A 54,088-nucleotide genomic window follows, 5' to 3' on the forward strand; every position below is an offset into this window, starting at 1 on the left:
CAGACAGATTTCCAAAGTGGTTGCACTAGACTGCATTCCCACCAGCAATGAAGGAGTGTTCTCTTTCTCCACATCCTTGCCAGCATGTGGTGTCGCTTGAATTTTTGATCTTGGCCATTCTGATGGGAGTAAGATGGAATCTCAGAGTCGTTTTGATTTGCACTTCTCTGATGACTAAAGACATTGAGCATTTCTTTAAGTGTTTCTCAGCCATTTGATATTCCTCTGTTGAGAATTCTGTTTAGTTCTGAGCCCCATTTCTCAATTGGATTATTTGGTTTGGCAGTGTTTAATTTCTTGAGTTCTTTATATATTTTGGATATTAGACCTTTGTCAGATGTAGGGTTGGTGAAGATCTTTTCCCAGTCTGTAGGCTGTCGCTTTGTTCTGTTGACAGTGTCTCCTGCCTTACAGAAGCCAGTCCTAGGCCACCTCTCTAGCCCTTCACAATTCTTTTAAATGTCTATACAATTGATAATGGTACCTCCCCACTCTTTCTGGTCTTATTTTGGTAATCTTAAAAAAAAATGTACTCTTCCATCAGTTTCTTCACCAATTTCCTTTTTTCTTTTTCTGAGTTTTGTTTGCTTTTGTCTAGTATAGCAAAGTAGAACTTTTTGTTTTGTTTTTGTTTTTTGAGACAGGGTTTCTCTGTATAACCTTGGCTGTCCTGGAACTCTCTGAAGACCAGGCTGGCCTCAAACTCACAGAGATCCTCAGGGCTGGGATTAAAGGAGCGTGCCACTACTGCCTGGCTAGAACTTTTTTTTTTTTTTTTTTTTTTCTTTTAAAGACAGGGTCTAGGGCTGGGGAGATGGCTCAGTGGTTAAGAGCGCCGCCTGCTCTTCCAGAGATCCTGAGTTCAATTCCCAGCAACCACATGGTGGCTCATAACCATCTGTAATGTGATATGGCGCCCTCTTCTGGCTTGCAGGAGTACATGCAAGCAGTGCACTGTATACATAATAAATAAATAAATAAATAAATCTTTTTTAAAAAAAAAAAATAAAGACAGGGTCTAACTCTCTAGTCCTTCTAGCCTGGAACTCAAGAGGAACCCTCCCGATTGAACCTCCCAAGTGCTGGAAACGCTGGTTTGAGCCACCACACCATGTTCCATGTTGATTTCTAATTTAAACCCACGTATTTGGGAAACATACTTGGTCTGTCTTAAACTGTTTTAAATGTTATGGCCTGTGTACTGGTCTGTCATAGAAAAGGTTCTATGTGCATCTGAAAATAAGTACAGCACAAAAAAAGGACATGATGTTGTGAAGAGTGGATACAGCTTAAGATAACAAAACAAACCAGGAGACAAAGTCCCATGTTTTCTCTCACTTTTGGATCTCGATTTTATAAACACCAAGAAGAATGTCTGACAGGAGGGCAGAAGAGGAAGAAAGGAGAGAGAGGGGGCGGGGCAGAGAGGAAGGCTACTCAGAAGGGAATATAGTTAAAAATACATGGTAGAGTTGAAATAGACTGTCTTTATGAAATGCAGCGCTGTGCATAATGAACATTCGCTACGTAGACAGGAAGAAGAAAAACACAGGTCTGAGTGTGGTGAGGCACGCCTGTAATCCCAGCACTGGGGAAGCAGAAACAGGAGGATTGCCTTGCGTTGGAGGCTATTCAGGCCTATGTAGCAAAACCCTGTCTTGTAAAAAACCAACCAAAACCAAACCAAACAGCAAAAAAGAAATGCCTGCAGTCAGTCACTGGGTGAGTGTTCATATGTTTTGGTAAAGATGGTCATTAGTGTTCTTCAAAACTTACATCCGTGATCGTCTTCTGAGCTGTCCCACCAATTACTGAAAGACTTTAAATCTCCAACTCACTATTGTTAACCGGGTGCAGGGGCACACCCTCAGGAGGCAGAGGCAGGCGAGGTGAGTACGAGGCACAATGTGAGTTCCGGAACAGCCAGGCCTGTGCATATTGAACGGAAATTCATATTGTTGTGCTGTCCACTTTTCTGTCCAGCTTCATTTATTTTTGCTTCAGGTTCTTCTGGGCTCTGATATTAAGCATATATACACTTGTCACCTTTATCTTCCCAACTTATTAACCATGTGTCATCATCAGATACCTTATCTCTAGAATGAAGCCTATTCTCTAGCTTACCTGGCTAATTTTTAAATATATTTTCCCTGTGGGATGTGTCCACTGGTGTCACTGAGGCCCAGGTTGGTTTTTTTTTTTTTTTCAGTGTGTGTTTTGTTTTGTTGTTTGTTTTGAGACAGAGTTTCTCTATATAGCCTTGGCTGTCCTGGAGTTGCTTTGTAAACCAGGCTGGCCTTGAACTCACAGTGACCCAACCCTTCTGCTTCTGCCTCCCTGAGTGCTGGGATTAAGGGTGGAAGCCACCATACTTGAAGACTTTTGTTTGTTTGTTTTTGCTTTTCAAGACAGGCTCTCTCTCTCTCTCTGTTTTGTTTGTTTTTGAAACAGGGTTTCTCTGTGTAGCCTTGGCTTTCCTGAACTCACTTTGTAGACCAGGTTGGCCTCGAACTCACATCGATCTGCCTGCCTCTGCCTCCCAAGTGCTGGGATTAAATACATGTGTCACCATGCCCAGCTCCTGTATCGCCCTCCTGGAGATACAGGCAGCTGTGAGCCACCCAATATGGATGCTGGGAACCAAATCCGAATCCTCTGCAAGAGCAACATGTGCTCTTAACTGCTGTTTAGTCACTCTTTTTTTAAAAAATTTTATTTATTTATCATGTATACAGTATTATGTCTGCATGTACACTTGCATGACAGGAGAGGGCATCAGATCTCATTATAGATGGCTGTGAGCCACTATGTGGTTGCTGGGAATTGAACTCAGGACCTCTGGAAGAACAGCCAGTACTCTTAACCTTTGAGCCATCTCTCCAGCCCCAACTCTTTATTAAAGATTTATTTATTATTTATAGAGTACTCTGCCTGCAGGCCAGAAGAGGGCACCAGATCTCTATAGATAACTGTGAGCCATCATGTGGTTGCTAGGAATTGAACACATGACCTTTGGGAAAGCAACTAGTGCTCTTAACCTCTGAGCCATCTTTCCAGCCCCCTACACTTTTAACCTTTTATAATTTTAATATTGTATATGTATGTTTGAATTGTGAACATTAGTGCAAGTGTGTGCAAGGCCAGAAGAGGAAATCAGAGTTACAGTTGTTAGCCTCCAGACATGCATTCTGGATCCTAACTCTGGTCCTCTGCAAGAGCAGTGCATATACTCTTACCTTCCTAGCCCCGAGCCAATAATTTTTGAGACATGCCAAAACTGGCCTGGATAAACCAGGCATAGTGGAGCCTAGAGAACAGAGTTCAGAGTCATCCTGTAGTCTAGGCTACAAGAGACTTTGTATTTAAGGAGAGGGGACACGGAGCTTTGCTGCCTAGCTTTAAGAAATGTGCGGTCTGCCCAAGCTAGCTTTATATGGAAATTTCCATTCTTACCACACCTGCCAATGTCAAATGGATGCTGGGTGGAGCACAGTGGTTCAATATCCCGGGATTAAGGAGATAAAGACTGGTGGACCCTTGTAAATCCAAGGCCAGCCTGGTCTGTATAGCAATCTTCAAGCCAGCCAAGGCTACATAGTGAGACTCTGTCTCAAGCAAACAAAGCTGCTGGGGGTGGTAGGAAGGGGCATTTAGGGATCTAGGGCTGTTGCACCTGCAACTAGCTCCATCCTTCTTGGGGTTCTTCCTGCTGCTCTGTATGCATAGGCATGTGTGCAGCTGAAACAGGGCAGCCCACTGTCACCGCAAGTGTCATTTCTGTCTATCAGCTGCTCTTATAAGTGAACCATGGAAACTCAGAAGAAACCGCCAACAGCACTGGCAGGGCCTGGGGAGTGCTCAGAGACCACAGCCACACTGTGGCTGCTGCTGGTCAAAGGCTTCCCTAGGTCTGCCAGAGGAGGTTCCGCTGGCCCCTGGGCTGAAGTGTGCAGTGGTGCTCCCCATCTCTACCAGAAGGGGTCACAGACCAGGTCGCTAGCTGGGTAACAGGATTCACCATCCTCATGAGGGGACAAGGCACTAAAGATTTCTTGTGTGTTTATAGGCTATAGTGTGGCTCTTAACCGCAGGGTTTGTGTGGGCCTCACTGCCCTCGAACTCAGAGATCTGCCTGCCAAGTGCTGGGACCCCACACCTGGCCCACAGCAGAATGTTACTGTGTAAGCACTTAGGGGTATGAACAAGGGTGCGCACATGCCATGGAACATGTGCTAAGGGTGGAGGAATGCCTCAGGTAATGGTCGTCGCTCCTACCTTTGAGATGGGGGTCTCTGTTGTCTTCTACTTTGTATAGCAGGTTAGCAGCCCAGGAGCTACCAGGGGAATTCTCCATTCTCAGTGCCCCTTAGCAGCATCCTCTTCTCTCGGTGGTCACTACTGTAGCAGCACTCTCTCCCAGCTATCCAGTGTCACATCAGTCTGCCTAAGCATTCTTAAGTGTCTCTGAAAGCAGATGAGGAACATCTGGGGTGTGTGTGTGTGTGTGTGTGTGTGTGCGCGCGCACACATTTGTGCCTATGGCTGTGGAGGCCAGACACCTACGTCCTATGCCATTCCTCAGATGCCGTCCATCTTACTTTTTCAGCAGGGTCTCTCACAGGGCCTGATATGCACCAGTTACATTTGGCTGGCTGATTAGCAAGCCCCAGGGATCGTCTTTCTCTACTAGTGCTTGCCACCACACTCAGCTTTTCTGTGTAGGTTCTGGGAATCGAACTCAGACCCTCATGCTTGTACAACAAACACTTTACTGAGACACTCCCTTCTCCCCCAGTCCAGTATTTTCAAATTTTGTTTTGTTTTTTCAAGACAGGTTTCTCTGTGTAATAGCTCTAGCTGTCCTGAAACTTGCTCTGTAGACCAGGCTGGCCTCGAACTCAGAGATCTGCCTGCCTCTGCCTCGCTTAAAGGCGTATGCCACCACTGCCCAGCTCATCTTTTGTATTTTAATCATGTTTAATACCTATCAAAACAGTGACGCTAAAAAGCCCCATAAGAAATAGGGCTTTAGCCGGGCGTGGTGGCGCACGCCTTTAATCCCAGCACTCGGGAGGCAGAGGCAGGCGGATCACTGTGAGTTCAAGGCCAGCCTGGTCTACAAAGTGACTCCAGGAGGGCCAAGGCAACACAGAGAAACCCTGTCTCGAAAAACCAAAAAAAAAAAAGAAATAAATAGGGCTTTATTTAGTTTAGATATTTCAGTAAACTGAGGTAAACTTGAAAAGAAACTCAGCTGGAGTTCTAAGACCCAAGCACGGCCAGTGACACGTATATACAAACATCTGGGGGAACCGTTTGGGTTAAAGCTAGAGCCAGGGGATGGGATGTAGTTTTATGTCAACCTGAGACAAACAAGCTGAAGTCATCTGAGAGGTGGGAACCTCAATTTAGGAAATGCCTCCCTAAGACTGTTCTAAATACAAGTCTGTAGGGCATTTTCTTAGTGACTGATGGGGGAGGGGTCCAGCCCACTATGGGTGGTGTCATCCCTAGGATGGTGGTCCTGGCTTCTAAAAGAAAGCAAAGCTGAGCAAGCCATGAGGAACAAGCCAGTAAGCAGCAGCCCTCTGTGACCACTGCGTCCACTCCTGACTTCCTTTGAGGATGTGGAAGTGTAAGCTCTTAGTCATGGTATTTTATCACAGCAGTTGTAACCCTAATAAAGCCATACATTTGATGGCCAGCACTACAGAGAAAAATAGCCTGCATTTTCATTTAGCAATAGTTTAGAAGCAGGTTTCTCCCACAGCAGAGAGAGATTGCTTGCTAATTGTCTACCATCCCATCCCATCTCTCCTTCCATGGTAACTAGACTGCAATTTTATGTTTCAATGCACTACATACAAAAGCCATACTTTCCCAGTGTGCTTTGCAGCTAGGTGTGGCCAAATAAATAAGACAAGATATGAAGGCAGACATCTTGTAAAGTTTCCAGGAAGCCTTAGAATCCTGGCATGTTCTCCTGTGACTGACAGTGCAGAGGCAACTGCGACACTGAAGCAGCATCTGAAAACATGACTGGGAGACTGAAAGACAAAACCCCCTGGGAAGCCCTGTTCTAGCCTATTTCTGGGCTGTTTCCACACACGTGTGCAGACTGTGTTTTGGCTATTCTGTTTCTTGAACATAGTATTTAAGTTCCAACTCAGGAGACTACAGCTTGAGACTCTATCTCAAAACACAACATACCAGGGCTTGGGATCTAGCTCAGGTGGCAGAGGGCTTGCCTAGCACACACAGGCCCTGGGTTCATCTTGGCAGGACTTGGTGCACGTCTATAATTTCAGCACCCAGAAGTGCAAGGTCATACTCTTCAGCTTACACAGCAAGTTTGAGGTCAGGCTGGGCTACATGAGACCTGATTTTTTGTTGTTGTTGTTGTTGTTTTTTTAAATCAGTCATGGTGGCACATACCTTTAGTCACAACACACAGGAGGCAGAGTGGATCACTTAAGTGTGAGGCCAGCACAGTCTACATGGTGAATTCCAGGCCAGTCTGGGGTACACAGTGAGACTCTGTCTCCAAAACAAAACAGCCAGAAGCCATCCTAAAATCTATGGAAATTATCAATGTTTTATGTTATTAATATGCATCCAGGGGCTGGAGAGATGGCTCAGAGGTTAAGAGCACTGTCTGCTCTTCCAGAGGTTCTGAGTTCAATGCCCAGCAACCACATGGTGGCTCACAACCATCTATAATGAGATCTGGTGCCCTCTTCTGGCCTGCAGGTGTACATGCAGACAGAACTTTGTATACATAATAAATAAATAAATCTTTTAAAAAAATATGCATCCAGCCGGGCGTGGTGGCGCACGCCTTTAATCCCAGCACTCGGGAGGCAGAGGCAGGCGGATCGCTGTGAGTTCGAGGCCAGCCTGGTCTACAAAGTGAGTCCAGGATGGCCAAGGCTACACAGAGAAACCCTGTCTCGAAAAACCAAAAAAAAAAAAAAAATAAAAAAAAAAATAAAAAAATATGCATCCAAAGAAAATGGTTAGACTTCCAGCTAGATAAACATCATGATCCAGTTCTGAGGCAGAATCCCACAAGAATGGCTACCAGGGCTTTACAGCCCTCACCACCCATTTTAGTGGGGCTCAGGCTTCTCCCACACCCAGCCCAGTGGAACTGCTGAAGCATGCATGCCACAGTACCTAGCACACAGTAGGTACTCTCGAAGTACAGGTCAACTCTTAACTTGAGTTTCCCCTTCCAGGTGTGCTTGAAGCAAACACCACCCCGTTCTCCAGATCCCTAAGCTTGTCAGAACACTGTTCTTCGCCATGTCCCCACCTGTAGGCAGAAGATGGTCCCTTTCACTCTGTCACCTCTATATGCGTCCCCTATGGACTCAACACCAGGCAGTTTTGTACACAGTATTTATTCAACGATATTCTGTACTTAGTCACCACACGGCTCTCTACCTGCATCGCAGTGCCCCACCTTGGAATGTGAGGGCCACAGGGCTGGCCCGCTAGCTGTGATTTACAACAACGAACACAGGGTCACAATGAAAGAGCTCTGAGATGTTTGTGAACAGAAAGCATGAGGATGACATTGTGGGTCCTGAGTAAGGGCCCAGACAGGCTGCCCAACCCACAGAACCCGAGACCTGAGCAAGGTCTCCGAGGGTCCTTCTGAGGGAGAATCTAAGGCACTGCAGTGAAGGACATGATTGGCCCACCGAGTGTGGTCTCCTGGTCTCGGCAGCCCCTTGCCTGGATCCAGTGCAACCAGCCTTCCATTTAGAAGATCTTACTGAACGTCTGCAAGCAGCATTCACTAATGAAAATGAAGACAAGGCCATTCTTGGAAGAGTGTGCCCCAGAAGACACTCTCCGTCGCAAGACCAACCAGGTCCCTTTCTTGGGTCCCTGAGAATAGCAGCCTGGGAGCAACTAAGACTTTCAAAGGCTGACAAGGCACAGAGTGGATGAATGAAAAGATTAACAATACATGGAAAAAACTTTGGCTTATAAAACTCCAACCCGAGGCAGGGGCAACAGTGTCAACCAACATGCAGAAGCAGATAGGAGTGTAGCGAGATGGTCTCAGAGGTTGTCAACATCCCCCACACTGCCCATATCCCAAGCCCAGCTCTCCCTCCTCCCCCAGCACCCCAATAACACACACACTCGCACACGCGCGCGCGCGCACACACACACACACACACATGATCTACAGACAGATTGGCAATCAAGGCCTGACATCAGGAGAGAACTCTTGGCACTCTGCACTACATTACAACGAGTCCTGACCAGACAGTGAAAGGAACGCTGGCCTAAGCTTGACGGAAGAGTCTTGCTTGGGAAGTTAGGCGGTGCTCAAGACAGCCAGGTCTGGAAAGTCTTTCACTTCTCCCACTTCACTAAACGGCTGTCCACCTTGGTTGAAAGTCAGCTTGTACCGCAACCGGATAGGTTCCTGGGAGAGAAGAGAGGCTAAGATGTTAAATCAGTGGGTAGGAACAGAGTCAAGCCGCAGCAAAAGCCTCCACCCAACTGAGGACTTGCCAAGGAACTGCTTACAGCCTGTTTATTTTTGAGACAGCGTCTCACTATGTAGCCTTGGCCAGCCTGGAACTTGCTGTGCAGATTGGCCGGCCTCTGCCTCTGCCTCTGCCGTGTGCACCACCACGTTCCGCATAGTTTGTTAATGTAGCTTCCCCCATATGAAGATGCCATGGATACCCTGGCTTAGTCTCTGTAGAGCTACAAACACAAGGGGAGCCAGAGTGCCTCCTCCAGAGGACTCTAGGTATGAGTTCACATGTCTCTTCTTTGATCCCCAGCAGTGACAGCCCATTACACACCTTCTAACAAGCCCCAAAGCAAAGCAGGCCCCAGCAAGGGCTGTCCACCCCCCCCCCCCCAACTCAACCTGGAACCACCCTGACTTGACAGCAAAGCCTCAATGTACTATTCTGGGCCTACTTCCCTGCTACCAAAGGCCCTGGAACATACTTTGTGTGGGTTGTCGAGCAGCAGCATCTGAGATATCACGGCTGGAGGCGTCAAAGGACTGAACGCAGGGAGCTTGGAACTGGAGGCCGGCTGCAGCTTCACTCGCATTGACTATGGGCAGAAATTTCAGCATGTTAACCCAGAAAGCCACAGCTTCAGTGAGGGCACTCAGGCAGACAGCAGCTCGGCCTCCCTCAAGAGACTCATATGGTCCCACGTGGACATTTCTTATAAATGATAGAGGATCCGCAGGAGGCATTCCTTCTGCCCACAGGAATGCGTTCGAAGGCTTGTGGTCAACAGTTGGCTTCTGAGAGGCAGCATAAAACACTAGAGAAAATCTTGGAGTGAGTTCCCAATCTGCCTTTTACTAGCTCTATGCCCTCGGGCATAACACTTCATTCAAGCCTTGGCTCGACAGTGTGTAAAGCAGTGACAGGCTACCACATGGTGAGAGAACACACATCTTCCTGTCTTTGTTTGCATGCTTTTAAGCCTACGTAATAAAAGGAGGGCCGTGCTACCCTGGGTACCAGTGGTCATGGTTGTGGTCAGGGCCCAGAACAGCCCAAAGAGCAAAGCAGAGGCAACTGTCTTCATCGAGGTGAGATGGGGTGGCACATGCCTCGACTCCCAGCACGCAAGAGGCAGAGGCAGGAAGAAGTTGCGTTTGAGGCCAAACTTGGCTAAAAGCAAGTTCCAGGCCAGCCTGACCCCCACAGTGGAAACCCTGTATCAAAAACCAAATCATCATGGGGCATGGTGGTGCACACGTTTAAGCCCAGTAGCTGGAAAGCAGCGGCAGGCAGATCTTGGTGAACTGGAGGTCAGCCTGGTCTACATATGGAGTTCCAGGGCAGCCAGAACTATATATGAGACTCTGTCTCAAAAACAAAATAAACAAAAAGCAAACAAACAAAAAACCCACAAATGAGCCAGGCATGGTGGCACAAACCTTTAATCCCAGCACTCAGGAGGCAGAGGCAGGCAGATCGCTGTAAGATCCAGGCCAGCCTGGTCTACAAAGCAAGTCCAGGACAGCCAAGGCTACACAGAAAAACCATATCTCGAAAAACCAAACCAAACCAAACCAAAACCCACAAATGAGATTTTTAAGGAATTAACTTAAAAACTTACCTGGGTAGATCTTTATCCGAAGTCAAATATACAGGAAAGCCCAGTTAGATAAGCCATTAAAATCCCCATTTTATGTTAAGTCAATCTGAGAGAAGAGCCTGTCTCTTATACCTAACTGGTAGCGTCTCAGCAAGTGTGCAGAAATGAGTCACTGGTGTAAAAAGGTCAAAGCTGGCGAGCAGCAGATGACTCACCTTTGGGACAGCCACTTGAAACATGACATCCCACACAGGCTGGGTGGCAGTGCTCATCATGGTCAGCAGCAGCACCTGCACATCGGGGTGGCCAGGGGCCCCCGTCTGCGAGAAGTGCAGCAGGATTCTGAAGCCATTCCGATCATACACGATGATGGGGGGCAGGCTGCCTGGCAGACAGAGAGCCAACAGGGTCATCAGCCGCACGTGATACCATGGCTGCTGCCTCCTGTCCCTTCACCTCACCATCTGCACCAAGAATCCCAAGTCCCAGCTCCTCTAGTCCAAAACAATCTCTTAGCGTCACCTACCCATCCTCACCATGCTACTGGCTTTAAAAAGAAACCTTTTTCATTAAACATGATCATTACTAAAGTTCTTTAGGAACACTACAGAAAGCACAGAATATCACAAAAAATGAAATTTAAAAAAAAAAAAAAAAAAAAAAAAAAAGCAACAACAAATATAAAGCCAGTCATGGTGGCACACATCTTTAATTCCAGCACTGAGGAGGTAGAGGCAGTCAGATCTCTGTGAGTTCCAGGCCAACCAGGTCTACATAGTGAGTCTTAGGATGGCCATGGGTTTAGTGAGACCCTGTCTCAAACACACACACATACACCACCACCACCACCAACAACATTATTATTATTATTTAGCTACCTGGAAACAAACAATTCAAACATTGTTTTTTGTTTTTTGTTTTGGTTTTTCGAGACAGGGTTTCTCTGTGTATCCTTGGCCATCCTGGACTCACTTTGTAGACCAGGCTGGCCTCGAACTCACAGCGATCCGCCTGCCTCTGCCTCCTGAGTGCTGGGATTAAAGGCGTGCGCCACCACGCCCGGCTCTCAAACATTGTTTTGTTCTGATCTCTATCATATGCCCATATACACACAGCCACAAGTATATAGACAGACCCTGACTCAAAACAAACAAAAAAACAAGATAAAACAAAAGCTAGAGATGGATCTAGGTAGGTGGGCAGGTGCCTGCCTAGCATGCAGGAGGACTGGGTGCTCCTGGCAGACACCTGTATTCCACAGAAGCAGGAAGATCTCAAGCTCAAGATCATGTTTGGCTATATAGTTAGTTCTATGCCAGCAGAGAATACATGAGACTGTCTCGAAATAAAAAGGAAAGGATGGGGGAGGGATGGGAAGAAGGGAGGAGGAGCTACAATTCAATAGTAGAGCACTTACCTAGAAGGTGCAAGGTTGGGTTTAATACCCAGTCCCACAACATAAGGATTCCTCTGGCCAGCAGGAATACTTTCTGCTTTAATTTTTCTATTCTACACTGAGTATGTTATTTTTGCTTTTTTCCCTATTTTTAATCTTTGTATTATAATTGTAGATTTATGAACAGTTACAAAGGCAAAGCAAATGATTCTCATAATTTCATTACCTACTTTCCTCAAATGTTAATGCCTTACATAATTGTGGCTTAATTATCACAACGAAGAAATTAATAGTGGGCATGTAATATATTCCAATCAAAATGTAATGAAACAAATGTGTAAAGACTGCCTGACATCACCAAGTACATTTAAACAACCCTGCCTGGCCTCCATGGCTCCCAGCACTCCAACCTCCCCACACCTTGCCTCCACACAGCACTCTGGGCTGTAAACAAGCAGAGCCCTGGGGCTCAGGCCATCTTCAGACCACAACATGTCACCTTAGCTGACAGAGTCGCTCCTTTCCTTTCCTCAGTAGCTGAGGAAAGACCTACATTTTGATTTGAGGATCCACAGAGAAGCAGCGTCATTAGCCAAATTCTTCCTCTTTCCATCCCACCTTTGCTCAGTCACTTCTAGTCACATTAATCCCGCCCTCCTTGAACAAATGAACAAACATCATGTCCCTAAGTAGATTTCAAACTCCTCACTAAACTCTGCTGCCAATCTCCTTACCAGGTGACAATCCTGAGACAGAAAACTAAGACAAATATCAGCTCAAAAGGCTGAACAGCTCTCCTCACCTCTCCAACCTCCTACCCAACTTCCTCAGTTTAAGGCCTATGCCTATCAGTGTGGAATAGTTTCCTGCTGCTGCTGCTGCTGCTGCTGCTGCTGCTGCTGCTGCTGCTGCGACTGGCTGGGGTCTAACAAAGAAGAAGGTGTACAAACTACTTACTGGGCTTCACAGACTCCAAAGGGACAAACACGTGAGCCAGAGGTGTATTCTGTGAGGCTGGGGAAGAAGCCAAGGGCCCAGCCTCCCAGGACCAACCTGGAGAGGCCTTGGTACCTGGTGGCACTTCCTTGGGGATGCTTTTTTGTGGAACATAATTCCTACAAAGAAGTAGAAATGAGCAATGACTAACAAAAACTAGAAGACTTCAGGTATCTGTCATTATTTTCTTCTTCTGAATAACAAGAAAACATACATGCATGCAAACATGCCCACCCCCCAAGAGGAAAATGATTAAATATAGCCATACAAACCATAATGTAACTGTGAAAGAGAATGAGGACATTTATACATAAATTCATATAAAAATGTCTCAAAGACGTAATATGACATGAAAAAAGTTGTGAAAGCTGTATGACGGCTCAGGGACTAATAAGGCAGTTGCTGCTGAGCCTGACAGCCTGCATTTGGCCCTACACTATGCACGGAACAAATCCCAAATTGTCCTTTCCCTCCCCATGCACACTCTGGGAGCCTGTGGATACACATGTGTGAACGCAAACACCAAATAAATGTAATAAAAAATCTCTAAGGGGCTGCAAAAATGGCTCAGTGGTTCAAAGAAGACCCGAGTCTCCCAGCACCCACATTAGGCAGCTCACAGCCACCTATAATTCTGGCAGAGGGGTTGGTGACTTCTCCTGGAACCAGAAAACAAACACACACACACACACACACACAGAGGTTTGGTTTTGTTTGATAGAAAATAGCATGACTAGGCATGGTGGCACACACCTCTAAGTACAGAACTCAGGAAGCAGAGGTAGGTGTATCTCTATAAATTCAAGGACAGGGCTACATAATGAGAAGGGGGCGGGTGTTGATGGAGAGATAAATCAGTAATTAAGAGCACATACGAAGGGCCTACGTTTGGTTCCCAGCACCTACAGCAGGCAAAACCCAACTGCCCATAGCTCCAGTTTCAGGGGGCCCAACACCCTCTGCTGGCCTCCTGTGGCACTTGAATGCATGTGGCAGGCATACACACACACACACACACACACACACACACACATATATATATATGTAAACACACACGTAAATAAAAATAAATCTTAAAAAAGAGAAGGAAAAAAGTAATGCTTGAATACAGTTTCATAAAAATAAGCTACAACAATGCATTGTCACATGTCCAGCACAAGCAAAGCCATGTATGAGGGCATGTGCCTGTCTCCTGCACTCACTGGCCGAGGAAGGAGGATTTCCAGGCTAGTCTGAACTCTAGTGAGACTCTGGGTTTAAAAAGGAGAGTAAAGAAAGAAAGAAATGGAACCAGGGGCCCAAAGAAATCCTCTTTGAAAAGAAGAAAAAAGAATTTCTGCCAGGCAGTGGTGGCACATGCCTTTAATCCCAGCACTTGGGAGGCAGAGGTAGGCAGGTCTCTGAGTTTGAGGCCAGCCTGGTCTACACAGTGAGTTCCAGTATAGCCAAAGCTACACAGAGAAACCCAGTCTTGAAAAACCAAAAAGGGAATGGTATTTAGGACCTACGGTTATTTCTCTAGTTTTGCCTAATTTTAAACAGCAGTAATTATCACTGTCAGCCAGCCCTGGTAGGGCATATGGGACATGGCTGTAATCAAGGCACTTGGGAGGTAGAGGCCAGAAGTTCAAGATCATCCTTGGCTCCTAACGGATTGAAGTCAGTCTAGACAGAAGACTGTCTCACAAAACAAAAGTAGGCCAGCAAGATGGCTCAGTGCAGGTAAAGATACTTGCTGCAAAACCTGTCGAGCTGGGTTTAATCTCTGGAACCCACATAAAGGCAAGAGACCCATCTCACAAAATTATCCTCTGACCTCTGCATGCTCACCATGGCGTATGTATCCCTAAACACCCCATACCACTCCCCCCCACACATCTCCCCCGTCCCCCACATATATATAATCATCTGTCATGGGTTTCTTCCTGTTAGACTTTAGCCTCTTTCTGGACCTAAGTTAGGATGGGGGAGGCTGAGACGGATGGCAAAGGGGACACAGCACCACACTTGCAATACAGAGATCATGACCTTCGGCAGAAGAGGGTGGGGGAGCTGCAGGCAGCAGCCATTGGCCAGAACACTCACAGTGGCCCTGGAGATGGCTGTGGTGAGAGGAAATCCAGCAAGTTCCTGTCTGCAGAAAGGCTGTGGCCTCCACTCCCCAGGAGTGTGATGGCAGCCGGCTGCTTCTTGTCCTTACAGCAACTTGGAATGACAACCTAACAAACCAAGAATGGCTAAAATCATGTCTTTTGTGCAGGAAGAGAGAGAAAGGGCCGAACAGAAGACTCCCGCACAGACCTTCAGGAAGCAGAAGCCAGTTCAAGGAAGCGGCTAGAATGGGAAGGGAAAGATGCCCTATTGGGGAGGTGGGGAGTAAACCCAACGGATGCACACCTCTCTCTGGATCCATCCCCACAAGAAGATCTAAGGACCCCAAAGCATGGTACAGTAGTGACTCTCCCTGCAAGCAGCACTGCCTCAAGGGTGGGACTCAGTCAATCCTCCCGCCCCCAATAACTCCTCACTCAGGAAAGAGCTTCCCTACCTTGTTCCTAGCAGGAACTTCGTTGATCCCTGTGAGAAAGAAGGAAAGTGAGGTAGGTACTGCACCCACTACCTGACAGGCAATGGGGCTCGATAGGATGCCCACCTAGCCAAAGCCCACTCACCCACCCGCCCAAAGAGGCATGTCTATACTGCCTGGTGTGCCCCCACCCCCCACAGCAGGCCTGTGCTGCTTGAGGCAAACAAACCCACTCATCGCTTTGCTCAGAACCATTCTGTGCTTACGTGACATCTTCTCTTACCTAAGGCTGCCAGGTCCTGATGCAGCAAAGATGGTGCCTCCAGGTCAATGAGAGGGCAGTTCTTCCCACAGGCTACTGGCTTCGGAAAGACTAGTAAACAGATGGGGTTAAAGGACTCAGACATGAAACAGTGTCTCCATTTAATTCCTACTGGTGTCCTCCCGGAAGATAGCAAGCCTCTCATCAACCCGCTGCTGCCTCAGGTGGGTGCTGGGAAACACAGGCCAAAGGACTCGGCTTTCCACCCAGCCACTGAGGTTCTCCTCTCCTTCTCAGCACGCAGGGCAGAAGCAGGCGTGGGCTATCTCTTCAATTTAGATACCCTTGCAGGTTTCCGATCAGAGGCACCTACATTACTCAGACATACTCAGGCCCAAATCCAGCAATCCTGATTTACGAGGTATAGATCAGAGACCGAAGAGTATGCAATTAAGAAAACACAAAGCTTTTTGGGGGCAGGGATGAGATGTCATCTTGGGCCTTGTGAATGCTGGGCAAATCCCTACTACTAAACGACTGAGATTTCCTTGGTCTCAGGCTCCTAGAAGCACTCCAGAGGGATTAAAACCTGACACAAACCAGCGTCCTGCTCACATGTGCAGCCCTGTGAGGATCTAGCCTGGCGTGGGTGTGTGGCACAGGCCTGTTACCTGCAGCCTATTTCTACTGAAAAGGGAGGCACAGAGGCATTCTTGTGACTTGCACACTGGCCCCAAACAGAAGGCTCTGAGCTCGCACCTCTGGAGGCGGGGATGTTGCCCACTGCACCGGTCACTGCATGCCCAGCGTTGACTCGCCCCTCTACCACCTGTTTGTACAGCAGAACTCCCTGCGTGAGAAGGTCATTTGCTTGAAGAATCTCCGCTGAGGAAGAGCAGACGCAGAACTCAGTGTAGCAGCCAACCTTCTATCTATGTCTTTCCTTAGTCACCCCACATGGCTTTACCAGGCTTAGCATTCTCAGGGCACCTCCCCCCAGTCATGTGACCAGGTTCCTACTGGACTTCATCACCTAGCTTTTGCTCTCCGTCCCACTGTCCACAGCTAACTGGCAGCAGCTAACACCCCAATACTGTCCTTTCAGTGAGGAACCCTGCAGGGTGTTTTAGTTGAGACAGGTTGATGTGGATGTCCTTATGGAAAAAGACTCCTTGCTAACTGACTCCCTTATTGAAAGCGTGCCTACCTGGAGAACAGGTACACGAGCCGGCTTTGTAGCCTGTACAGCCTTTACCAGTCTATAAACATAGACCTGGTATCTCCAGGGAGAACATGGCATCCTCTCACTGAAGCATATTTAGTAACGAGTCACTACACCTGGCTGTCATGTAGTCTTAGTCTCTCAACTAGGATTTGACAAAGCTCCCCATTATCTGTCAATTGCAACATCAGTAACAGAAACGCATCCCCACAGGAGGACGCAATCAGAAAAGCATACCCAGAGAGACCCAATAGCTCAGGGACCTGTTTTTACTAAAACAAATAAAAGAAGATGGCAGGTCACTGTTTCCTGGCCTTCCACGGAAGGTCATACAAATTTCTACTCTTTTCCAGGTTTCTGATCTTCATATTCCTTACTCAAGTCCAGAGTCTTCTGAAGTTAGCTCTAAGCCAGCAGCCCATTCCAAACCCCACAGCTGCACAGCAGGGAGAACCACATCTATTTCACACTTAGGCTGCAGCTACACCAGAGAAACAGAACTGTTACCCAGTGCGTCGTCGTCATCAGTGGTGTCACTTGCTAGGCGGAACAGGGTCGGCCGCAGCTTTTCACATCTTTCATACACAACCTGGGAAGAGAGAGCCCAGTTCACACCCTCACACCCTCACATCCGGGCCCCACCAAGTCCTCACATGTCTCCCTCAGCCACTTCAGACTGAAGGCACCTTCCTTAGCCTGTGTCAGATACATGACTACAGTTCTGAGGAAACATGACACCATCAGAAAACATTAGAGGCCTTGGGCTGTCGCTCAGTAGCGCTCTTGCCTCTCATGCGTGAGGCTCCAGGTTCAATCCTCACGAGAGAGAGAGACAGAGAGAGAGAGAGAGACAGACAGACAGACAGACAGACAGACAGACAGACAGACACAGACAGACGCACCATTTGGGTTAGTCAGGAGTGGTGGTTCAAGACTGTATCTCAGCTTTTGGGAGGAAGAAGGAAGATCAGGAGGTCAAGGCCAACCCAAGCTGCGTAAAGACGAGTACTCTAGATATCAAATGACTCTCCTTGTGACATTTGCTTCCCTAGAAAAGGAACTCAGTGAGTAATGGTGCTTATTGCCAGTCTCTGAGCTCCGTCCCTGGAAACCTTTTGGTGGAAAGAGAGAACCATCTCACACCAAGCAGTCCTTGGACCTCTACCAGTGCATCATGGCCTGTGACTTCCCAGCCCCTAATAATGTTTAAAAAAGAAAAAGCAGGGCTCCATGTACAAATTTAAAAACAAAACAAAAACAAAAGCTTAGCTCAAGAGCGATCCCCCACTGCTCCCAGGCACATCCTGGCAGCTCTTTCTTAGGCCCTTTCTCGGTTCAGCTGCTAAAGCTGTAACAAGGAAAGAACTTCCCTGCTTTGTCACCAATGCCCTGCAGAGAATTTCCTGTCCCAACTCTTGTGATGGCTCACTTCCTTTACAACACTTGCCTGGTATTCTCCACAGGGTCCCCCAACCCCTGTGCCCCAAAGCCATTTTCTCCACAATGGGAAGAGAGGAGGGAGCTCTGGACAGCTCCCCAGCTTCAAACCCCTCCCTCAGCTAACCCCCTCCACAGGCCTCTCTGCCTGCGACTGCTTCTCTGGCCCTCTCCAGGGCTCACCTGCCAGCTGGTGGTGTCCTCTACAGGATAAGAGACACTGGGCTTCACTGAACTTAGAAAGCCGGTCTCAGGGCTGGAGAGATGGCTCAGTAGTTAAGAGCACTGACTGCTCTTCCAGAGGTCATGAGTTCAATTCCCAGCAACTACATGGTGGCTCACAACCATCTTTAATGTGATCTGATGCCCTCTTCTGGCCTGCAGGTGTACATGCAGGCAGAGCACTGTATACATAACGGGGGGGGGGGGGGGGCTGGGGGGGAGGAGCCTGTCTCAAAAGAACAAAGAACAACAAAACTTTCACCCCTCATAACTACGGAGATAGTCCAGGCAATAAGGTATCTCCCAAGACCTGAGCTTGGTCCTTAGAACCCATGTAAAAAAGCCAGGCGTGGGCAGGGTATGGTGGCGCACACCTTTAATCCCGGCACTTGGGAGGCAGAGGCAACAATTTCTGAGTCCGAGGCCAGCCTGGTCTACAGAGTGAGTCCAGGGGACTGGGGATTTAGCTCGGTGGTAGAGTGCTTGCCTAGCAAGCACGAGGCCCTGGGTTCTGTCCTTACCTCTGAAAAAGAAAACAAATAACAGAGTGAGTCCAGGACAGCCAGGGCTACAAAGAGAAACCCTGTCTTGAAAAACAAAACAAAACAAAAAACAAAAACAAAATAAAAACAAGAAACAACAACAACAAAAAAAAAGAAAAACAAAACAAAATAAGCCAAGTTGTGGCACTTGTCTATACTCCTCATTTGGGAAGTCGGAAAGTGCGCAGAGCACACTGGCTGGCCAGCATCGAGTACTTTCCAAACTCCAGGCCAGTAAGAGACCCTGTCTCAAAATGGCAACTGAGAATGACAGACATGCACACATGTGTACCTGCACACACAAGAACTCACATGTAAAAATCACAAAAATACTGTGCCTCAGAAATAGCTATCAAGGCAGGGGAAAGACAGCCTAGAAATGAAGGGAAAAGTCTGAGAAGGAATGTGGGTCTGGAACACCTATAAAGAACTCTCTAAGGTCAAATGAAGGTTACAATCTCTGAGTCACATGATCCTTTCAGAGGTTGCTTAATACCATCCTGCATATCAGATATTTACATTATGACTCATAATAGTACCAAAATTACAATTATGAAGAAGCAACAAAAATAATATTAAGGCTGGGGGTCACCACAACATGATGAACTGTATTAAAGGGTCACAGCATTAGGAAGGCTGAGAAGCGCTGCTCCGAGGCCAGGTGTGGTGGCCCAGCACTTTTAATCCCAGCACATAGAGGTAGAACTGAGTGAGTGTGAGGCCAGCCTGATCTACATTCCAGGCCAAGCAGTGTGTCTCAAGAACAAAACAACAAAACATAAAAACCTTTTTGTAACTTAAGACAGCTCGGGGGAATGGGCAAAAGATTTGAGCAGGCATTCTCTACAAAAGCAACACAAGTGGCCAGTGAGCACATAAAAGGCTACGACGCACAGGCCACCAAAGATATATGTGGATAGCCAGGAGAGTTGTCACAAAAGGGACAGGTGACAGCAATTGTTGGCAGCACAGCAGGTGCAGATCTGGAATCCTTGCAGGTTGTCAGTACGACTGTAAAATGGAACCGCTACTCTAAAGCGTCTCCTGAACTACCCATAACTGCAGCTCCAGAGACTCTGACGCCCGCTCCTGGCCTGTGTGGGCACCCACACATGGGACAAGCACACACAGTCATCTTTAAAAAATAGTACGTGATAAAACTTGCTTAATACAAACACAGGATTTTCTGTAGTGGAGATGAAAGTGCTCTAAAATCAGATGGTGCCAATAATTACCACCCTGACACGTTAATTATCTCAAGGATGTTATCAAAAAGAAGCATTGATCTGAGGGGAAATGGGATTCAAAGGAACTGGAATTATCTACTGCTGTAAGGACTGTAAAATGGCACAAACACTTAAGGAATACTCAAGCAGCTTTGTAAAAAGTTAACTTGTTGGGGCTGGAGAGACGTCTTAGCAGTTAAGAGCACTGACCGCTCTTCCAGAGGACACTGGCTCAATTCCCAGCACCCACATGACAGCTCATAACCTATAACTCTTGTTCCAGGGGATTCGACACCCTCACACAGACATACATGCAGTCAAAACACCAATGTACGTAAAATAAAAATATATAAATAATTAAACAGTTAACTATTCGGGCTGGAGAGATGACTCAGAGGTTAAGAGCACTGGCGGTTCTTCTAGAGGCCCTGAGTTCGATTCCTACCAACCACATGGGAACTCACAACCATCTGTAATGAGATCTGGTGCCCTCTTCTGGCTTGCAGTTATACATGCAGGCAGAGCACTGTATACATAATAATTATACAAATTTTTTTTTTTAAATAAGGACCAGAAATTCAATTGCTTTAAAAATAAATAAATAAATGACTGTTCATTTACTTGGTAATCCCATACTAGACATCTCAAGAAAAACACAGGTGTATGTTCGTGAAAAATTCTGTCTACTATTTACACAGCAGATTAATTTGTCATCGTCATGGTGTGAAACCACACACAGGCACACAGATTGTAGTGCATCCACGCAAAAAGACTACCCACCATGTTGTATGCTGAATTTAAAAATTAAAACAAAACTAAGAGGGTAGACAGTGCCATTCTACTTACGCAATAAAAGATAAATGACGTATCAAGTGGCTGGTGGGGTTGAGGGGAGGGAAGGGAGGGATGACAAAGGAATAGAGGAAATCTGACTCTCCTGACCATGACGGCAGCCTCTGGAACACAAATGCAATGCATCGTGCAGCCTCAGGCACAGCCAGGGTACCTGCAGGGCCGCCTGATCAGGCAGGGCCTGGCCTGGCCGGCGGTACATGCTTAGCATCTCCTGCAGCACCTTCACGTGGCTCCGCACTTCCTCCACTGCACTGACTCGCTTGGAAACCTTCTCGGACTTTTCTTGTTCCTTTGAGGGAAACAGAGGATAGAAATAAGAGAACTCTGCTAAACACCAGAAAGGGGGAAAGCAGTGCATGCTGGGAGTTCAGGAAGTCATGAACAGTTAAGTGAGTGGGGGTGCTTGCCCAGAATTCCTGCAGATGACAACAACACGGTCTCGGGCCTGGTGACTTCAGTTTCAATCTTTCTGGGACAACAGACTCCTGAACCTAACTCCACGGACACCAAATGCTTTGTGCCATGGACAAAAGAAACTGAGAAGCTGGAAGATGAGGAGTCAGGAATCTGGTCACCATCCTGCTGGTCCCATTCAGGATGAGGAGGCCACCTCTTCTGCAAGCTAGCTGCTCCTCACACACCCTACACACACCCATATACACTGTCCTTCAGCTGTGTCAAATGCCAGGTCTATAGCGCCAATCGCCAAAATGCCTACCTCCTTGACCAAATTCTTGATGAGCCTGTTTGCAGCCTGGAGATCCTCAGGGTGGTTGCTCTTTAGAAGTCTTGTCAGAAGCTGAGGAGTGAACAAGAGCCGGTCAAGTTTCGATTCTTCCCAGCCGAGTGGGGGACACAGCAATAGAGGAATCAGCAGGACTAACGGCCCCCACACTGTGTGCACTGTCCCACCAAGCCATACATTGACGGTGGAATGTGGACACAGAGACTATCGAGAATGACTGCTGGCCTTCTCATGGGGCGGAAGATGGAAGGATTATACCCCCTAGAGGATACCTGGGGATTTCATTTGTAATCACCATGGTCTGAAACCACGCAGATATTCATTAATAAGTGACATGCACACATGGTGCATCCGTGCAAGACACCACTCATCACTTAGTATGTTAAAACTAAAAAAAAAATAATTGAAACAAACCTAAGGGGTAAAACAGTGTCATTCGACTTATAGTGGGTAGAAGCCAGGTATGTCAAGAGATCCTTTGGAGTACAAAATAGCGTCACAGCAGTGAACCATCTAACTCGAACGGCCAGAGTGGGCCCAGGAGTGCAAAGTGGGCCCAGGAGTGTGCCTTAGTTATTTATAGAGCACCTGTCTAGCTTATACACAGTCCTGGCTTCCATGCCCAACATATAAATAAGTAGATGTTGGGAATACTGAGGATGACCTGGGCCACACGCTAGAAGACAGGACAAACTTTCCTCCAAGTCTTGTTTCCCACTTAATTCCACCTGAGCAAGATGCCTGGCACACGGAGTCCCTCACTGTGAGCTGGACAGTGTGATGGTGCCTTAGCTGGGGATACTACTGCTGTGAGAAACACAACTGGGGGGGAAGCAACCTGGGGAGGAGGCTATTCAGCTGATGCTTCCAGAGCACTGTTCATCCTCAGGGGAAGTCAGGACAGGAACTCAAGCAGGGCAGGCACCTGGGGACAGGAACTCAAGCAGGGCAGGGACCTGGGGACAGGAACTCAAGCAGGGCAGGCACCTGGGGACAGGAACTCAAGCAGGGCAGGCACCTGGGGACAGGAACTCAAGCAGGGCAGGCACCTGGGGACAGGAACTCAAGCAGGGCAGGCACCTGGGGACAGGAACTGACACAGAGGCCATGGAGGGGTGCTGCTTATGTCTTGCTTCTCATGGCCTGCTCAGCTGGTTTTTATAGAACCCACAACCACCAGCCCAGGGTAGTGGTCGCTCACAATAGGCTGGGCCTTCCCTCATCAATCACTAATTAAGACAATGCCTGACAGGCTTGCCTACAGCCCCATCTTACAGAGGCATTTTCTTTTCTTTCATTTTTTTAAAAAATTATTTATTTATTGTATATGAGTACTTTATCTGCAGAAGAGGGCATCAGATCACATTATAGATGGTTGTGAGCCACCATGTGATTGCTGGGAATTGAACCCAGGAGCTCTAGAAGAGCAGGCAGCGCTCTTAACCGCTGAGCCATCTCTCCAACCCATGGAGGCATTTTCTTAATTGAGGTTCCCACCTGTCAGATGTTGAGCTTTGTGTACCAAACTAACCTAACAGTATGGCACGATGGTTACTCTTGCTACCATTACTGCAATAGAAGTCACCTAGGAGACACACCTTGGGTGAGTCTTTAGGACATTAACAGAGAAGTTTAATTAAGGAGGAGGGAGCCCCACCCTGAGTGTAGGTGGTACCATGCCAAGGGCTAGAGTCTCCGACTGAATAAAAAGGGGAAAAGAAGAATTCCAGATGGGACCCAGCATTTCTATCTCTCCTTCTCTGCCTCCTGCTTCCTGGACACAGTGTGACCAGCCGCCTCACACCTCTGCTGCCATGCTTCCCCTCTGGAATGGACTGCACCTTTAAACTGTGAGCCAGATATACCATTGTAATTAAGAAAGAAAATCCCAAATCATTTTCCCAGTGAAGACTAGAGAGCCAGCGGAAACCTGCTAGCTCAGAGAAGCCGAGAAAGCAGCCAGCTGACCTTCCTACTCAACTCATGTCCCATAGGAAAAAGCCAAAAGCTGAAAGCCGAAAGCCCAAGGCCAAAAGCTTGGTATCTCAGATGACCGCCCAGGAGGGAAAGGCCTGGCAGCCCAGTGACAGCCCAGGAACAGAACCCCGGAAGCTCCTTCTTCTCCATGCTGTCGTAAATGCCCTTCCATACCCTCCTTTCTGTTTAATCCCTGTTACCACTGTTTAACCTGTTTAATCACCTGGTTTCTTGCTGCACCTCTTGACCTAGGGTTAACTTTATTAAATCCTATGTATAGAAAGCTCTTGGATTAAATGTGTGTGCTAGGGCTGAGCCACACCATAATTACCTGGTCACAGTAAACAGAAAGTTCTCTGACTAAAGGTGTGCGTGTTGGGGCTGAACCACGCCAAACAAGAAACAGGTTTTTATAGTTCACAATGTCGGGTTTGCAATGAGATTAAATATCCCACAACAGTAAACCCCTCTTCCCTAAAGTTGCTTTTTATAGTTCACAATGTTGGGTTTGCAATGGGATTAAATATCCCACAACCATAAACCCCTCTTTCCTAAAGTTGCTCTTGTTGGAGATTTTGTCACAGCAACAAGAAACATAACTAGTATATATGCCTACAGGAGGATGGTTTCTGTCTTTCTCAGTAGTCACATTAACTAGTATATATGCTTACAGGAGGATGGTTTCTGTCTTCAGTAGTCACGCTGGCATCTCTCCCTAGTTCCTGCCACACTCTGAAACACAAGACGCCAGCAATGGAGGAGCCACAGAGAAATGCAGTGCACCCTACCGACTCTGACAACACTGACCAGAACACCACTCAGAATCTGAGCCAAAGAAAGGAAGCCGGGCAGAGCAGCACACTTGTAATCAGCAACTCAGAATATGAAACAGAGGATCGGAAGTTCAAGGTCAGCCTCAGCTAGGAAAATTTGTCACAGAGGGAAAAAAAGAGCTGGCACTAGTGGCACACACCTACAATCCAGCATTTGGGAGGTAAAGGTAGGAAGATCAAGAGTTCAAAGAGAGTATACACTACAGAGATCCTGTTTCCAAAAAAGAAAAAAAGGAAGAAGAAAAAAAAAAGAGAGAGAGCTGGAGAGATGGCTCAGAGGTTAAGAGCACTGGCTGCTCTTCCAGAGGACCAGAGTTCAATTCCCAGCACCCACATGGCAGTTCACAACTGTGACACCCACAGACATACAATACAAGCAGGCTAAACACCAATGGACATAAAATAATGAATAAATAAATAAATAAATGGAACAGGTAAGGGAGCTGGGGAGATGGCAGAGTGGTTAAAAGCACTTAACATGAAATAAAAATTAATCTTAAAAACAACAACAATACAGTAGCCAGGTTTAGTGGCACATGCTTATAATCCCCACACTAAGAAGGCAGAGGCAGGCCTCTGTGAGTTTGAAGAAAGGCTGGTCTACATAGTGAGTTCTAGAACAGCATTACAGAGTGAGACCTTGTTTCAAACAAACAAAAAAACCCACAAAACAAGAACGGCAAAGGGTATGGCTGAGACAGAACAGATGAGCACGGGCCTCCATGTACGCACACATGTATGAAGCCTTCCAGACTCTCTGCTAGCCAAAGGGCGTGGCATGACAAAAAGCAGCATTGGGCTGGAGAAATGGCTCAGTAGTTAAGATTTTACAGAGGATCCGTGTTGGATTCCAAGGATCCATCTAGAAGTTCAAAACAGCTTGTAATTCCGGTCCCAAAGCATACACATGGTGTACAGACATACATGCAGGCAAAACATGCATACACACAAAACAATAAAATTTTAACAACAATAATGATGATGATGTCACCACTCACGTAAAGGCCCGTCTATGGGTCCTAGAACCCCTCTAGTTCTTGGCTTAGCATTTAACTACCTGCCTCCCCTATGATATGTGAGGACTACACCCTGGAAGTTTCCAGGGAAAGGGCAATGGGTTGGCTCAGCCTTATAGGAACTAAAAAGGACCCAAGCCAACATGTACCTCCTTCCTGTCTGCTACTCCCACCTCAATTTCACATGTATACTGAACCAGACCCATCAGCACCAAACTCCCCAACGCAACAGGAATCCTTAGGCAGGTCAAGGACGGCACATACCATGGTGTTTGTTATGTGGCTCACCCGTGAGAAACGCCAGACTGCCTGCTCTCTCATGTCTGAAATCATGGAAGCCATTACACTAGCTCCACATGCTCTTCCCAGTCCTGGGTCCAAGACCAGAGGACAGTCGGACTCCATGGAAGCCACCAGGCCAGGGGGAAGATCTTTACCTTTGACTTTTCTTCATCAGCATCAAAGATGGAGCTCTTTGGCCAGGGAGACGGTGGGGGTAAGATCTTATCCATCGGCAGTTTAGGGTCTTGCTTTATGATTCCTAAAATATGCAATTGATGAGTTAAGATGTTGGTACGGAAGGAATCCAGGATAAAATCTACAAACCCCTGACTCCTAACAACTGGATACCCTATTAGGCAGCAAGTCAGGCATTAGCGGAACTGGGATTCCCGAGGATGGGTCCTGCCCACCATAATTAGCTTTGGGTCCACTGGCCGTTTCCCTGATGACACTCTAATTTTTTAAAAAAATATTTACTATTGTAGGGACATATGGCACACATGCGGAGATCAGAGGCCAGTTGTGGGAGCCAGTTCTCTCCTTCCACCACGTGGTTTCCAGGGATTGAAGTCAGGTCATCAATCCTGGCAACAAATGCCCTTACCCACTGACCCATCACACCAGCCCCAACACTTTAATTCTGAGGAAAAAAACAACCAAACCAAATTGCTACTGTTGCCCTTAGAATATGAAATGCCATGTGGAAAGCTTTGCTGACGTCTACTCGAGGAAGGTTATCTCCTCTCGGTAAACAAAGCTATTTTATATATCTTATTCCCTTTAATTCTTTTACTCTACTACACTAACTTTGGCCAAAAGAACAAGATCTGAAAGCCGGGTGTGGTGGCGCACGCCTTTAATCCCAGCACTTGGGAGGCAGAGGCAGGTGTATTCCCTCTCAAAAGCCAAAGGGAGGGGCTGGAGAGATGGCTCGGCGGTTAAGAGCACTGGCTGGTCTTCCAGAGGTCCTGAGTTCAGTTCCCAGCAACCACATGGTGGCTCACAACCATCTGTAATGTTATCTGGTGCCCTCTTCTGGCCTGCAGGTGTACATGCAGACAGAGCACTGTACACATAATAAATAAATCTTAAAAAAAAAGACAAAGGGAGACATTAGGTATCATGGTCAAATCACTTCCTACTTTATTCGCTAGGGGTTTTTTTTTTTTATGATTTATTTATTTTTATTTTAAGTGCATTGGCATTCTGTCTGCATGTATGTCTGTATGATGGTGTTGGATCTCCTGGAACTGGAGTTAGAGACAGTTGTGAGCCACCCTGTTGACGCTGGGAACTGAATCAGAGTCATCTGGAAAAGCAACCAGTACTCTTAACCACTGAGCCATCTCTCCAGCCCTTTTGAAAACGTGTAGTGTAGGTTGGCCTTGAACTTGGGATCCTCCTGTTTCCACTGCCTTCAGCAAGTCTTTTGGTGTGTGCCACCACAACTGATCCTTATTCTTTAAAATAGGGACTGTAACTAAACTTGAGCTTTGCTGGCAGCCAGCCTCAGCAATTCTCCTATCTTTCTCCTCCACACATGTCGAACCCATCATTTCACTTGGGCACTGGGGACTCAAACTCACATCCTTGCGCTTGTACACAAGCACTGTTACCCACTGAGCCACCTTTCGGATATCATCCTAGCCCCCTCACTCCTTTCCAGCACTGTGGGGCACACCTGCCGCTTCTGTGACTTGTAACTCGGAATACGTGGCTTTCCGCCATCCTTCCTTCTATGTCCCTCCTCCTACAGTTCCTGAGATTCATATCTTGCCCATAGCTCTGTTGTTTTTCTCTCAAATGCCAATAAAATTGTCTTCAGGTTTCCTTGAGTCCACTTTATCTACAAAACCAGCAACTTGCAAAAGGGACCCTGATTCCCCAGTAGCCGTAGATGCACCTGACATATAGGTCCCTTGTAGAGAGCGTACCCAGCTTATACAAGCGCTCCCTAAAATAAAATACTTCTACAGAGAGAAACAAACAAACAGAAAACAGCATATCTACACACAGGGTCTGACTAAGGCTTTATATCACCTCAGGTGCAAGAACTGCCAGAACCTAACAGTCTTAAGGGCTGTCCTCTATGGTGTCATGCAGCTCTGTGACTCCCAGGGCCCAGAGATGACTGCAAGACCTCTGATGCCGCTCCCAAGAGCTGAGTGCGTGCCGCAGGGGAAAATAGCAAGTGCTGAGCCCAATCCCTTCTTCCAAAGAGCCTGACAGAGCACACAACAATAGATGGCTATAATTCCTGTACTGACAATAATCCCAAGGCATTGGGTGACTTGCAATTTAACGAAGCCAATAGTTGAAATCACAGGCCAACAGCAAGCCAACAACCACCTAAGCTAAAGTCTAAGGGAAGACAGTGCTTGGCAGGAGCAATGAGAGGCAAGCCAGTAAACACAGTTCAGCTACCAGACGTCATCCCAGCCCTGGGAAGCTGAGGCAGGAGAATCAGGAATCGAAGGCCAGCTTGAGGTAGGTATGTATGTATCTTTTTACATTTTTTTAAAAATCTATTTATTGGGAGGGGGGCGCACAACTTGGAACAACTTGGTTCTCTCCTGAACTTGTGTTCCAGAGATGGCAGGCACCTTTACCTGTTGAGTCATCTTGCCAGCCCTCGCCTGAGCAGTAAAGGGGACCTTAGGTAGCATAGCACTGGCCTCCAGTGCATGAAACCTGGATCTAACCCCGAGCACTGCATTAAAAAAAAGCAAAGCAAAACAGAGCAGGCATGGCAGCATGTGATGGGTGGAGGCAGGAGGATGAGTAAGGGCTCTGTCAGCTACAAAGTGAGTTTGAGACCCTGCGCCCCGAGACAACACACACGATGAGGACAGGTGACATGACCGCTGTAGTCAAACCTTGCTTCTTCAGCATCTGATAAGCATCTCGGATCTTGATGTCTTCTGGAAACCAGACTGTCCAGCTAAAGAGGATTTCAATAACTCTTCCCTTCACCTTCTCCGTGGCCCAGGCCCCTAGGTACTGAAGTGAGCGGGAGAATTAGAGAACTGGACGGGACTCCAGCTAGCTAGCCAGCACATCCCACCCCCAACAGACGCTACTGAAGCTCAGAAGTGAGCTATCTACGGTGGGCTGGGAGTGAGACACACCCAGAGGGCAAATTTCCTGGCACCAGGCCCCAAAGCTTCTTTCAGATTCAGCGTGACTCAGTCGCCACCACCACTTCTACCAGGGCTCATCACGGAGCCAAGCACAGCAGCTCATTCCTATAGGCCAGCGGTTCTCAGCCTTCCTCACACTGTGGCCCTTTAATGCAGTTCCTCAGAGTGCGGTGACCGCCCCACAACCATAAATTTATTTTCACTGCTACTTCAAAACTGTAATTTTGGGGTCTGGAGAAATGGCTCAGCGGTTAAGAGCACTGATTGCCCTTCCAGAGGTCCTGAGTTCAATTCCCAGCAACCACATGGTGGCTCACAACCATCTATAATGTGATCTGATGCCCTTTTCAGCACTGTATGCATAATAATAAATAACCATTTTTTTTTAAAACTGTAATTTTGCTACTGTTATGAATTGTGATGTGACTATCTGATATGCAGACGGTCTTAGGCGACCCCTGTGAAAGGGACGTTTGACCCACAGGTTGAGAACTGCGGCTAAAGTTCCAATAGCTAAGAGTTCAGAACAGGAGAGTTGCCACAAGTCTGAAGGCAGCCTGAGCTACACAGTGATATCCTGCCTAAACAAACAAACAAACAAAAAAACATAATAACGAACCGTAACAAAAAAACCTTCAGAACCAAAGTGCTAGGGGGGTGTACAGGCCTTTTTAGCCACAGCAAGCTCTCCCCAGGGGTCATCCGGTTTATATTACACAGTGTTCTCCTGTGTTCTGGGGTGGGGGCTGGGGGTGTTCTAATGAACTGTGGGACCTGGAGAGGAGTCCTGAAAACCTCGATAGCACCCCAAAGACACTCAAGGCTCGTGATCAGCTCTCGAAACAGGTATTGCAGCAGGACTAAGCCCTTCTTCGTATGAAGGATGTGCGGGCATGTTTGAAGCCAGACAGAGGCCAGGCATGGTGGCGTATGCCTTCAGTCACAGCACTGAGTCTGAGGCCAGCCTGGTGAAGGAACCTATCTCAAAACAGGAAACAGAACAATAGAACCAGAACCGAACAACCAGATAGGGTCAGAACTCAGCTAAACTGTAGGATGCACACTAGGTGCCGGAGCACTGCGGCTGGTTCCACTACAAGAAAAGGGCTCATATGCCAGTGGCATGTGAGTGACATAGCTTTAGACAAGTGTCAGAAATAAAGATCCAGGAGACAAGGCAAGAGGCAGCATCAAACTTAACAGTCACACATGGTTATCACTCCGTTATCGCTACCAGGAAACCTTAGCCTCGTGCTATCATCTCTCACCTCCTGTACGCTACACAGCCCACAAATCAAGGATGCCGTTTTCAAGGAAGAAAAAAAAAAAATGCTAACACTGGAGGAATAGAGGGTAACTACTGCAAACCTGTCAGTCCTTCCAGATGCTAGCAAGGATGCCAGCTTTTGGATGAAGGGCCTCTGCTCCCAACAAATAGGCAAGTTCTGTCCAAGAATGGGCCTGCCTCTCCTCTGCAGGGTGACATAAGTTTGAAGGTGGGGCACAGGTGCAACATGGTGGACAGGGCAAATCCAGATACTCACCTTTGGGGACAATACTTTGATCAGCTCGTTCAGGAAGCGGAACTTGGCCACCTCGCTGTGAAACTTCTCCCCGCAGTGGTTCATGCAGATCTCCAGCACCTACAGACAAGGTCCCCATAAGGGAAAGCCAGCACTACAGGCCTCAAGGCTTACAGGCCTCAGCTGCTGACACGGAAAACCATAGCTAACTTTCCCTCTAGCCTTTTCTCAAGACCTCTGGCCTTTAGGAGAAAGGAAACATCTTCTGATCAAGAAAACCATGCTGGTTGGGCGTGGTGGGGCACACCTTTAATCCCAGCACTTGGGGAGGCAGACTATGAGTTTCAGGGCCAGCCTGCTCTACTAAAGTAAGTCTAGGACAGCCAAGGCTACACAGAGAAACCCTGTCTCGAAAAACAAAACAAGCCGGGCGTGGTGGCGCACGCCTTTAATCCCAGCACTCGGGAGGCAGAGGCAGGTGGATCACTGTGAGTTCGAGGCCAGCCTGGTCTACAAAGTGAGTCCAGGATGGCCAAGGCTACACAGAGAAACCCTGTCTCGAAAAACCAAAAAAAACAAAACAAACAAACAAACAAAAAAAAAAAAACGAAAAACAAAACAAACAAAACCATGCTGGGCTAAGGCTAGAGCTCGGCTGATAGTCTTTGCTCTCATGCTTGAAGCCCTCGGTTCGAGCCCCAGCAGCCTAGTAACCGGGTGTGCACCTGTAATACAGTACTTGGTAAGCAGGCAGCAGGATAAATTGTTGAAATTCATCCTTACACTGCTGAGTGCAAAGCTAGCCTGGGCTACATGAGCTCCTGATTCAAAAAACAAACAATGATGAGGCTGGAGAGCTGGTACAGCAGTTAACACTGGCTGCCCTTCCAGAGGACCTAAGTTCAAGTCTCAGTGCCCACATGGTACTGTATAAACCATCTGTAAATGGAGATCTGACGCCCTCTTCTGGCCTCCCCTGGCACCATACACACGGGTAATGTACATACATACATACGTGCATGCAGAAAAAAAGCACTGATACACACAAAATAATTATTAAAACAAAACCCAACAATGGCCAGGTGTGGTGGCAGACATCTTTAATCTCAGCAGACCAGGGGGTTTCTCTGAGTTCAAGTCCAGCCTGGTCTACCTAGTGAGTTCTAGGCCAGGAGGGGCTACAAAGTGAGCTCTGGTCTTAAAACAACAGGGCTGACAGAGAAACCCTATCTTGAACCCCACCCCCTCAAAAAAAAAAAAAAAAAAAAAAACCCAACAGTGTCCTCTACTTAGAAGTGCCATGTCTGGATCCAGACAAAGCTCAGTGGGGTGTTTAGATGACTCTCTGTGCAAATGAAACTGGCCCAAGGGTCTCCCCATCCCCAGCAGTAGACACCTGGCACACAGTGCCTAAGAACTGTTGCTCCATCACCCCTGCATCCAAAGGCAAGCTGGGACTGCATTCCTGAGCCCAAACTAGTTTCTCCTTTTCCTTTTTCTTTCTTGCTTTTTGAGACAGGGCCCCTCTATTACGTAGCCCTAACTGTCCTGAAACTCAGTATGTAGACCAGGCTAACTTCAAACTCAAAGGCATGCCCATCTCTATCTCCCAAAAGCTGGGATTAAAGGCATAAGCCACCACGCCCAGTCCACAGTGGTTTTTCAATATATCAAACGAGTCTCTGTTTCTGAGACAGAGCCTCATTTGAAAGCCCTGGCTGACCTCGCAGTCCCTAGCTAGCACAGACTAGTCTCAAACTTACAGCAATCCCTTTGTCACTGCCTCTAGAATTACAGGCCTGAACCACCACAATTTTTGCCCAGGCTGATCTCTAACTGGGATATTCCTGCCTTAATTTCCCGAGGGCTAGAATTACACAGCCAGCCAGCTCCCAACTTTCTTTTAAAGATAGTAATTGGCCTCATTTTGAATTCTAGAAATAAGAAATACTTCATTTAAACAAAAAGGTGGTGGGGGAGTGGGGAGCAGAGGGCTGGAGAGATGGCTCAGTGGTTAAGAGGATTTCCTCCTCTTGCTGAGGACCCAGGTTCAATTCTCAGCACCCACATGGTGGTTTACAACTTTAGGTCCAGGGGAACCTGCATCTTCCTGGGCCTCTGTGGGCACCAGGCACGTACGCAGGCAAAACACTCATACACATTAAAAATAAACCTTTTTTTAAAAAGTATTTTCCACCAGTACCTATAGAATTTATATTAAAACATGGACTTTGGGTTTCTTTTGGGGATACAAAAAGATCTAATAACACTGGCCCAAACTCAGGCTTAGCAACCATGCGCAAGGCCTGCAAAGCAGCTGCCCTGTACGGACAGTGCACAATGCTCCACCAGCCCCACTTTCATTTGTGTTCGCTCCATTGGTTGCCATGGTTGCCAGCCCTGACCCAAGTTGGAGAGGCTGATGGAGGTGCAGTTCTCCTTTCCTTCTCCCAAAGCAGATGCGGTACTATCAGTAAGTATCTGAGGATTCCTCCAGCCTGTTATCAGTGCCTGGAAAGGAGAGCCTGTCTGCTGACCTCAGTGTTCTTTCTAGAGTTAAGACAGGAACGTGTGGGCTGAGCAGCCAGCCAAACTCACCGTCAGAGCGTAAAGGGCTTCCTTCTCTTGTGGAGACTGGATCTTGTGGGCCAGGAGCCAGGGTGCATGTGTCGGGCTGAGGAAAAAACAAAACCGACCTGGACTCTGGGTGGGGTGAAGAACCTAAGCAATCTAGTAGCTCACACTCTCTTGTCAGGCAGCTCCTTCTCCCACAAGGTGTCCTACAGTGGTGGGGCATGCACCCCGAAGTCACCGAGGCCTCCCACACCAGCTGTATCTGTAGTACTTGGAGCCAGCGTCTGCCTGGGCCTCAGTATACCTCCCCCTACGCCCCCCCCCCCTCCCCGCAATGGCCACTCCCAGAACCCCAGGCCAGGCAGTCAGAGCTCAGAGCACCACAGACCCCACCCATCTCAGGACAACTACTCAGAGAACGCCAGAGCACGGAGTGTGCAAAGCTGACAAACAGCTGACTCTCTAGCACCATGAGGGGCAACATCTGGGCAAAGGACTTTTTAAAATTTCCTTCGAAGGCGCTTTGGAAATAAATTCAATCACAAAATCTTGCTCTACGGTAGACACGTGATTCAGTGGTAGAAGGCGTGCTTGGCTTGGCATGCATGAGGTCCAGTGCCCAGCACTGCAGAACACAGAAAGAAAGAATAAGAAAGAAAGAAGAAATGAAAAAAGAAAGAAAGAAATTGAAAAAGAAAGAAAGAAAGCCGGCTCGGCTCGCCCTTCCTTCTCCTACATAAAATAGTGTGTTGAAATCATTACAAGTAGGGGACTAGGGGATGGCTCGGCAGCTAAGGGTACTTGATGCGCACGCAGAGGAACCCACATGGCAGCTCACAACCGTCCCCGGAACACAAGTCCAGGGTCTGACCTCTTTCAGTCTTTGTGGGCACCAGGCACGCATGCGCTGCGCTTGCATACATCAGGCAAATGCATGGAAATTTAAAATAGCTCTTCCTTAAATTTTAAAATCATAACCAATACATCAGTGTGTTTCCTATCATTGGGAGGCCTAGCTCCATTTGTTTTATAACATAACACCATCTTTTAAAAATGATCTTTAAGCCGGGCGTGGTGGCGCGCGCCTTTAATCTCAGCACTCGGGAGGCAGAGGCAGGCGGATCGCTGTGAGTTCAAGGCCAGCCTGGTCTACAAAGTGAGTCCAGGACAGCCAAGGCTAACACAGAGAAACCCTGTCTCAAAAAACCAAAAAAAAAAAAAAAAAAAAAAAGATCTTTAATCCCAACATTTGGGAGGCAGAGGCAGGAGTATCTCTGTGAGTTCAAGGCCAGCATGGTCTATATATGGAACTCTAGGACAGCCAGGATTTCACAGAAAGACTATCTCAAATAATAATAATAATAATAATAATAATAATAATAATAATAATAATAATAATAATAATAATAATAATGAACCCAAACAAACAAAAAAAAAAACCAGTAGCTACAAAACACGTTGGTGGATGATGATGGTGATGATGATGATAATACCACCACCACCATGCCAATATGCTTAGATTGTTGAGAAAAAAAAAAAAAAAAAAAAGAATGAAAGGATTCCCAGCTGCAGTTCCCAGAGACAACGGTCTGAGTTGTGCCTCACGCTCTCAAAGTCAAGCATGTCTCCACAGGAACTTACCCACTGGGGTCGGTGTTCACCTGCTCACAGAAATTCTGGATAGCGGACCAATCCTGCTCCACCATGCTTGGGTCTGTAGCTTTGTCTGTCAAAGAATCAACAATAAAGTAAAAAACAAAACAAAGCAAAAGAAAGCATAACTAAAGAAATGTGTACCTTCTGCATAGGCTGTGACATCACAGCTGAAAGGGGCAGGGATGACACCTGTGTCGTTCACCACAGTCAAGCACCATGTGGCAGAAATGTTACGCCCTTACTGAAGATATGCACAAATGAGAAAAGTAATTAGCAAGTCCGTGGCCTTTTCCAGAGCTGAAGTTGGTCTGTGTGTGCCTTCTTCATGCCTAGTCAGGAACCCCAGTACAGGCTTTGCATGTGGCAGGCAGGCTGGGGTAGCATCTGGGAGCTATGACAGAGAGGCAGTAACCTGCCACAGGAAGACTAGTTTTGTCCTAGCATTTCCTACAACTTTTTTTTTTTAACTTTTATTTTATGTGCATTGCTGTTTGTCTGCATGCATGTTTGTGTGGGAGTGTTAGATCTTGGAGTGACAGGCATTTATGAGCTGCCATGCCACATGGATGCTGGGAATTGAACCTGGGTCCTCCGGAAGAGCAGTCAGTGCTTTTAACCACTGAGCCATCTCTCCAGCTCCTCCTACAACCTTCTTGACCTGCGTTCTCCACCCTTGTCCTGGCAAGAAGCTCTCAGGGGTGAAATCCGATGTTGTTATTGTTGTAGCCTTGAGGTCTTTTCCTCCTCTTAGAGGCCTACTCACTCTTCAAGACTCTTCAGGAGGCCAATGAGATGGCTCAGTGGTAAAGGAACGTGCCAGCAAGCTCAGTGACTTCAGTTGATCCCAAATGGTGGAAGGAAAGAACTGACTCCAAAATGCTGCCCTCTGACTTTCTTTTTCTTTTTTTTTTAAAGATTTGTTTATTATGTATACAGTGCTCTGCCTGCGTGCACACCTGCAGGCCAGAAGAGGGCATTAGATCTCATTATAGATGGCTGTGAGCCACCATGTGGTTGCTGGGAATTGAACTCAGGACCTCTGGAAGAGCAGTCAGTGCTCTTAACCTCTGAGCCATCTCTCCAACCCGGTCCTCTGACTTTCACTGTGCACTACAGTGCGAGGCCCCACACACACACACACACACACACACACACACACACACACACACACACACACACAATTTTTTAAAAGTTTTAGTCTTATCAGAATTCCTACTACAGAAATGCTCCCCTCCCCTCCCCAGTTCCAAGTCTCCGTCTTCCATCTTCCACCTGAAGCCAGCTAACTAACCGACTCCTGCTTCAGTCACACTCATGTCATGTGGGGGTCATGTGAGAATCAGAGGGCAGATCCAGACTTCGTCCTGAACACAGAGGGACGGTGACTTCTGTCAGCTTACACACACACACACACACACACACACACACACACACACACACACACACACACACACGGCAAACCTACCAGCCAATCAGACCACAGTTCCCACAGACTATCTTGAGAGCTGGGGTGGAGCTCAGGTGCGCGGCACTTGCCTAGGTTATTTGAAGCCCTGATTCCATCCCCTGTACCACAAAAGTAAATTTAAAAGAAGAAGAAAGAAAGAGGAAAAAAAAAAAAAAAAAACTTCCTTGGTCTTTTTATCTCCTACCACACAAAGTACATAATATCTTACTCCTTAAAACCTTCTTTTTTTGACAGGGTCTGGCTATTTTGCTAGGCTAGTTCCCAACTCCCAGGCCTCAACTTCTCAACAGCAGGTGCAGACTGGCATTTTAATATCACTCCCCTCCAATCACCACTTTAGGGTGGTGATCTGTAAATCTACCCTAAATAATCACAGCCATCAATTAATATCCTTGAGCTCTCTGGATCCGTTTCGATTATAAAATAAGGAATACAGAATAGCATTCCCTCATAGGACTGTCATGTGACTCAGGGAGAGTATGTCTAAAGTGCCAGCGCAGAGTAAGTAATCAATAGTTATTTAATTCTAAATAGTCTGAGCCTTTTCCCATAAAAGTCATAAGCATGCCTTACTGTGCCTAAAGCAATTAAAACCCTTGAAAACCGGTGACGCATTATTCCCATAGTGCTTAGCACAGGCACAGAATGCAGGTAGGCCCTGACTAACCATGACGTGACTTCCCGTTAAGACTACCCCAATTGCTGGGTGTGGTGGCGCATGCCTTTAATCCCAGCACTGGGAAGGCAGAGGCAGGTGAGTTGCTGTGAGTTTGAGGCCAGCCTGGTCTACAAAGCGAGTCCAGGACAGCCAAGGCTACACAGAGAGACCCTGTCTCAAAAAAAAAAAAAGACTATCCCAATAAACTTTACACTGCCAAGTTTGTAAGTTGATGGTTGGTGAAATGGCTCAGGTGGTAAGGGCACCCGCCACCAAGCCTGACAGTCTGAGTTTGATTCCTGGGGCCCACATTGTGAAAGGAGAAGTGACCCCAGCACACTCTCAAACATATACAAAAATAAGACAAATGTAGGACATGCTGGCGAGATCGCTCTGTGTTTAGGAGTGTGCACTTCTCTTGCAAAAGACATGAGTTCGGTTCCCGCAGCCATCCTGAGCGGCTCACAGCCACCTGAAAGTCCAGTTTCAGGGGGCTCTAACGCCATCTTCTAACTTCCTAGAGTACCTCTACAGTGTCACACTCACACTGAGGCACAATTTAATAATGGAATAAAATGGAGTAACTTGTTAAAATTGTACATCTTGGGGTTGGAGGGATGGCTCCGTGGTTAAGAGCATGTGGTAAACTCAAAAGACCCTGAGTTCAGTTCCCAGCGCCCATGTTGGGCCACTCACAACTACCTCTAACTGCAGCCCCAGGGGTCATGGCATCCTTTTTTTGGCCTCCTCGATTCCAACACTAACTTATACAAACACACATATACAAAACTAGAAAGAATAAATCTTAAAAAAAAAAAAAATATGCGCCCAGTTGTGTAGTTAGAACCTGTAGCTGTTCAAATAAATTATTTAACACAGTGATTCTCACATTCAATGCCTGATTGACCTAAAACTGATTCACCATTTATGTTCCCGCTTCGGAGCACAACAAAGTCAGGGTCGACACCTCAAAGAAATTTAGACCAGGAGGCAAAGAAAGGAGCAGCTGAGCCCAGGGTGCAGAATCCAGTCTCCCCTCCCTTCCTTGGGGTATCTGGGAAGGAAGGACACAGCTCGGACAGGACCCACTGTAACAAAGGAAGTTAGAAAGCGTCCCAAAACAAAGGAAGTAGCAAAGGCTCCAAAAGACATAAGAAATTTTTCTTTATCTGCTAGATTCTGGGCACGAATTCACTCAAGGGATTCACTCATGGCCCCACAGTAATGCCCCACTTTTAATTTTTTTCTTTCTCTAGCTGCTACTTGAGCAGGCCACCACACCAAAGTCCTCAGAAGGATTGACACTGATGTTATCACCTCAGCCTTTCCAGCTGAGGAAACTCCACTCCAGGCACAGAGCAAGAAAACTGTCCAAACAAAAATTAGGTCCCAGGTCAGCCTGCTTCCAAGTCCTGGTGGGAACCGGATCCCTGACAAGGACAGGGCAGGATCTCGGGAGAAGTTTGACTCCCGTGAGGCAGAAAATGAGGTGATTCTCACCCTTACCAGCCCCGGCACCAGAACAGCCTGCACAGATAACCACTTAAAAAAGAATATAGCCTTCTGCAGGGCTGGCTGGCCCATGGCTGCTGCCAGAGGGTAGTTATTTCAGTTCTGAAATACCCTGGCCTCTGAACACATAATCCCTGACTGCCTATTTCAGAGCTATTTCAGAGGTCTCAAGCAGCTACAGAGAATATGAACCCCCGAGGACCCGGCAACTGGGCCTGACAGGCGACAACAGCTGCTGGGATCTGTCTGACACAAATCAGAATCAAAGGGGAGCTGGGGGGACAGAGGAGAACAGCCAGCGAGACCCTGGAAATACCCTTTCTTTGCTTTGTGACTGTCACAGTCCTAGATGCTGAAGCTGACCTTGGAAGGGACAAGGAGAGTCCAAGAAATAAACACTGTGGCCACATTTTTGCTTCCTAACATTTGCTGCAAGCCTGTTCCTGTTCTGCTTTGGGTCAAAGGTATTAAGGCAGCAGCACAGATTCCAGCTGTGGGTGAAATGGCTCCCAGAGTGACCAGTTGAGAAGCCAAAAGATCTCAGGCAGCTGCCAGTCAATCACGAGGGCCACGACTATCACCAGAGTCAGAGAGTGATTTGCAAGGAGAGCCTGGAGGTTGAAGAAGCCGTCCTTACCTCAAGGAGCCCATTTCAACCCTCCACAAGAACTCACTGCACAAGGAGTCTTTCCCCGGGGCAATAACCGAGGGCCCTCCAGATCATCAATTATCCAATGCAGCTGACAGGGAAGCCAGCCAAGATCAGTGGGAATGCTGTAAGCAGGACTCCAGGCTAGGAGAGCAGCTCAGCTCTAGATTTCGAAATGCAAACAGACTGCAATCCAGAGCCCCAGGGGTGGAATAGAGCGGAGCAGGAAGGAAGAAGACAGGCTATGACCTAGGAGCAAGTCCAGGCAGAAGCGAGGACAAGGGGGGGGGGGCGGCCTACTCTACACTTCACTTTTACTAGAATCGAGTTCAAATCCATAGTCAGAGACCAAGGAGACCACCTGCCCTGAGGAGTAGCACAATAATGGCAACCTTTGAGACCCGCCCCCACAGGGAGCCAGCTAACTGGATTACACCACACTGATATTAGCTCTCAGGGTTCTTCATTAGCAAGACTGGGGCGATACAATATGCGCAGTCACATGGAACACTGGTAATCGCACTAGCTGGCATGGTGTTGATAATCTGCAATCCCAGCTCTCAGGAGGCTGAGGCAGGAGGACTGCCACAAGTTCAGACCACCTCGAGTTAGATACCCGGCCTAGTCCAGGCTACATAGCAAGACCATGGAAAAACCAAACAACCCTTGGGCTGGAGAGACGGTTAATTGTATAGAAGCCTTGGATGGTTAACTGTATAGAGGCCTTGGCCACCAGTTCTGATCACCTGGGTTCCATCCCCAGGACCTCCATGGTAGAGGGATAAAACTAAAGTGGACCTGTTTATTTATTATGAACAATAAATAAACATAATAGAAAGATTTACTTGTTCAGTTTGTTTTTGAGAAAAGGTTTCTTTGTGTGTAGGTCTGGCTGTCCTGGAACTCACTCTAGAGACCAGGCAAGCCTCCAACTCTGAGATCTACCTGCCCCTACCTCCTGAGTGCTGGAATAACCATCGTTTTTTTGCTTTTGCTGGGCACAGGAGCTGTTCTTTGTATTTTTTAAGCTGTTTCAGTAACAGCTTCCTGACACTCATTTGGAGAACTAGCCCTTCTCAAACAAAGTCCAAAGTTCAGCTGGGTCTTATCTCTGCCCTCTTCCATCCGACTGGTCGGGTGATCTTCCTATTCCATCCTCGTTGTCACCCGGATCCCATGATAGACACATCTAAGCCAAGGGTCCCACAGACAAAGAAAAGAAACCATTTCTGTGATGAGTATAGCCGGAAACCAAGACCTGAGCAAATCCTAGCAAAGAACCAGAATCTCGGTGACAGTGTGGAGCTGTGGGGCTGGGTCCACACCTCCTCTAGGTCTTCTTTTCTTCTTTCTTTTCTTTCTTTCTATAATTCTGTTTATCAGATAATTACTGTACACTATAGCAGGCACTATTTTAACTTTATAAAAATGTGTAGCCAGGTGTGGTTTTTTAAATCCCCAACTCAAAAGACAGAGGCAGACAGATCTCTGAGTTTTAGGCCAGCCTGGTTTACAGATCGAGTTCCAGGACAGCCAAGGCTACACAGAGAAACCCTGTCTAAAAAAACGCAAGACAAACAAACAAACACCTTCATAAAGATGTATTAACATTTTTGGTGCTGACAGCAAGTCTACGGGGAAGGTAGAGGTAAGGCCTGCCACTGCTGCCTCCCCATCCTGTCTGCACCCATGCTGTGTCCTGCCCTGACCTCGCCACCAATCCCTCCAGCTCTTGCTCCTGTATTAAACCACCTCATCCTCAGCACTCCTGACTTAAACCGCAGCACTCTCTGCACACCTACACACACCCACACATACCTACACACCCACACACACCCCTACACACACACACACATACACTCCTACACACACCTACACATACCCACACACACACACCTACACACCCCTACACACACCTAACACACACACACACATGCACACACACTCCTACACACACCTACACATACCCACACACACCCACACACACCGATACACACCCCTACACACACACATGCACACACACTCCTACACACACCTACACATACCCACACACACACACCTACACACCCCTACACACACACCCCCACACACACTCCTACACACCCCTACACACACCCACACACACCCACACACACCTACACACCCACACACACCCCTACACACACACATGCACACACACTCCTACACACACCTACACATACCCACACACACACACCTACACACACACACAACACACAGACACATACCACACACACACACACATACACGTGCGCGCGCCTGTGCAGATACTTGTGGAAGCCAGAGGTTAATGATGAGATGTCTTCTCAATTGCTTCTCTTTTTCGTTTTTTGTTTATTCCTTTTTGCTTTGCTTTGTTGAGACGGTGCTTCACTGTGTGACCCTAGCTGTCCTGGATCTCCCTTCACAGACCAGGCTGGCCTCAAACTCACAGAGATCCACCTACCTCTGCCTCCCCAGTGCTCGGATGAAAGGCATGCACCACCACTGCCCAGCTAGTCTTTAATATTTGTGGAAAGGTCCCTCTTTGAACCTGGAACTCTCTAGTTTTCCTAGCCTGGCTAGCCAGCAAGCCAACGTGCCGCCCCGCCCCCCATCTGCCAGTCTCTGCCCTCTGCTGCGGAGTTACAGGTGTGTGTAGTCATGCCTGCCTTTTTATGTGGTTGTTTGGGATCTAAATTCAGGTAGTCACGCTTATGCAACAAGCACTAACCAATCCCCTGCCCCTGCTATACACATTTCTGATATGCAGGTTGAGAGGGGGGAATGTGAGTGACAGAAGGGACTTATGATCCAACCCTCCCCCATCCTGAGAAATCAGACACGTCTGGAAACACCTTAGGGTGTCTGGACTGGCAAGGTCAGGTATCTAATTGGCATCTAATGGTTGGAGGCCAAGAAGACCTTAAATAGCCAGTAATGTATAAGGCGTCCTACCACAGCTCAGAATCCAGGCCTAGGATGTCAATTGCAGATGTTGTAACCTGCATCTCAAGCGCAGTGCAGGCCAGCTGTGCACCTGGGATCCGGTTTTAATTTTCCTCCACCACTCCTGAACTTCCCCACCTTCCTCAAGCCCACTGCTGTGACAAGGACCTACTAGTTTGCATGTGCAACCACCTTTATCTCCTTCCCCCAGACACCAAGGCCAGCTGCTCTTCCTCTCTGCGGGCCACACCCTGACACGGGACTTCGCATTCAGGCTCCCAGGGCCACCTTAAAGGCCCTCTGCAGTGACCAGACCAAGAATGCAGGAAGGGAGCTCCCGAAGGACACCCCACTCCCTCTCTCCATTGTCCTCACATTCCCACTTCTCTCACAGGCAAGCACCACAGCACCACAAGAGGACCATTTGCACACCGTCCCTACACACTATCCTGCAGTCCTTCAACGCATTTCTTTGAAAGTAGTTGCCGACTTTGAACAATTCAAGGAACGTTACATACAGAGGTTGGTTCTAGGTCTACCTGGTCTAAAGTGAGTCCCAGGACAGATGGAGAACCTGCCTCAAAAACACTAACAAAAAAGTTGGTTCTAGACCTTTCTGAAAAGTCAGAGGATCTAGGAACTTTGTGATTCACTGCTCCAGTTAGGCAGGAGCTGGAGAGCCAAGTCCTCGGATAACTTCAGTTGTAGACAGGTGGCTGCTGGCTCTTACCCTGGTCAACACACACTTTTTCTTCCAAGCCCAATCTAAGCCTGCTGTTCTCCACCGACTCACAAACCTTCTGCCTCCACCATTTCACTCAAAGCTCTCTCAGTAACCTTTTACCAGATTCAAAGTTCCCTTTCCCCCCAGGCTCCATTTTGAAGCCACAAGCCATGGACCACACCCCTCTCTCTGTGGCTCTCTCCCTGTACAGCTTTCCTGATCTGAACCTTCAGGCTACTGGTCCCATCAGCCTGGCAAACACGGAAGCTCGTCCGCGGTCCAGCTCCAAAGCTCTGCTCTTCACAGCCATAGCAGCATGGTTCCCAAACCACCCCTCTAACTCTCATCCTCCCTGGAGCCCACTGAGTGCCCACAGAGCCTCTGCCTCGCAGTCCTGCAAGAACTTCAAATGTCACAACACAGCTGCTCCTCCTCACAGGTGGGGCATTCAGCACAATTACTTTCGACTCCTGAAAGCAGGGATTTTTCCTGCATCCTGCACCCCCTAAGCCCATCAGTGCACCCTGCAGGCAGGAAGGCGGTTGTGGGTGCCGGCTAATCCTTTCTGGATTGTTGGGTGTTTTTTGTCTGTTTGGTTGGTTGGTTTGGGGGGTTGTTTTTTGTTTTTTTTGGGGGGTGGTGCTGTTTTGGTCTCTCACCGTGTAGCCCTAGCTGTCCTGGAACTAACTACACAGACCAGGCTGGCCTCAAACTCAGAGATCTCGAAAGTGGGCACCACTGCTACAACCCTGCTGCAAGTTTTTAATCCGAATAATGCACAGGCGTCTGTGTTTACCTTAAACCCTGCTCCTAGGCTCTTTTGGTCCCAACTGCCTTTGATCTCTACTGCACCACTATCACCCCTCCCCACCCCAAGCTACCTAAAGACCTTATATCTACCCCAGGCCTGAAGTCTCACCCTCAACCAACTCATCCTGCATGTGATGCCTTTAATAAAGGCGAACTGGATCTCTCCCACATAAAGTTCTGAGCCAGCAATAATTCAGAAGATAAAGGTGCCTGCAACCAAGCCTTACGACCTGAGTTCAAGTCCTGGGAGAGAAGTGACCCACTCCTTCCCCAGCTCTTCCCTGACCTCCACAAGACACAAGCACCACACCCCAAATACACAAAATGTAATAAAAAATTTTAAAATAATACAGTCCCTTCTGCGGCATACAAAGCCACTCATGCTCTTCTTACTTCAATTAGCAAATTAGCCTGAGGTTTCTTTTCTGGATTTTCTGTTCTTTTAGCTTTGCACTCCCGGCCAAGAGGCCTACTACCTCCCAGAATGATCTACATTCTCATCCTGAGTTTTTGCAGTTTCCTGTTTGGAATATGGCCTCCTCCATTGTGCACTCAAACACTGTGTACCAGCTATGTCATGCCCCCAGGTAAACAAAACAGCCCCTACTATGCTCAAAATGCGCCCCTCCTCCAGCCTCTGTTAACGAGGTGCTGTTCGGGTAGCCAGCAGCCAATGAAAATGTCTTTGTGAGCAATACCCCAGTGTTACCATCGCAGTGCACCCAGCACGCTGTGGAGCCCACACAAGGAGTGAATTCTTTATCCTCTCTGAACCTCAATTCCTCAGATAAAGCGAGAACCTTTAGAACCCCACCTCCAGGGACGACCATGAAGCTAGGACAAGGAACAATTAAGTCTGGCCAGAGTAAACACGCACCGAGACATAAAGGCTTGTTTTGCCCTTAAAGGCAGCAGCCACATGAGCTTAGACTCAATGGTCTGCAAAAATGCTGCGTAGCCCGCACAGTTCTCGGGTTAGTAGACGCAGGTACCCCCAGGGTCTGCGACCAGACTAACAATGGCTGAAACGCCTTCTGCACAGTGCTTGGCCCAAGAGATCATTAGGCATTCGCGTTCCAGCTGTTAGGGGGTGCCGCTGGGCCACTAAGCCTTGGGGTGGTCTGAGGTCCCCGGAATCCCCCGGACGCGCCTAGAGGCCCCCTCCCGCCGCGGAGGACAACCAGGGCGGCGGGAAGCGGGATCACGTGTGGTGCGATGCTACTCACTGAGCCACAGTTCCAGAGCCGCCGCCGGCCCCGGGGCTCCCTCCGCCGATTCGGTCCCCGCTGGGGAGCCGGTTCCCGCCGCCACTGCAGTTGCTGCCATCTGCCCAGCCCAGTGCTGCGACTGCAGTCACACCTAGCCAAAAGCTGCAGCTACCGCCACCGCCTAGCCGTCTCTCCAGCTGCCTACGCGGCAGGCACAGAGGGGCACGTGATGGGGCGGGGCCTGTTGGGCACGCCCACTTCTGAGCCTGGCCCCGCCCCCGTGAACCTCATCTGCACCGCCTCCAACTCACGAGGTCTTTTTGTGCAAGACAATTTGAAAGGTCAAAAGTCAACCTAGCAAGGTATGGTCTCTTCTTTCAGAAGTAGGGTTCCCAGATAAGATATTGGACGCCTGCCTAAATCTGAATTTCAGGTAAAGAATCATCCTTTCAGCATTTTTAGTCCATGCTTTTTTAGTTTTTACATGACACACTACACTATAATTTATAAAACATTTATTTTATGAAAGGATAGTTTTCTCAAAAAGCTGATCCTGATTCTCACACCCTAAGAAGCGAACACATTAATTATATATAAACATTCCTTTTTCTGACTGAGTTAAGGTCTCATATAAGCAGTTGATTTTAGTCTCTACATAGTTGAGGAGAGCCTAGGTCTCTTGGCGCTCTGGCCACAACCGCGCAGGCTTGAGTCCAGGCATGTGTACCACCACTACAGCTTTGTTGTGCTTTTGGCTTGTGAGAAAGAGTCTCTCTAACTCAGTAGCCCAAGATGGTCGTAAACTACACACGCCAAGGTTTCCTAAGAAGCCTGCAGTTACTCTCCAGGTATTCTCTTGCCTACGCCTCCCAAAAGCTGGAACTGCAAGTATGAATTACCGGCCTCTGCCTCCCCGAGTGCTGGGATTACAGGCATGCACCGCCTCACCCAGCACATTTATTAATTTTTAAGTTTATGTTTCCTTTTGTGTGTACGGCTGGTTTGCCTGAACGTATATAGCTATGTAGCACACGCATGTCTGGCGCGTGAAAAGGCCAGAGAGGGAATTGAACTCAAGTCCTCAGTACAAGCTCTTGACCACTGAGCCATCTCTCCAGCCAGCCCTATTTTTAATTTTTCAATCATTGTGCATGTGCGTGATGTGTATGCACGATGTGTTGGTGTGTGTGTGTGCGTGTGTGTGATGTGTCTGTGTTGGCAAAGGCACACACACGCCACCGTGTGCGGATGGAGTGCAGAGAACAACTTAGTGGAGTTGGTTCTCTCCTCCCACCCTTAAGGGAATTCTCGGGATAGAACCAATAAATAAATAAATAAATAACAAAGAAGTTGTTTGTAGTAGTTTTTTATTTTGCTTTTTTGTTTTGTTTTGTTTTTTGTTTCACTAGTAGCCTTGGCTGTTCTGGACTCACTTTGTAGACCAGGCTGGCCTGGATCTCACAGCGATCCACCTGCTTCTGCCTCCCGAGTGCTGGGATTAAAGGTGTGCGCCACCATGCCTGGCTGTTCATAGTAGTTTATACCTATTATCACAGTACTAGGGAGGATGAGGCAGGAAAATTTGATGCTAACCTAAGGCCTACATCAGTGAGACCCCCTTATTAAGAAAAACCAGGACACTTGATATGTTGTAGCTCAGTTTCTTTCTTTCTTTCTTTCTTTTTTCCTTCTGAGACAGGGTTTCTCTGTGTATCCCTGGCTGTCCTAGACTAACTTTGTAGACCAGGCTGGCCTTGAACTCACAGAGATACTCCTGCCTCTGCCTCCCGAGTGCTGAGATTAAAGGAGCACAGCACCACACCCAGCTGTAGCTCAGTTTCAAACCAACTCTTCTACCTATCCATGTACCTGATACAATGCTAACCATAACACTCTTCAACACACGCATCATGAAGTGCATGTATACACATGACAAGAGACTGCCACCATGTGTCATGCTGTGTGCCAGGTCCTATCTTTTTGTTTTGTTTTGTTTTGGTTTGGATTTTTGAGAGAGGGTTTCTCTGTGTATCCCTGGCTGTCCTAGACTAACTTTGAAGACCAGGCTGGCCTCAAACTCACAGCTATCCACCTGCCTCTGCCTCAGAAGTGCTGGGATTACAGGTGTGTGCCACCATGCCTGGCCTGTGCCACCATTCCTGGCCTGTGTGCCAGCTTCTATGCTAGTATCTAGTTATTTTTCTTAGACACTCAAGCTGTAGCAATAAAACATTACACACCGGTGTCTTTAACAATGGACATTTATTCCAGCACTCAGTTGGCAGAGGCGGGCAGATCTCTGTGAGTTCAAGGCCAGCCTAGTCTACAAAGTTAGTCCAGGACAGCTAAGACCACACAGAGAAACCCTGTCTCAAAATGCAAACAAAACAAAAGAGAGAGAGAGAGAAAGAAAGAAAAGAAAAAAAAACAATGGACATTTATTGATTTCTCCTTGTTAGCTGGAGGCTTGAGCTCACCAGGCAGGAGGCTGAACCTCTGGTGTCAGAGCCTCTGGAGGCCTCCTTCATCCTGCAGATGCTCTGGGTTCTTCCTGAGCTGTGTCCTCGCTGGTGGAGAAGCAGCAGAAAGCAGTTCTCTTGTCTTGCTTGCTGGGTTTTGGGGTGTTTGAGACTGGGTCTTGCTACTCCTGGCAATCTTCTACTTTCACCTCCCACGTGCAGGGATTACAGCAGCAGCGATGTCTGGCTAAAGGGACATCAATCTCACACACACCTTCAGGACCTCAAGTAAACCTGGTCACCTCATCAAGGCCCTGCCTGTAAGATCACATTAGGGCTTAGGGTTTCACCCTAGGTGGGAGTGTGTGTGGGGGCTTGGGAGATCAGGGGGGGGGGGGGTGGGGGTTGTGGGGGTGTGCTTCACTATGTTACCCAAGGAGAGAAAATGTTATTCTTTAACAAAAACTGTGTTGTTGTTAGCACATCCATCTACATTAGCAGGTATGGGCCTTCTGGGAGTCCTTTCACATCTCTGTAAACTGTTGATAATTGAAAACAATGGGGAATTATTCTTATCCACAGACATGCAAATGAGTACTGTCCAGGGAACTCACAACCCCCTTTCTGTGGAAAAACCGGTTCTGAGGCCATTTGCATATTTATTTCTATATTTCTATTCTAGTAGCTGTTCTTTGGATTCTCCTTTGATGTAGTTTTAAAATCTCATCAGTTTCATCATCTTTTTTTTTTTTTTTAAAAAACACAGGATTCCTATAGTCCAGGCTGGCTTCAAAATTGACCTGTAATGGAGGCTGGGGATTAGAGAGTTACATTTACCATACATTTCTGCAGTGCAGTGCAGGGTGCTGAACCCAGGGCTCTGTGTGTGGTGGTCAAGCACTATGCCAACTGAGCCTCAGCCCTCTTCATTACTTTAAAAAAACAAGACTTCCCTCATTACTCTTAACAATTCATCCTTTGAAAATTCTAGGGCTGGGCCATGCCCTTGATCCCAGCATGTAGAGGCAGAGACAGGAGGATTTCTTTCAGTTCAAGACCAGCCTGGTCTATATGATGAGTTTCAGGACAGCCAGGGTTACCAGAGAGACCCTGTCTCAGAGGGAGTGGGGGGAGTAGCATTGGGTTATAAACTTTTTTTTTTCTCGAGATAGGGTTTCTCTATGTAGCTTTGGCTGTCCGGGGCTTGCTTTGTAGGCCAGGCTGGCCTTCATCCGCCTGCCTCTGCCTCCCGAGTGCTGGGATTAAAGGAGTGCACCACCATGCCCGGCTGGATTATAAACCTCAGCACAAGATAAATATGCACAAGTCAACACTGATCTAAAGGGTTGAATGCATGCAGGGAGGTGACATATTTCTCATGCAGAGACTTCCATATAATTCATGTAATTTCTGCAACTACACCCTCAAGAAGGCAAACAGCAGCTGCCTACCGGGCCTGGTGGCACACACCTTTAATCTCAGTACTTGGGAGGCAAAGACAGGTGGATCACTGTGAGTTCAAGGCCAGCCTGGTCTAAAAAGTGAGTCTAGAACAGTCAGGACTACACAGAGAAACCTTGTCTCGAAAAACAAAAAACAAAACAAAAAAAGAGTACAGCACATATGGTAAGGGGACAATGGACAGTGGAGAAATCTGACAAATGTTTCCTCAGCTAACAGGGGCAGGGTGGGCATTGTTAGATTATTTTAAAACTCAGAGAGGAGGGAGGGGGAGAAGGAAAGAGAGACAGAGACAGAGGCTTGGACTGACCTTAGCTGGAACCATGTTTATCTACAGAAAGATAGAATTTTGAGGCTGGAGAGATGGCTCAGCGGCCAGAGGTCCTGAGTTCAGTTCGCAGCAAACCACACGGTGGCTCACAACCATCTATAATGTGACCTAATGTCCTCTTCTGGCCTGCAGGCACTCATACAGGCAGAGCACTGTATACAACATAAATAAATAAATCTTTAAAAAAATAAATAAATAAAAAATAAAAAGAGAGAGCATTTTGTCACCCACATGTGACATCCAAAATGCCTACAGGGAAAAATGGGATGCTGTTTCTTTTTCTTTCTCCCTTTCTTTCTTTCTTTCTTTCTTTCTTTCTTTCTTTCTTTCTTTCTTTCGTGTGTGTGTTTTGAGATAGGGTTTCTCTGTGTAGCCTTGGCTGTCCTAGACTCACTTTGTAGATCAGGCTCTCAAACTCACAGAGATCTTCCTGCCTCTGCCTCCCGAGTGCTGGGATTAAAGGTGTACGCCATCATGCCCGGAGGGATGCCGTTTCTATAGGGGCAAAAAACAAGAAAAAATGACTTCCTTAATCTGCAAGGGATGCTAGGAAGTGTAGTATTTCAACTATCATTCATAACTCTGATATAAAAAATGTAGGGCAGGGATGTTACAGCTGTTGTCTGCTGAGGAGAGTCTCTATGGGAGGAAGACACCCTGGGCCCCCTGAAAATGGGGGTCCCCTGGTCCTGTAGCAAGGGGAGAGTCTTAGCTCGGTCATCTGTGATGGGTCAGGTGATTGCCATCCCGTATTCCTGTAGAGACTTGGAAAATAACTATTAGGAGGCTTTAAGCAGGTGGTTTGGTTAGAGTAAACATGAGAGATTTCCTGGGAAGGTTGTGAGGCACAGAAGAGGGAGAAAGTGGCCATAGAGTTGATTCAGGGTGACATTGACTGGTCCTATTGCCAGGACTGATGCACTGAAATGAGCTAGCAGAAACAGAAGGGAGCTACAACACACTGAAGGAGGAAACAGAGGACTAACGTAAAGAATTGTATTTAGCCTGGGATGAAAGGGACGAAGGTCTGTTCTAGCCAGAGTTTCACCACAGCATCTAAAGGGTTTTGTTTTTGTTTTTTGTTTGTTTGTGGGTTTTTTTGTTTTGTTTTGTTTGCAGATGTATCAGGAACAAATAGAGCTGTTGTAGAGTGAAACCTGTTGGGAGAGCTTGCAAGGAACATTCTGTTTGGATATAGGGTGAAGTTCTATAAGTGGAAAAAAAATTGAGGTAGGATTTCTCTTTGTGGCCCTGGCTGTCTTGTATTATGGCACTAAGCTCTGCCTCCCAAGTGCTGAGATTAAAGGCATGTACTACCATGCCCAGCTGTAAGTAAAACATTCAAAAGACAGTGTGAAAACATAAGAATGAAGAGAAGAAGGAGAGAAGAAGTGGTACCAGGAAGGGGCCAAAGTGGGAGGGAACCAGAAGGAATTTTTGTCTGGTCCCATTTCAGACCAGTCAGACTTTGTTGGTGTGGAAGCAGCATTGTTTGAGGAGGGCACAGATGCTATCCTTAGCACAACTCAGAGCTAGCTCCCCCCCTTTTTTTTTTTTGGTTTTTTGAGACAAGGTTTCTCTGTGTAGCCTTGGCTTCCTAGACTCCCTATGTAGACCAGGCTGGCCTCGAACTCACAGTGATCCACCTACCTCTGCCTCTCGAGTGCTGGGATTAAAGGCGTGCGCCACCATGCCTGGCACAGAGCTAGTCCTTTTTAGCTTGGAGTACTGTAGCTTTCTAGAAGTCAAGCTGGGCCTGAAGGATGTTAAGTTGAACTGAGCTGGTGAGACAAGGAGGTTAACCGATGCCAAGGAGGCTCAGTCCAGCTATTTTAGTTCTCCATTTAGTGCCAAAAAATAATGTATAGAGTGGCAAGAGAAGAGTAAGTTGGAGCCAGGCAGTGTGGTGGCGCACACCTTTGACCCCAGCACTCAGGAAGGCAGAGGCAGGCAGAGCGCTGTGAGTTCAAGGCCAGCCTGGCCTACAAAGCAAGTCCTGGACAACCAAGGCTACACAGAGAAACCCTGTCTCAAAAAACAAAACAAATAAAAACCAAACAGGTAAGGTAACTGTATTAGCTGTTTGTTTACATCAGATTCCTGCATAAGGAACAAGCACCTGGAAACTTTGTAAAGAAGCCAGTTAGTCATTATCCAAGGAGTGAATCTGAACAGAAGTGTCTTGCTTCCACAAATGATAAACTTTGTATATTTGTTATAAAGATTAACAATACCAGCTAAAAAGAGTATCTAAGTAAAACAAAATTTTTGGTTAGAAACAATTTTATAAGGTAAATTATTTTTAAAATAGGGACTATTACCATAAATTATATCTAATATTTGAGAACATGACAATACATATTTTTGTTAACATCAAATTGTTGTGCCTATATTTTAAGAGACAATTTAATTTTAAGCTTTACTTCCCCAAAAGAAATGATTTTTAAAAAGTGTGCTCCTAGATCTGGCCCCACCATTTACTTGTCTGCCATGGTATGGCATGGGCCAGGGAGAGATTCCCCCCTCACCCTTCCCCACATATGGCAGGCTAGAGAGCTGGCCCAGAGGTCATGAGAGAGGGAGAGCTGGTCTAGCCCCTCACTAGCTACAGCACTCAGAAGATTAGGCCTTGCACCTTACCTGGGCAGCACAATAGAGCTGGCCCTGCTGTCCTAGGTACTGGTGAACTGGCCCCTAGGGCAGGAGAGCTGACCCTGCCCCTTTCTGGCAGTGACATTGGATGAGTTAGCCAAGACAGTGGTGGAGAACTTCCACGGTGGTGTGGGTAGCTCGGCTACCACCCAAGCCCTGAGTTGGCCTTCCTCAACATTTACCCCATCTATGAACTGCTGGAGCATGTGAAGGGGCTGGACCTACAGACCCAAAGCTGCAGGATGTCCATGACACAGGGCAACAACAGGACAGCTAAGAGGAGGCCCAGTGAGGATCCAGTGTTGATGGTGTAGCAGGAGCCAGAGGCCTCAACCCAGACCAATGACTCACTGCAATGAACATTTGCAAGTAAAGCTGTGTGGACAAAAGGGTACATATACATTGTATAACATACTGTCACATACTACAACTTCCACAACAAGACTTTTTTTCTTTTTCTGGGGGGGGGGGTAGGTTGCAAGGGTGGAGGGCAAGCACAAAGGGACTGGGAGATAAGTGGGATTGGAGTGGATGACGTGAAATTCACAAAGAATTAATAAAAAGAAAAAAAAAAAAAAAAAACTATGCTCCCAGAGACAGTTTCTGCCCTTGTCAAGATTAAATGATTCATTTTATAAGGTTTTCTAAAATTAACCCTGTCAACAGAACCTCTTACTCCTGGCAATGAATAAACCTCTAGGTCACTACACATGACAGCCGTAGCTATATTCCTAACCATCATTCTATTTAAAAGTAGATTGGTTAGTTTGGTAAAGCAAGATAACCTCATTTGGGGCTGGAGCGATGGCTCAGAGGTTAAGAGCACTGACTGCTCTTCCAGAGGTCCTGAGGTCAATTCCCAGCAACCACATGGTGGCTCACAACCGTCTATAATGAGATCTGATGTCCTTAGGTGGACATTCAGGTAGAGCACTGTATACATAATGATAAATAAATAATTCTTTTTTTAAAAAGATAACTTCATTAAATAAGGTTTTTACTTTTTCTTTTTAGACAGGGCCTATCTGTACAGCCCTGGCTTGTCCTGGAACTTATTCTGTAGATCAAGCTGGCCTCAAGCTCAGAGATCCTTCTAACTGTGCCTCTTGATTGCTAGGACTAAAGGCGTGTGCCACTACACCTGGCAGCTTTTGGAATTTCTCAGAAAACATCCATAAGCATCACCGCTAAAGCCTGTGTACTCCCTGCAGGCTTCAAGGTAAGAGTGCACTAATTGGCCTTGGGGCTCTCTATCTACAGAGAAACTAAGTCCACTCTCAAAGCACCACAGGCACACCACAAAGCACCACAGGCACACCACAAGGCATCCCAGACACACCACAAAGCATCCCAGACATACCACAAAACACCACAGGCACACCACAAGGCATCCCAGACACACTACAAAGCATCCCAGACATACCACAAAGCACCACAGGCACACCACAAGGCATCCCAGACACACCACAAGACACCACAGGCACACCACAAGGCATCCCAGGCACACCACAAGACACCACAGGCACACCACAAAGCACCACAGGCACACCACAAAGCACCCCAGACACACCACAAGGCATCCCAGGCACACCACAAAGCACCACAGGTACACCACAAAGCACCACAGGCACACCACAAAGCATCCCAGACACACCACAAAGCATCCCAGGCACACCACAAAGCATCCCAGGCACACCACAAAGCATCCCAGACACACCACAAAGCAACCCAGACACACCACAAGGCATCCCAGGCACACCACAAAGCACCACAGGTACACCACAAAGCATCCCAGGCTGGAGAGAACCTCCTCCATCTATGTCATCTCCTCCTTGAGAAATCTGAGGGTTTATGGATTAAGGAATAGCTCTTAATACAGACATTTGTTGACTCTGAAGCTTAAAATAACTGTCAATGGTACTTGGATATTCTGAGTAACTTTCCAAAGCTGTGAGTTTGATGTCCACACATCTGACATCCTCCTTTAAAGAGAGAACATCATGGTTAGGTTACAGACTCTATACTAGAAACCCTGAAATTAGCTTTGACAAAAGGCAGACTTGAATGCCAAGGTAAAGAGCACGACCAACTGAACTAGGGTGCAGGAAACTATCAGGCACCAATAAGGATCAGTCCTGTTGATTGTGTGCACCCTTGTAGAGGTAAAAACAACCGTACTTTACCTCTGGTTTCCCAGAACCCACAGCCCCACAGCAATCGTAAGAAAAACTTGTAATGGATGGGCCTCCTACACAGCATCTGGCTGGTATCCCTCAAAACTGTAGTTTGTAAAATAATAATAATAATAATATAAAAATATAAACAAAAAACCAAGAGCAGTCTGAGACTAAGCCTGTTAAGAAAGCCGGGCGTGGTGGCACACACCTTTAATCCTAGCACTCGAGAGGCAGAGGCAGGCGGATCGCTGTGAGTTCGAGGCCAGCCTGGTCTACAAAGTGAGTCCAGGATGGCCAAGGATACACAGAGAAACCCTGTCTCGAAACCCCCCCCCCAAAAAAAAGACTGTTAAGAAAAGTCTGAGGCACTATATTATATGGTGTCATGGGGGCAGGATCTGGGAACAGAGGAGGCTTTCAGTAAAAACCTGCGAGTTGAATGTGGTTGCACATGTCTACAATCCCAGCACTGAGGCATCTGCAGTGGGAGTTCCTGAACAG

General features: G+C 47.3%; 1 protein-coding gene across 1 annotated transcript; it reads right to left on the reverse strand.

Annotated features, from left to right (window-relative positions):
• Positions 1-7,367: 7,367 nt before the first annotated feature.
• On the reverse strand, positions 7,368-44,739 carry Gga2 (golgi associated, gamma adaptin ear containing, ARF binding protein 2). The gene is made up of 17 exons (XM_051145167.1): positions 44,526-44,739; positions 34,518-34,602; positions 32,901-32,976; positions 30,324-30,422; positions 28,516-28,639; positions 25,795-25,898; positions 21,505-21,585; positions 20,938-21,075; positions 17,012-17,093; positions 16,042-16,167; positions 15,304-15,393; positions 15,042-15,070; positions 14,579-14,712; positions 12,455-12,612; positions 10,317-10,486; positions 8,986-9,096; positions 7,368-8,446 (listed from the first exon to the last, which is right to left on the reverse strand). Exons 1-17 carry the CDS (start codon positions 44,623-44,625, stop codon positions 8,336-8,338), a joined length of 1,818 nt encoding a protein of 605 aa, XP_051001124.1. The 5' UTR covers positions 44,626-44,739; the 3' UTR covers positions 7,368-8,335.
• Positions 44,740-54,088: the final 9,349 nt, after the last annotated feature.

The sequence above is a fragment of the Acomys russatus genome, chromosome 5 (assembly GCF_903995435.1).
Source record: "Acomys russatus chromosome 5, mAcoRus1.1, whole genome shotgun sequence".
In the NCBI taxonomy this organism is placed as follows: domain Eukaryota; kingdom Metazoa; phylum Chordata; class Mammalia; order Rodentia; family Muridae; genus Acomys; species Acomys russatus.

Coding starts and splice junctions, on each gene's coding strand:
- Gga2 (XM_051145167.1), bottom strand. CDS start 44,625: ATGGCAGCAACTGCAGTGGCGGCGGGAACCGGCTCCCCAGCGGGGACC. Junction 34,603..44,525: donor GGCTCTGGAACTGTGGCTCA/GTGAGTAGCATC, acceptor ATTCTTTGACAG/ACAAAGCTACAGACCCAAGC. Junction 21,586..25,794: donor CTGATGAAGAAAAGTCAAAG/GTAAAGATCTTC, acceptor TTCACTCCTCAG/CTTCTGACAAGACTTCTAAA.